The 64,322-nt window shown below is 42.5% G+C and overlaps 1 non-coding gene across 1 annotated transcript; it reads right to left on the reverse strand.

The window, feature by feature from the left end:
- Nucleotides 1–21,517: 21,517 nt before the first annotated feature.
- Nucleotides 21,518–21,624, reverse strand: LOC116506870. The gene has a single exon (XR_004255084.1). It is a non-coding gene; the product is annotated as a U6 spliceosomal RNA (small nuclear RNA).
- Nucleotides 21,625–64,322: the final 42,698 nt, after the last annotated feature.

Here is a 64,322-nt window from a genome sequence, read left to right on the forward strand (position 1 = left end):
AGCACCTTGAAGCGAGTCCAGAGACCAATAGGTAGCCTGTGCAGCTCGCGGAGGATAGGTGTAACGTGGGTGTACGTGGGTGCACCCACGATCGCTCACGTGGCTGCATTCTGGACTAATTGAAGTCTTCGGACACTCTTCAAGGGCAGCCCCATGTAGAGCACATTACAGTAATCCAGTCTTGAGGTCACGAGGGCATGAATGACTATCTGAAGGGCCTCCCGATCCAGGTAGGGTCACAATTGGTGCACCAGGAGAACCTGGGCAAAGATCCCCCTGGTCACAGATGACAAATGGTCTAAAGTCATGGACTAAATGGACTAAATAGACTAAAGCCAGCTGCGGATCCAGGAGGACTCCAAAATTGCAAACCCTTTCTGAGGGGCGTATAATTTCACCCCCCAGCCTGAGAGATGGAGTACTTGGCCAATCTTTGGGAGGGAACATCAATAGCCACTCGATCTTGTCGGGATTGAGTGCAAACTTGTTCATACCCATCCAGACCCTGACAGCCTCCAGGCACTGGCACATTACTTCTACCACTTCATTGAGTTGGCATGGGGCAGACAGATACAACTGTGTATCATCCGCATACTGATGGTATTAATGTATTCTTATTCTTGTTTCAAATTATTCTTTCTCTAAACCAATTGATTATAAAATTTCTTCTTTTTTCCATGCCTCATTAACATGTATATAAATTTATATTCAGGTTCTATGATGACCAACAGTAAAGTAGGGATATATGGATCCATCTAAATCTCTTCTGTGCCAATATGTGTTTTAACATTTTATACCATTCCATCATATATAATTTGCTTAATTACATATTTGATATTTATCTTGTATACAACTTTTTCTAATTAATGATTTGCATACATTACATTTTTTAAATATAATTTCCCCTTTTCATGTAACTTTTTAAACCCTTTCTAACTTATCCATTGGATTGCAGGACTTTTTCTACGAGCAAAATACCAGTGGATTGTAGGACAGTGGTGGTGAATCATACCATTTCTGTTTAAAGAAACCCAATTAAATATTTAAAACACATAATTTGTTAAATACTGTGTATCTTTCTAGCCTTAAGGTATGTACTGACACAATTGCACAGGATGTATTCCCTTCCCTACTTCCTCTTCTCTTGAGACCAAATCAAAGAAATATATTCAAAGAAGAAACATATACTAAATTTAGTCTGAAAAAAAATCTGACTCTGGTGATTCAAATGTATATTTATGAACATTTTCACAGTCTAGTTCTGTGAAACCTGGCCCAATTATTGAGGAAAAAAAGGGGGTTTGACCTCTCAGGGCAAAATAACAGCTGCTGATATGCAATTTATATTAATATACAATTTTGAATTTAACATCACTAACACCATATATTCACCTTGATCTGAACCCCATTTTCTACTTCTACTTTCATATTGTTATATAGTCTAATGGTTCACAATGGAAGAGGACTTCTCCAACTTTGAAAAATGAGGTCATTTATACTTTACTAGTTATTTAATGACATCATTTAATGGCATCATTGAGAAGCTCTCATTGGTACAGAATAGTAATAGCACTGTATTTCAACAAGCAACTTTGCAAACTATTTTGTGTGAGGTCTCGCTTGATCATGGAACTTTGGTTTTGATATGTCTTCCCCCAGGGGTGATACTTACCTTCCCTACTGGTTCACAAATGTGACCGTGTGCATGCGCTCAGCCTTCTGCACATGCACTTTTGGCTAAAAAGGCCCATAAAGCCAGGACAAGTGGACAGGGCCACCCACAATTTCCACTACTGGTTTGGGTCAGCCGGTCAGAACAAGTAGGATACCACCTCTGGTCCTTCCAAGGAAGAAATGTAGCCTATGTCACTGCCTCTTTATTCAGTCTAAGGGTTACTTATAACCACGTAAGATTTGGGTGTTACACTCAGACTCAGACAATTTTTAAGACATGATAATGCAATAAAAGGGGAGACTCATTAAGGAAGTGAGAAGCAATCATAGTAATGGCATTTAATTAATTTACATTAAAGAAGTGTAATTTAATTTTCCCTCCTTGGGCCTATTCACCTTTACCCATGGCAATCTAACAAGGCCAAGGGTAGTCCTCAGCCTGAAAAGGATTGTATGCTTTTAATTAAACATGAATTACAGGGAAAAATCTTTTCAAAGAACCAGCATTGTTAACCAGCATTGTTAAACTTTGTATTTTCATTTTCATTCCCTTCACTATTTTCAACTATGACTTTAGTTATGATCTGGCTTTTTAGTTTTAACTTTAGTTTTTATTTGTATTTTCACTTAGCAAGGAATCTTGGAAATATAATAACTGTTATGACCCAGGTGGTCAAGGCAAGACAGGCCTCTAGATAGTCCTGTATGGTTCTCACAAAGTGTTCAACAAACGGCACTGTAATCATAGTCTTAAGCAGACAATACATCTTGAACAAGTTGTGTCAAATTCCATAGTATAGTTTAATACATCATTATTGTTATCTTCATCCTCATCACCATTACCTCCACAACTTTCAGAAGTTAAAATCACTGATTATCAGGCTGTATCATCACATTACATACGATCTCCTAAACTGCAATAGCATCTCACATATTTTCAGGAATAAATAGTTTGAGCTTTTCAGTACAAAAGAAATTTTGAGCTGTATGTCTTTAAGCAGTAAATATTCATATTTTGAATGTGTTTCAAAGAAGAAGAAGAAATCCTGCAATTGTGGGGAAATTCTGTCCTTAAAGGTTTACACATATTTACACTTCTTTCCCTTAAATAAGTGTTACTTTATGTAGTTTTCCTTTGCTCTCCTTGACTCTACTATATTATGTAATCTCTTATCTCCCAGCCAATATGCTCACCATTCAAATAGTTGGGGCATTTCTGCCAAAGATTCTTCTATTGCAGGATTGTACAATGTTAAAATGTTTAAAAAAATGCCAATGCACAAACTCAAGTACAAGTAAATTATTTTCATATTAGTTAAAACACCTTTAAAAAACGCAAAGTCTGATTAAGACCCCCATTAAAGACACCAATTTTGGTTTAAATGCTTTTTTATCACACCAGTACTAACTGACCACCAAACTATAGAAGAATGGAATAAATTGTTGGAGCTGAAACTTCGTGCTCCCCACCACCTTATAAGCCAATCCCTTGGACCCATCCAACTCACTTGTGACCAATCCCTCCCATGTGCCCGCCTTCCCTCCCATTGTGCCCGCCTTCCCTCCCATTGTGCCCGCCTTCCCTCCCGTGCCCATCTCCTCTCCCATTGTGCCCATCTCCTGCATCCTGGAAATGCGGATGAAAAGCAGATCGAAATCAAGGGAAATTCAGACAGATAAATAACATGATCTGACTTTAATCATTTGAAGGTCTCTAGGCTATAGGATGCAGGAGATCGGCTTTTCATCCCACTTTCTTCCTGTAAGGTTACATTTTGCAAATAAAAAAAAAAACATCCCCCTCTGGAGTTTCTCTTCAATATTCCTCTGATATTTCAGAATTAAAGCCACACGGAGCAAGAAATGGAAAATTCTGCCCTATTTCAGTTACATTGAATTCCTATCCTAGCTGAAATAATTGTTCCTGGAACTGAGTACACCTGCTAGGCAGCTTGTCAAAGCAAAGTGTGACAGTGAGGTGAAGGAAAAACACCTGACCACAAGAATTAAAGGCAACAAAGGCTTAACAAATATATAAAGCAATTTGTTTTAGCTGTAGAAAAGTGCTTTTTGCCTGAATGCCCCCCCCCTTCTGATCTCTTGTTGGCAGAGTTATCAAGAACTCAGAATTGAAGTCTTGACTATTTCTTGGGTTTTCATTACCATTCGGCACCATTAGATTTTTCGGGCTGGTTGAATAGAAAGAAAATGTTGCCGTTAAAGGTTCACTTGCACACCTCAAAAGTAAGCCAATGAGGAGAAAAAACAAAATGCTGTCAGGAGAGATTTTTCAAGTTCACCCTTTGCTTAACCAGGAGGTATTATTGTAATTAAAAACAATGCAAAAAAAGCCCATATTAATCACTGTCTGTAATCCTTTGGGGACCAAAAATAAATACCGAAATAAATACCGAAATAATATTTGCAAAGGTTTCTACATTCAGTTATCGGACACCCACAGGCTACTGAACAAGTGATTTCTTTTCAGGTCAAAAAGGAACAATAAAATAAACAATACATCACACATTGTGCTGACTCAAAATCTCTGGTATATGCAAGTCCCACATGCAACTTTCATGCTGTTTTAACGAGTCAACAGATTCAAAAAGTTACCCCCTTAACACCAGAGGACAGATTTCAAACGATGTGGAAGTATAAGTTTTTATGGTGTTGGGGGGGGGGGTATTTTTAAAAGTTTTGTTTGGTGATTCAGGTAAATTCTCACTCCTAGGGCTTTATTTGCTCTCTAAGAGCTTTGAGCAAACCTTAGCCTGCAACTCTTTGTTGATTTGGAATAGAATTTCTTCATGTTTGGTGGTTATCTGACATTCAGCAAGGAATGAGTTCTGTTCATATGGGTGGAAGACAGTGGTGGGTTCTGGATCCTGTTCCAATTGGTATGTTGGAATGGGCCTGGTGGCATCCACATGGACAAACGCAGTGCATGCGCACATGCATGCAGCACACATATGCGTCTTAGTACCTCCACAAGCCTTTGCGATGCTCCAGCTGCTCAGCGGAGCATCACGCAGGCACTGTATGTGCCACGCGCGTAAGTGCTGGAGACTTAAAAGACTGGTAAGGAATGCAGGCGGGTGGGCCCTCCAGAGCACCATACCAGGTGCTCCAGGCAGGCTCCGCTATGCCTGTACTACGGCATGCCGCCTGCAACCTACCACTAGTGGAAGATTTTTGTACAAAAATAAACAGGTAAGCTTTCATTTCACTACACCCTGTCTATTAAAGAGGTGTGAAAGTAGATGGTGGAAAGAAGGCTGGGCATCAAGATTGAACCGCTTTGCTTCTTTCAACTCTATTGCTATTCATCTTGCAAATAAACTGGGGGAGGGGGAAGGAAGGGTAGAATGGAATGCTGAGAAGCTGTGCCCAGATCATGACAGCCTGGAAACCATCAAGGTCACCACTGCATAATTGGACAATGTGATCACCCAGGGGTGGAGAAAAAAGGGAAGCTATTGTTTAATTATGCAAGCATTTGCACAGGAAAATCAGAGCTGGTTTTGTTCCTTCAAAATCAAAATCCAGTAAAGTTTTACTTTTGGAAATTCAAAACTCCCGAGTGTTTTTCCTTGTTTTGAGTTCACCAGTTGGACAATTGTCACTGAGATTATCAGATGCTGAAGCAGTTTAAAGAAAGTGCAGGTTAGACCTTGATTTATGACACTAATGGGCAGTCTCCATTACAGTCATAAGTCATGATGCTCATGAAATGAGTCATCACATGACTGACCTGCTTTTATGAATGTGTTTTGCAGGGGTCATTAAGTGAACCCATTGTTTCTGTTTTGCAGAAAGCTGAAAGTAAGTGCTGATTTTCAATACGAAACTCTAGAAATTACAGTCATGTAACCATAGGATTGTAATTGCAGGCCAGTTGCCAAGTCCCCAAAACGTGATCACATGACTGTAGATAGGCAGTCATCAGAATTTCAGAACTGAGTTGTAAGTACATTTTGGGAGGAGATCGATCAAAACTTCAGTTCTGAACAAGTTTCTTGTTCAGTGAAATGTTTTCAAAGAAAGAAAAAAACCCAAGAAAGTCCAGTTGCCTTTTAGGAAAAACACCTTCGGAGTTTAAAAAATATTCTAAAAAAATTATCACTTTTCTTTCTTTTTTTAAAGAAGGAGTCTAGTATCCAATTTCCTCTAGCTCTGACGACTGATGGTCTGTACTAAGTTATTACATACCCTAGCAATTCTAATGTGTCTGTGGTAGAAACACATGACTTGATCAATTCCATTTGTAATTACATTTGGGAAAAGGGATTATAGAGACAAATGCACTCTGCTGTTTTGTTCCCAAGGGTATAACGTGAAATTAATCACTAAACCAATCTTCCCTATGGTACTATAGATCACGTTAATCCTTTCCTAAGTCTAGTGTGCTTCATCCCTAATACCAGGGTCTTTAGGAAAACAGAAGAAAAGCTTTACATTCATAAACCGATTTCCTTAAAAGTGGGTACTTAATTAGATCTAGTACCTACTACATTTGCAATAAGTTCCAGGAATTCAGGATGTGTAATAAGAGCCTGGAAGATGATGATCATTCATTGGTTTAAAATGCATTTCTTTCCCGCTAGTGTTGACTGACAACTTCCCCTCCTCCTGAAAAGAAGTGATAGACTGCAAGCTGGGCTCTTATGAGCTCTCACCAGTATTCTTAATGTCCCTAGGCTTTGACCAAGCAAAGCAAGTAGTAATCAATAGAATAAAGGACATGGAATTCCAAGAACTAAATGGGTTGCCTCTCCACAGTACGGACAGATTCAAACAGGGTGTGTGAGAATTGGCAAGATATCTAAATGATTTGATCTTCCCAAAACAAAGAATACCTTTCTTTAGAGCCAGATTTAACATTCTCCCCTCAGCACTCCTCCAGGAAAGATATAAGAGAACATCAATAGCAGAACAGGTATGTACTGTACGGTAAAGGAGAAGTTGGAGATATCTCACATGTTTTTAATGTACTGTGAGTTATAGGTCAGTATATATTCTCCCCTTATTAGAGCGATTGCCAGGGAAGGCAGACAACTTTTATGTAGGCTTTCTCTCCAGGACTCAAACCCAGCTACCACGGGTGCAATGGCAAAACTCTGTGTTGATAAAATGTCCACAAGAAAAAAAATGGTTACAGAATTATAGCTGTCAACTTGTGCCATGTTTTGGGAGATACCTCTAACAGTTTTTGGAAAATTATATTTACTCACGTACTTATCAGCTCTCCACTCACATAAACTAGGGATTGACCCTAGTCTTATTCCAGTGGATTACCATTATGGAATCATCTTAGATTCTTATTAAATTTGGGTTATTCTGATTTGGATTAAATATATATTATGAGCCTGTCCTGCATTTCCTGTGCATTTAAAGAATGATAAAATTTTGGCATTTTAGCAGTGAGGAATTTCTTTATGGTCTACCCTTTATACATGTGGAAGATCAGGCACTTATTATTTCACATCTTTTATTTTGAATTGGGGGTCTCCTGGAGTGTCAGGTCTTCAAGGATCTTATTGGGGATTAAACAGGTTTATACATTCTGAAATTCCCCAGACAAAACCACAATTAATAGCCAATCAATACAAATCCTTAAATAACATTTGAGACCAATAGGGTACTGAATAGTCAAATCATAAGTTATTGGCAGTTTATGCAGAATTGAGCACAAAGCCTGATTGAAGCTAAAGATAAATGACAATCAAATAAGCGGTTAATGCATTTTGAGAATTTCACATTTAGTTCAAAATAAAAAGGGAAGGATTTCAGAGAGTAATATAGTCAGTTCAATGAGAGAAAGATGAAGGAGAAGGTCAGAGTATCACAGGGGAAATGAGGAAAGGAAAAAAAAAAACAGGATGGGAACAATAGACAGCCAAAACAACAAAGAAAGCCAGAATTTTCAGACTTCCTACCATAGCAAAGAGGGTTAAAATTTTATAAAGTATACAACAGCACATGCATGTTAAAAAGTTGTACTTTCTGTGAATTAAAGACAGGGAAAAAGAAAGGGACAAGGAAAAACTGGATCCAATCTGGGCCAGTCTCTGGGACCATAGGTTTTGTCTTCCAAGCTTTTGGACTTGTGCTGGAGCCCATCTTCAGGAACTTCTGTCTAGTACTTTCAGAATGTTAAAGAGAGAAAATACTTTCTCTGTTTCAGCAAATTCTTCTGGATTTCAAAGTTTAATCTTAGATGTGTTCTTCAACACTTGTATGGAAATATAAAGCTAGAGATGGTTTTCTGAAGCCACAGCTCTCTAGAACTGGTGCTATTTTTAAGAGTAAGTCCTAGTGGTGGGATTGAACATTATTAGCAACTGGTTCTCTGCGGATAGTAAGCAGGCAAGCAAGCAAGCGTAGCAGAGGCTGACAATTACGTTATGCAAATGTCCTTTTGCTACAGCTATCATTGTTTAGACCCATCAATTAGTAATGCAAGCAGGGGGGGAAAGGAAGGGAACATTTGTTCAGTCTTTGGAAAGGACATATTTGTGTCCTTTTAAAATATTTTTTTATTTTTAATTGTTAGGATAATTGATATATACAGGCAGAAATTTTATTTCAGTCATTGACCAAAAAGGGCATTGGTATTACCTGATACGCATTTTCTAATAGGGTGGAGATAGCATCCATGCATGGGTTGACATTGTCTGCCTTCTGATTGGACTGAGTCTGTTTAAAGATAGTTAAGACACTCCCCTTGTTGCTAGCCTTACCCAGCTTTTTGGCGAAGAAAAACTTAAACAGACTCAATGTGTCATCGAACAAAGTTTAGTAAACAATAACTCCTCAGGCAAGAAATGAACAATAGTATTTACAACAATTCAGTGAACACAGAATCCTGCGTGCAATCAATCAATCAGTCAGAGTAGGAAGGGATGGATGCTATCTTCATCCTATTAGAAGAGGCATATCAGGTAAGTACCAACACCCTTTCTCCATACAGCTGGAGATAGCATTCATTCATGGGACATACCCTATGGGAGGTAAATAGACCGATCTGGAACAGGTGGTGTAGAATGAACAGCTTGTAAGACCCTGTGGCCAAATGCTGCCTCTGCAGATGCAAATTTATCTATCTTAATAGTTGGTAATGAACGGAGAAGGTGAAGCCCAGGTAGCCCCCTAGCAGATATCATCGAGCAAAGCCTGGGTAGCCCAGGCTGCCGTAGTAGCCGAACTACTTGTAGAGTGCGCCGTTATGCCTCTAGGCACAGGCTCGTGTTGTGAATTATATGTCCTGGCTATGCAACTGCAGATACACCTGCCAATGGTCGAGGCAGACACCTTCTTACCACAGTAGGGTGATGGGATAAAAGTTGTGTCCCCCCAAAAAAGTCAGAATTGTGGCCAGAACGGCTACCTGCCACCTCAGTGTATTGGGTGATAGCCATTTTTCCAGCCCATCCTGGAGAAAGTCCAAAACCTAGGGTACAGAAGCAGTTGGAGGATGAGTGGCTTTGGTGTCACACCATTTGCAGAAAATATGCCATGTAGCATCATATATGCGGACCGTGGAAAGCCTCTTGGAGGCCTGGATCGTGCCTATGATATTGGAAGAAAAATTGTCCTCCATCAGAGAGTCCCATTCAAGCACCAGACGGTCAGTGGGAGCCACTGAGGGCCCAGATGCTCCAGCGACCCCTGCCTGAGGGCATCCTCGGTCTGAGGGATCCTCCAGGGTCTGACCATCAACAAGGTCTGTAGGTTGGCGAACCACGGCCGTTGTGGCCAATGAGGGGCCACCAGGATCACCTGTGCTTTTTCAGTGATCACCTTGCACAACACTCGAGGAATCAGGGTCAGTGGGAGAAACGCATAAAGAAGCCCAGGGGGTCATTGACTCTGGAGAGCATCTGCCCCCTGCATCTGAAACCTCACGTAAAAGCAGGGGAGCTGCATGTTGTCTGGGGTGGCGATCAGGTTCACAACTGGCGAGCTGAAGCGAGCCAAGATCTGTTGGAATAGATGAGGGTGGAGCATCATTCCGCATTGTCCACCTTGGTCCGGCTGAGCCAGTCAGGCCAAACATTCACCACCCCTGAGATATGTTTTGCTGTCAATGAAGCCAAGCGCCTCTTTGCCCAGAGGCCCAGTTTCCTGGCTTCCTTCATGAGAGTCTTGGACTTTATGCCACCTTGATGGTTTACGTGGGCTTTGGCAGCCACATTGTCCATCAAGACTAACACATGTTGGGCAGCTATGGTGCCGAGAAACCTCTGGAGGGCCAGGTGGATGGCTCTGAGTTCCAACCAGTTGTGAGTCCTGTCCACAGCAAAAGTGAACAATGCAAATCTATCCCCTAACAACAAGAATGATTAGCAACTATTTGTGGGTGAAGGTTATATATAATGTAGTAAAATGTTGCTACTTTTAAAGAAATGCATTTATTTTGATTTAAAAGTTTTCACAGTACTCTAGAAGTTTAAATAAAACAAGACTAATCAACTGGTAGCAAACGTCCTGTAAAACTAGCAATACAGAAGAACATGAGCTGGTAACGGGTGGGTTGCTGCTGGTGTTACTGCCGGTTTGAAACCTGCACACAATGTGCGCGCGCCAGACGCACAGTGAGCACATTTGCTATTCAATATAAATTGTTCAGTGTGCATGTGCAGAACAATTTACAGTGAATTGAGCACACTAAAATTCAAAATGGTGGCGGCCAAGCAATAGCGAGGGAACTGGTTCAGGGGCATGGCAGGCCTGGGTTCCTGCCGGTTCTGTAACCCAGGCCAGAATTCCACTACCGGTTTGGCTGGATCAGGCCGAACCAGCAGCAATCCACCTCTGACTGGTAACTATTGCAGGGGCATTATTGGGTTTCATGTAGGGTTTTCCTACATTTTCCTTCCAGGAAAACTGTGGGGAGAGTATTAAATTGAGCTAAAATAAGGTTTTCCTTGGGACACGGTGGCTCAGTGGCTAAGAAGCTGAGCTTATCAATCAGAAAGGTCAGCAGTTTGGTGGTTCGAATCCCTAGCGCCGCGTAATGGAGTGGGCTCTTGTTACTTGTCCCAGCTTCTGCCAACCTAGCAGTTCGAAAGCATGTAAAAATGCTAGTAGAAAAATAGGAACCACCTTTGATGGGAAGGTAACAGTGTTACATGTACCTTTGGCATTCAGTCATGCTGGCCACATGACCATGGAGATGTCTTTGGACAGCGCTGGCTCTCTGGCTTTGAAATGGAAATGAGCACCGCTCCCTAGATTTAGGAACAACTAGCACATATGTGCGAGGGGAACCTTTACCTTTAAGTTTATCCTAGGTTTGTGAATTTATATATGGTATAAATACGAGATTGATTTAGGCACTAAAATTTGGTTTATTTGCAATTATGAGAGAAATCAGCAATTTCTGGTTGACCTATATCTATGATCCTTTGTCTTAGTATTGATTTAGCTTGATCTGACTCTAAGGTTAAGGTGGCATCACTGGAGAAACCATAGAGACTCAGTTTCTTTGGGGTCACTATTTCCCAGGAAGTATAGTTATCTGGCAGTATTAGACAGGGTCACTCCACTAGGGTTGTGGTATAGTTCTAACCAGTAGATAAATATATTTATCCAAACATTAAATTCAAATTTGCTATTTCCTGCTTCCAGTCAAAGTAATGCATCTAGAAATAATTGTTGTGCATGAGGGAATATGAAAGGAACTATTGAGTCACCATCCCTGTCTTTAACCTTTTTTTGCCTTTAGCCAACTAGATTTGGCAGGCTTTCATGCCAAAATCTTCCTAACACTTTCAATTATCATTTTGAGTGTAGAAGATATTGTTCCTCACAATCAGATTTTTTGAAGTCTACAAAGCTTCAGCTTTGGAATCTTAAGCATGATGTCTGGAAGGTAATGACTAAAAATCACCTAAATCTAGCAAAAAGGCTATCTTTAAATATGTCAACAGCAGAGTAAGACAATTGGGGTGGGATGGGGAGAGTGAACTTGTTGCTTATTCCAAATGAAACATTCTTAACAGAGGAGGAAGAGAAAGCAAAGAAATTCAGTTCCTATTTTCCCACTGTAGTGAGTCCAAGGAAGTCGTGATTTGAATAAAATGAAATATTGAAGGAATTGCATCTGCAACTGGATCGGTTAATCTCACTCAGAGACCTCAATCAGGTAGGAGACCTGTTATCAGTAGATCCCACAGCAAACTACTTTTAGTCAGTCATTTTCAACATTTTTATGATTGACTGGGATAATCTCTGGTTCCTTGTTTCTGTTTGACTTGACATGTATAGGAGAGAAGTCATACTCTGGAACTCTTCCATTAATCAGGGTCATCTTGTTAGACCCAGGAGTTAGGTCTTGTCCGCAATAATAACCATTCTGTGGCATAGCAACACTAAATATTAGATGCATTTTTCAAATCCATATAGCCTAACAGTGTTGTCCTTTCTCAAGACTTTGAAGCCCTGGCTATTTTCCTAGGCATTTGGACTAGGATGTTAGGTAAACTCTGCTGCCAGTATTTATTTTTGTTGTTTTAACCTTAGATGTCACAGACTATAGTCACTACTAGGTGGCTCAGTGGCTAAGACACTGAGCTTGTCAATCAGAAAAGTCGGCAGTTCAGCAATTCGAATCCCTAGTACAGGTCTCCTATGTGAGCAGGGGGTTGGACTAGATGACCTCCAAGTCTCTTCCATCTTTGTTACAGTTTACTATATGTTATGATTATTTTAATCCTTGCATACTGCCTAGAATCATCATTGTGAGATGGGTATATGAATTATTTAAATAAAGAGTTGTTTATCAGATTTGCAGATGACATGAAATTGGGAGATTGGGACAAAATGCAAAATTACATAATGGGACCGCAATCTAATCTGAAAGATGAGATTGAGAGGAACAAAGGAACAAAATGTCCTTCCCCAGTAAGAAATGGCTGGCTCAGGAATTCTGGGAGATGAAGTCCATCGGTAGGTTAAGGGGCCATAGTTACCCTGGTCTAGAAGGATATTAACAGCTTGGAACAGGTCCAGATGAGGGAAGCAAAGATAATACAGGAACTTGATGACATACTCTGCAGGACAGACTGAAGGAATATGAGATATTCAGTTAGGAGATAAAAAGGGAGGCATGATACGAGTATTCAGGCACATAAAAGAGGGCCATAAGTGTTTTCCATTGCCACTGAAACTACAAATCACATATGATTGATACAAAATTAAATATGGGGGGACCTTATTGATCATAAAATCAAATTCCTATAGAAATTAGAGGTTCCCTCTTGATGATTTAACTGGTCTTCCTGCCTACTGCAAATAATTGGACTATATGATTCTTGTGGTTACTTGCCTATCAAAAAGAACTTGATTTCTAATCAGGTCCAGGCCTGTTGAGAAAGTGGAATTTCAGGCTACAGTAGACTAGGAATTTTTAAAAAAGAAAGAAAAGAAAGAAAAGAAACTTTTCCTGAATGGTGACAGTAGCAATAGCAATAGCAATAGCAGTAGACTTATATACCGCTTCATAGGCCTTTCAGGCCTCTCTAAGCGGTTTACAGAGAGTCAGCATATTGCCCCCAACAATCTGGGTCCTCATTTTACCCACCTCGGAAGGATGGAAGGCTGAGTCAACCCTGAGCCGGTGAGATTTGAACCGCTGAACTGCTGATCTAGCAGTAGCCTGCAGTGCTGCATTTAACCACTGCGCCACCTTGGCTCTTATATATATATATTTAGAAGCACAAATATCTGCTGAAATCTCTGTAGCAATTGCACATTTTTGCTTTTACTTTTGAGGTGAAAAGGCTCTGTAACACCCTTCAAGTGACAAAACCCACCCTCAAGGATGTTGCTATACAGCAGGGGTGTTAAACAGAACTTTATTCAGTTCTGTTGTAACAGTCATTAAACGGTTGGTTGTAAGTTGCGGATTACATGTACCATTAGCTAGCCTCACAGCATGCTTCTGGGTGCCTTGTTCAGATGTCAAGGTTTGCAAGGTGCTTAGATATGGCCCACGATTCTCTGCCAGCAAAACAAGAGCTCAGAAGGACTGCTTGTGGCCCCCTGAGCTCCATTTTTGCTGGTAGAGGTCTGCAGGAGGCTGTCATGGCTGAAAATAGGGTGTGGTGCGGGGGGAGGCTGTGCAGGGCCCCCTGAGTTCCATTTTTGCTGGCACAGGGCTCTCAAAACAAACTAAAAACAAAATAAAAGGAGAAAGAAAGATGGAAAAAAAGAGCAAGGAAGGAAAAATAAGGAAAGAGGGAAAGGAAAGGAGGAAGGAAAAAAGGAAGGAAGGAAGATTATAATGAGAGTGGGGGAGTGTCTTAGGGAAGTCCTGCCTTAGCACTTGGCCACCTCAGGTGCCCCTGACATAAGTCCCATGTTACGTCCACCATGCCCATGCCCACCTCCTGACCACATCCACCCCAGCCGTCCAAGGCCAAACCCAACCCTGATGCAGCCATCAATGAAAATGAGTTTGACATCCCTGCTATACATGTAGTCCTTATGATCACAACTGTGCCCAAAATTTCCTTTGCTAATCAAGACAGTTGTTAAGTGAGTTTTGCCCCAATTTATGACTTCGTTGTTTTTAAGTGAATCACTGCAGTTATGACAGTAACAAGGTTGTTAAATGAATTAAAAACCTTGTTACTTAAGTAAGCTTCTCCATTGACTTGGCAGAAGGTAATCACATGACCATGGGAAATGGCAACCGTCATAAATACATGCTAGTAGCCCAATGTCTGGATTTTGATCACATGACTGTGGAGATACTGCAACATACTGCAAAACAGACGTAAGTCACTTTCTTCAGTTCTGTTGTAACTTTGAACAGTCATTAAATGAATGGTTGTAAGTTAAGGATTACATGTACCATTAGCTAGCCTCACAGTAAGCTTCTGGGTCCCTTGTTCAGATGTCAAGCTCTCATTCTTTCCTTTAGCAGCTAAAGAATTTTGAGCCATATGGAGGCTGGGGTGGGTGGAACACAAATCAGATTAATTCCTGCTGCCGCTAATAATAGTGGTTGATGCTCTTTGATTAGATATTTCATTCTTCTCACCTGGGATGAAAATAATACATTCATAATTTTTGTGCTGGACTTGCAGGGTTAAATCACTACTCTGCAGGCAAGGACCATAATTTTCATCCATGGGAGGTGGATTATCGCTGTTGGATTTTTATACTGACAGTAAACCTGTAAATGAAGAACTGAGCTTGTTCGGTATTATTGCTAAGAGGTTGAATCAGTTTTGAGGCAGGTAGTGTATATATTTTGAGGCAGGTAGTGTATGGCTGGTTTGTTTTGCATATTGATGCCAACAGGAAGGGAATTTTTTTTAAAGAAACCAATTGTTATAGAAATGGCTAGTAGATATTATTGTGTAAAAATAAAAGGTTGAGGCCGTAGTGCTGTTATCTTCTATTGTGCTAAAGAGAGTCAGAAGCCAACACCTGTTCTGTTCTTTTTCCCCTTTAACCCCACAATTTTCCCTTTTTCCTCCCTTAGTGTCCCATTATTTTCATGCTCTTTGTGTTTTATAGCCTGATAAACTAATGCAATTTTGAAACAAAAAAATTCAATCACATATAGTAAACATAAAAACTAGTAGCACAGCGTATAATAAAATGTAAAAAAATGACTAAATTGCCTCTACACTTGCTCCTACACTTATTCATGTCACATCTTCAGCTATAATACTATTGTTGGTATCCAATGAGAAAAAAATTGTTTGCAACTTACACTGCAAAATTGGAATCTAATATAAAAATACTTCATAACACTAGGAGTTCACTAAAATCTACACTGTGCGTATGTACCTTAAAGCAAAGGAATTTCAAGCACATTTTGCAAATGTTGGTGTTTGTGTGTGTGTTGTGATTCCAAAATATCTTGTAAAGCTGATCCCTGGCATTGTTGGAATTCATTGTTGCAATGTATTTTTATGCAACAACTACCCTAGTATTTAACCAGCAGATGGCAATGTTAACAAGTTTGGATCTATGGTATATGCCTGTGATGGTGAACCTATGGCACGTGTGCCAGAGGTGGCATGCAGAGCCCTTTCTGTGGGCATGCGCACTGTTGCCAGCTGTTCTTCTGGTTTTTGGTATGCGCATGTGTTCTATTTTTGTTTCTATGTTCTGGATTTTCTGTTCATTGATTGCTAAGGCATTCTGTATCCTTTCAATATTTTCTTAATTGAAAATTTTTGAAATTTTTTTTTTATAAATGTTTACCTCCCTCCCACTACCCTTCCCCCCCAACCTCCCCCCCCACTACCCTTCCCCCCCAACCTCCCCCAACCTCTCCCACCCCCCGACTTCCCAGAACCAGTGCAGGGTAAAAATCTTTAACAAAGATATTCTAAAATAAACTTAGTTTATTTAAGAATAGTTTATTTAAGTTAGTATCATCTTTCATTTGAGCTTTAACTCCTCTTTGCTAGGCTAATTCTAAACAAATTATATCATTCCTTGTTTCTTCAGTCATAAACTATCTGGAATTTCTTAGTCCCATATTTATTTTGAGTATAGTCAATCCATCTTCTCCACTCCAGTTTATATCTCTCATTTGAGTGATCCTTGAGATATGCTGATATTTTAGCCATCTCTGCTAAGTTTGTTACTTTTAATGTCTATTCTTGAATAGTAGGCAGATCTTCCTTCTTCCAGTATTGCGCCACCAACAGTCTTGCTGCAGTTATTAAATGCAAAATTAAATTAGTCTCTATAAATGTACAATCAGTAATTATACCTAACAAGAATAACTGAGGGGTAAACTTTATCCTTTTTTAAAGAACATTTTGCATAATCCACCATATTTTCATCCAAAATGCTTTTACCTTTTTACAAGTCCAACATATATGATAGTATGTAGCATCGAGAAAATCACATCTCCAGCATTTAGGTTGTAAATTCGGATACATAGAAGCCAATTTTTTAGGATCTAAATGCCATCTATAAAACATCTTATAAAAGTTTTCTCTCAAGTTTTGGGCTTGTGTAAATTTTACATTTCTTACCCAAATCTTTTCCCATGTATCCAACATTATTGGTTCTTCAAAATTTTGTGCCCACTTTATCATACAGTCTTTAACTAATTCTGTTTCCGAATCCATTTCTATTAATGCATTAGTCTCTTTATATGCATTGGACTTTGATTCCTAATTTGTTTTAGTAAATTATCCTCATTTTGCGTAAAACCAATTTTTTGATCTTTTTTCCATCTGGCCTCTAACTGCCCGTACTGAAACCATGTTTGAATAATCTTTTCCTCTTTTAGTACATTCAAAGGTTTTAATCAACCGTTGACTTACCTGAATGGTCTTTCTATGTGTGCTGCGAGGGGAATCCAACCATGGGTTAACTTTGTCCATTAGCCTAGAGACTGAGTTATGTAAATTGGTGACCACGCCTCCTCTGACTGGATGGGTCAGTTTTGTACGAAGTCAGCCGTTCAATGATGTATAACAAGAACAAGAACAATAACAATGATGGCCGTAGCCCAAACAGTATACAAACATGTCATAAACCAAGGTTACAAACCAGGTAAGTCAGTCATAGTCAAGTCACAAGTCAATGAATAGTCAGTCAATGTAAAAGTCACGACAACCCTGGCCAGCCGAAGCTGCGGGCGGGTTTGGATTCCCCTCTCAGCACACATAGAAGGACCGTTCAGGTAAGTCAACGGTCGTTCTCCTGTGTGCTGCTTGGGGAATCCAAGCATGGGACATGCCAAAGCAATTAAAGTCCAGGGTGGGAGCTAGGTTGGCCAGGGTCCCCCGCGGGAGGGAGCACCTGTTGCAGCACACGCCGCCCAAAGAAAGCCTCAGCCGAGGCATACACGTCAACCTCGTAATGTCTGATGAACGGAGATGGCAAAGACCAGGTAGCTGCTCTACAGATTTCTTCCACTGAAGCTTGCGTGGCCCAGGCCGCCGTGGTGGCCGCACTCCTGGTAGAATGAAGGGTGATGCACCTGGGTACCTGTTGAGATTGTGAGTCATAGGCGAGAGCGATGCACGCCTTTAACCATCGACCTATCGTATGGGAAGAGACCTTCTGCCCCATGGATGATGGTTGAAAGGACACAAAGAGCGCTTCCGACCGCCGGAAAGATGCTGTGCGTTTCACGTAACGATGAAGAACCCTACGCATATCCAGGTGATGCCACTGGCGTTCCTGTGGATGAGAAGGGTTGGGACAAAAATCCGGAAGGACGAGTTCCTGAGCCCTATGGAACAGCGTGTTGACTTTTGTCAAAAAGGCCGGGTCCAAACAAAGAACGACTCTGTTGGGATGGAATATACAGAGGTCTGCCCGAACCGACAGTGCCTCCAATTCGGAAACTCGTCTGGCTGATGTAATAGCCACTAAGAACATGGTCTTAAGAGTCAGTAGTCGAAGACTGATGGAAGAGATAGGTTCAAATGGAGAGCCCATAAGCACCCTTAGTACTAATGACAAATCCCATGTAGGGTTGCGGTGCATGGTTGGAGGCTGGATGTTGGCTGCCCCCTTCAGGAAAGCCTTGACTTGCGAATGCTGAGACAAGGAGCATCCCTGACCTCCCCCAATCACCATGGCAAGGGCCGTGACCTGCCTGTGAAGCGTATTGGGTGCCAAACCTTTGTTAAGTCCAGATTGCAGAAAGTCCAATACTCGGGGCACCGAATCTTGGAGAGGATCTGCCCCAGTTCGACGGCACCACCTGCAGAAGGCCTGCCAGGTAGCTTCATAAATTTGAGTGTTGGAGGGGCAACGGGCCGCTTGAATTGTGTCAATGACCTTGCTGGAATAATGAAGGTCAGTCAGGATAGTCCGCTCACGTGCCACACAGCTAATTGTAGCAACTGGGGGTTGGGATGTACGAGGGCCCCCTGGTTGAGCCGGATCTGATTGTCCGGAATCCTCCATGGATGCGAGATCGACAGGTGCACCAGGTCGGCATACCAGGTTCGCCGGGACCACATCGGAGCCACCAAGAGGACCTCCGCTCGTTCCGACAGAATCTTCTGGATGACCGCCGGAATCACTGGCAGAGGCAGGAAGGCGTAGAGAAGGCCCGCCGGCCACAGGCTGCGCAAGGCATCCACTCCCTCCGCCCCGGGAGTCATGTACCTGGAGTAGAACCAGGGCAGTTGCGCATTGTGGGGTTGCACGAACAAATTCACTGCTGGATGGCCGAACCAGCGGGAGAGCTGCTGGAACAGGTCGGAGTGGAGCTGCCACTCCACATGATCCACTGTGGCTCTGCTCAACCAGTCCACCTGGACGTTGGAGTCGCCCGAAATGTGTTCTGCCCGAAGGGACAACAGCTTAGATTCCGACCAGCGATGTAATTTCTCCGCCTCCATCATGAGGGCCTTAGAATGCATGCCCCCCTAGCGGTTGACATGTGCCTTGGAGGCCACATTGTCGGTCAGGATCAGAACGTGTTTCATTTTCATTTTCATTTCATTTTCATTTCATTTATTTGACATTTATAGGCCGCCCTTTTCCCTGAGGGGACTCAGGGCGGCTTACAATTTGTAGGAAGGGAGTGCAAGACAAAACACAAAAAGAAAATGTGGAATATAATAAAATAAAACAATAAAACACAACATTCATTCAGCATTCGGGTGGGGCGAGATTAGGGTCTTATCCCCAGGCCTGACGGGATAGCCAGATCTTGAGGGCTGTGTGGAAGGTCTGGACGGTGGTGAGGGTACGAATCTCCACGGGGAGATCATTCCAAAGCGTCGGAGCTGCTACTGAGAAGGCTCTCCTCCGCGTAGTCGCCAGTCGGCACTGACTGGCGGATGGAATTCGGAGGAGGCCTAATCTGTGCGATCTGATGGGACGAAGGGAGGTAATCGGCAGAAGGCGGTCTCTCAAATAGTCAGATCCACTACCATGGAGGGCTTTATGAAGCGCACCCGGAGATCAACAGGTAGCCAGCACAGCTCACGGAGGATCGGTGTTATGTGGGCGAACCGAGGTGTGCCCACGATCACTCGCGCGGCCGCATTCTGGACTAGCTGAAGTCTCCGGGTGCTCTTCAAGGGCAGCCCCATGTAGAGCACATTGCAGTATTCCAGCCTAGAGATCACAAGGGCTCGAGTGACTGTTGTGAGGGCCTCCCGATTCAGGTAGGGCCACAACTGGTGTACCAGGCGAACCTGGGCAAATGCCCCCCTGGTCACAGCTGACAAATGATGGTCAAAAGTCAGCTGTGGGTCCAGGAGGACTCCCAAGTTGTGGACCCTATCTGAGGGGTGTAAATTTTGACCCCCCAGCCTGAGTGATGGAACGCTGGCCAAATTTGTGAGTCACAATGTCCTGGAATTCTCGCAGGGCCAGATGGATGGCCCGCAACTCTAGCCAATTGATGCTGTTGGACAGCTCCCGGTCCGACAACCGACCCTGCGCCACCCGATCCAGGGCATGGCCGCCCCATCCGAATAGGCTGGCATCCGTCGTAACCTGGATGTGGTCTGGCTCCTTGAACGGGCATCCCTTGAGGATCTTGGAAGATGTCCACCATTGAAGTGATCTGAGAGGCTTGGGCGGAAGGCGGCCCTTGAGTTGTGAATGACTGGTGTGGGACCTCTGATAGGGAAGCAGGAACCATTGGAGTGGTTGTGCGTGAAACACAATGGAACAATGTCGATGCAGGAAATCATCTTCCCCAACAGTTGAGAGAGTAGAGCCAGGGGCACAAGTCGCAAGGCTGAAACCTGAGCTGCCAGCCGTTGGATGCTCTGTCGTCTCTCCAGGGAGAGGAAGACTTCACAGGTAGTGGAATTGATGACAGTCCCTAAGTGAAGCAGCGATGTAGTTGGCTGCAGATGACTCTTGGGAAGATTCAGCATGAACCCGTGCCTCCGCAGGGAGTCCATTGTTACTTGAAGATCCCAGAGAGCCTGTTCCTGGGACAGTGACAAGACCAAGATGTCGTCTAAATAACAATTTACTCTCACCGGAACTGAGCGAAGCGAGGCCGCCACCACCGCAAGGAGCTTGGTAAAGGTGCAGGGGGCCGATGAAAGGCCGAAAGACAAGGACCGGTATTGAAAGTGACGGCCCGCAAACTGGAAGCGTAGAAAGCATCGATGTGCCGGGTGGATGGGCACATGGAGATACGCCTCCTTGATGTCGACTGATGTCATCATGTCACCTTGGCGGATGGATGCTAGAATGCTTTTTAAAGACTGCATTTTGAACCTCTGATACTTGATGACAATTGAGTCTTTTGAAATCTAGAATGGCCCGCCATCCTCCTCAGTTTTTGGGCACCAAGAACAAAATGGAGTAAAACCCCTGACCTTCCTGCCCTTTGGGAACCTGCTCTATGGCATTGATGGAGATGAGATAATGTATTTTGGCATCCATGAGGCACCGCTTTACTGAGCACCTGGGCACGGGGCACCTGATAAACCATCTTGGGGGAATGGAGAGAAATTCCAGGGTGAGACCCAGCCTCACCACCTGAAGGGCCCAGGCGTCGGACGTGGTCTCCGCCCACTGATGAGCAAAGGCCAGAAGATGGCCTCCCACTGGTTGCCCCCTTTGGGAGTCATTGGTATCTAAAAATATAAACGCTGCAGGGATTTGATTATTCTTCCCCAAGTATTCCAGTATATTAACAATTTGTCTTACATTACTTCTCATTTGTCTCCCTTGTATAAAAACGGTTTGATCATTATGAATCAATTGCTGAACAACCAACATTAACCTATTTGCTAGTATTTTAGTGAAAATTTTATAATCTATGTTAAGTAAGGATATAGGTCTGTAGTTTTTTGGTTGACTAAGGTCTTGATCTTCTTAAGGTATCAGGGATATGAAGGCTGTCCTCCAAGATGGGGGTAACAAAAATATGGAACGCTTCACAAATTTGTGTGTCATCCTTGCACAGGGGCTATGCTAATCTTCTCTATATCATTCCAATTTTAGTATATGTGCTGCCGAAGCGAGCACTGTATCCTTTCAATTTTGTCATCCACATTTTTGATATTTCGTTTCAATTCTCCCATTTCGTTTTTTATTTCTTCATGATTCCTCCTTGTCTCTTCATGATTTGTAGCCATTACTTCTTGGCTTTTCATCAATGTCTCTGGGATCTTACTGGCCACTGGGAGGTATGTGGCAGTAGGCGGTCTCGAAGGTACTCTGGCCCTAAGTCATGTAGGGCTCTTCTTTGGGTTGTCAATAGTAAGAGATGTCTTGATTTCAACTAGTTTCTCTCTCTGCTCCTTCTTATGTGGTCACCATCGCTCCGATCCTAACCAAATGACAGGATACATCCTTGTCCATTTAGTGGGTTTCTCCTACCTGCTGGGGGATTTGCCTTATCACCCCAGGGTCTTCAGTGTTTTCCCTTTAATCTGCTGGTCCCTTTGCATCGGCACAGCCCGGCATAAGCCCAATGGCTCCCTACGGCAGTGGAGCTGAGATCGTCATTGTCAGCGCAGCATTGTCGTTGTCAGCGCAGGAGTCACCGAGGGCAGCAACACCGTCTGAGAGCCACCTGAAAGCAGCGTCCTTTCAGGTAGTTGCGTCTCTGGATCCTCTAGATGTTGGCCTCATGCAGGAACCCCTTTTCCGCAATTTCCAAGGCTTTAGTTCCATAAAGCTTTGTTGGTTTGTCTTTCACAAGCCTGAGCGACGAAGCTTAGGCAGCCATTTTCCTTCCTTGCACATGTGTATGATACTGAACCAGATTACTCAATAAATGCCACTTTGATGGAGCACACCGAAAAGGCTGGCAGGAAACGACGTCCGTCCAGACTTCAACGATTGCAGAACTACATCTCAGCATGCGGTCACCATTGCTCCAGTCCTAACCAAATGGCAGGATAAATCCTTGTCCGTTTAGTGGGTTTCTCCTACCAGCTGGGGGATTTGCCATATCACTCCAGCATCAATTGCATACTCCTCATTGTTAGTGCCGGCCCCGTTGTTCCTGCCATCGTTCCACCTTTCTCCAGCCCCCATGTGCTCTCCATTGATCTTTGATTTGAGGATATCTAAACTGTGGCCAATTCCTTCAAGTTATTGAGGCTGTCAATTCCAACTCAGCGTCTATGCTCCCACTTCTTTTCGGCAAAAATCTGAACTGCAAAAACAGTCTCCTTCCCAGAGCCTCCTTCTTTCCAACTCACCCTCTCTGCCAATTTTGCGTTGTCCTCCGCTTTATTTATTTATTTATTTATTTATTTGTTAGTGCTGGTCCCGTTGTTCCTGCCATCGTTCCACCTTTCTCCAGCCCCCATGCACTCTCAATTGATCTTTGATTTGAGGAGGGGGTTGTTGCTGAAATCATATTGGGTGTAGTTTTTTTCACTAACTTTACTGAAGCTGCCATTTTTATCCTTGCCCACAATTGCATATAAATTCTACTTTACTTCTACTTTATCAGCAATATCAATGGTATCAATAATTATATATCTCAATATTTAACAATAATTAACCTTCCTTAATATCACGTTTCAATATCTAAACTGCGGCCAATTCCTTCAAGTTATTGAGGCTGTCAATTCCAACTCAGCGTCTATGCTCCCACTTCTTTTCGGCAAAAATCTGAACTGCAAAAAAAATCCCCTTCCCAGAGCCTCTTTCTTTCCAGCTCACCCTCTCTGCCAATTTTGCGTTGTCCTCCTCTTTATTTATTTATTTATTTATTTATTTATTTATTATTTTTATTTATAAAATGTATATGCCGCCCAATCCCGAAGGACTCCAGGCGGCTTACAAAAAAGGGAGAAAAAAAGACATTAACGAAGACATAACAAAAGAACACGGTTTAAAATAGCAACATGTCATACATTCCTTCTAATCGGGGCTCGACCTCAACAGTGAGGTCAACAGCCCCAGGCCTGCCGGAACAGACAAGTTTTTACAGCTTTCCTGAAGGCCATCAGAGTGGGTATGGTCCGGATCTCTGGGGGTAGCTGATTCCAAAGAGTCAGAGCAGCCACAGAGAAGGCTCACCTCTGGGGGCCTGCCAGCTGACACGTCTGGCTGACGGCATCTGAAGGAGGCCCAATCTGTGGGATCTTACTGGCCGCTGGGAGGTATATGGCAGTAGGCAGTCTCGAAGGTTCTCTGGCCCTAAGTCATGTAGGGCTCTTCTTTGGGTTGTCAATAGTAACAGATGTCTTGATTTCAACTGGTTTCTCTCTCTGCTCCTTCCTATGCGATCGCCATAGGTTTGTCTCTCTGCTCCTTCGACGGCCTATAAAGAAAATATATACAAAATGTTCTACTGCTGGCATCTTCCTCCGACAAGACTGGCAAAAATCTCCCCAAAAGTATCGGCCAAATGTTGGAAATGTAAAACAACGCTGGGCACGTACTACCACATGTGGTGGACGTGTCCGGCTGCCAAAACGTATTGGAAGCAAATACTAAGATGGCTGAACGGAATCTTGTCAATGAAATTATGTCTTAACCCGGAAACCTTCCTATTAGGGATAACAGATCAAAAAATATGTAAAATTAATCAATACCTTCTCGTCCATATTTTGACAGCGGCAAGGATTGCTTACGCACAGTGCTGGAAGAGTGAAAATGCCCCCACCAGCACTATGGTGATGAATAAAATCTTAGAATTAGCAGAAATGAACAAATTGACGATGCGGATTAACGATAAAGAAGATACAGACTTTTATAAAGTCTGGGAGAAATTGTACAAATGGCTTGATAAGACAGTGAACACTTAGACATAAAAGGAGATAGCTGACTAACTTAACACGATTCAAGCAACAATCCTAACAAATAACATACAAAAACTGAGAGATAAGTGAGAGGAGAAAAGTATTAGAGGTGAGGGTTCACCGTTGACCAACTCTGCTAGACCAGGACGTCGGGAAAACTTGAAAAGCTGATAGGTAATCCGTTACAACTACCTGCATGGAATTAGCAACCAAGTTTTACTCTAGGTAAGGCGAGGTGAGCAATGGGAGATGAAAATAATTCTTCATCTTGCATCTTGTAAAGCTTGCCTTTTTTAAATAAGGAAAGGAAAGAGAACCGGGTCATCCTCAGTAGAGGAAAATATGTAAATGCAACAAAGGTTAGATTGGAGGGAGGGAGGGGTAGTAGGAAAGACAGGATGGAGAGGAGAAAGGAGAGGAACAGGAAAAAGGGAAAGGCAGAAGAAGGGGGGGGAAGGTTAAAAAGAAGGAAGAGAAAGGAGAGAAGGGAAGGGAGAGGTGGAAAGAAGGAAGGAGAGAAGAAAGAGAAGAAAGTGGGATAGGAAGGAGGAAGGGAAGAAGGTAGGGAAGCAAGGAGGGAAAGAGGGAGGGAAGGAAGGAGAGAAGGAGAGTAGATAGGAAGGAGGGAAGGAGGGAAGAAAGGAGGGAACTTAAGAGAAGAGAAAGGAAGGAGGGTAGGAGGAAAGGAGGGAGGGAAGATATGAGAGAAGGAGGGGGGAAGAAGAGAGGAAAGGGAAGGGGAAGGAAAGGAGGAAAGGAAAAGAAAGAAGGGAAGGAAGGAGGGAAGGAGAGAAGGAGGGAGGGAAGGAAGGGGAGTGGGAAAGAAGAAACAAGGGAAGGAAAGAGGGAGGGAGGGAAGAAGATACCTAACCTTTGATGTCTATAATGATTTTGATATTATGGGAATGTCTTGAAACACAGTCAATTGTAAAGCAAAACAGTGGATGTTGTATTGTCTTTTACCAGTTATTGGTTGTTGTATTTTTCTTTTACTAATAAAAATACTTAAATAAAAAAATAATAATAAAAAAATAATATCACATTTCAATATCAAAACTGTGGCCAATTCCTTCAAGTTATTGAGGCTGTCAATTCCAACTCAGCGTCTATGCTCTTCTTTGGGTTGTCAATAGTAACAGATGCTTTGATTTCGACTGGTTTGTCTCTCTGCTCCTTCCTTTTTTTTTTTTTTGCTTTACATTTGACTACGTTTTGAGACATTTCCATAATAACAAAATCGTTATAGACATCAAAAGTTAGGCATCTTCTTCCCTCCCTCCCTCTTTTCTTCCCTCGTTTCTTCTCTGCCACTCCCCTTCCTTCCCTTCCTCCTTCTCTCCTTCCCTCCCTCCTTCCTTCCCTCCTTCCCTCCCTCCTTCCTTCCCTCCTTCCCTCCCTCCTTCCTTCCCTCCTTTCTTTTCTCCTTTTCTCCTTCCCTTCCCCCTCCCTTTCCTCTCTCCTTCCCCCCTTCTTTCTCTCATACATTCCCTCCTTCCTTCCCTCCTTCCTTTCTTTCTTTTCTCTTAGATTCCCTCCTTTCTTCCCTCCTTCCTTCCTTCCTTTCTTCTCTCCTTCTCTCCTTCCTTCCCTCCCTCCCTCCTTCCCTCCTTGCTTCCCTCCCTGCTTCCCTCCCTCCTTCCTACCCCGCTTTCTTCTCTTTCTTCTCTCCTTCCTTCTTTCCACCTCTCCTTTCCCTTCTCTCCTTACTCTTCCTCCCCTTTAACCTTCCCCCCTTCTTCCGATTCCTCCCCTCTTTCCTACTCTTACATTCCCTCCCATTCTTCCCCTGCCTTTCCCTTTCTCCTATTCCTCTCCTTTCTCCTCTCCTTCCTGTCTTTCCTTCTACCCCTCCCTCCATCCACTCTAACCGTTGTTGCATTTGCATATTCTCCTCTACTGGGGACGACCTGGTTCTCTTTTTCTTTCCTTGTTTAAAAAAGGCAAGATTTACAAAATGCGAGATGAAAAGATATTTTCATCTCCCATTGCTCATCTCGCCTTACCTAGAATGAAACTAGGTTGCTAATTCCATGCAGGTAGGATTACCTATCAGCTTTTCAAGTTTTTCCAAAGTTGTGGTCTAGCGGAGTTGCTCAACGGTGAATTCTCACCTTTAATACATTTCTACTCTCATTTGTCCCTCAGTTTTTGTATAATGTATGTTTGAGTTGTTGCTTAAATCGTATTAAGTTAGTCAGCTATCTCCTTTTATATCTAAATCTTCACTGTCTCATCCAGCCATTTGTACAATTTCTCCCAGACTTTATAAAAGTCTGTATCTTCTTTATCGTTAATCCGCATCGTCAATTTGTTCATTTCTGCTAATTCTAAGATTTTATTCATCACCATAGTGCTAGTGGGGGCATTTTCACTTTTCCAGCACTGTGCGTAAACGATCCTTGCCGCCGTCAAAATATGGACGAGAAGGTATTGATTGGGTTTACATATTTTTTGATCTGTTATCCCTAGTAGAAAGATTTCCGGCTTAAGACATAATTTCATTGACAAGATTTCATTCAGCCATCTTAGCGTTTGCTTCCAATACGCTTTGGCAACCGGACACATCCACCACATGTGGTAGTACGTGCCCAGCATTGTTTTACATTTCCAGCATTTGGCCGATATTTTTGAGGAAATTTTTGCCAGTCTTGTCGGAGAGAGATGCCAGCGGTAGAACATTTTGTATATATTTTCTTTATAGGCCGTCGATTTTGTCAATTTCAGGTTCCACTCCCAAACCCTTTCCCAGTCATCTAGGTCTATTGTGTGGCCGATATTTTGGGCCCAGGTTACCATGACTTCTTTTACTCTTTCTGCTTCCATTTTTCGAGTCAGCAGGCAGTTGTATATTTTCGAGATTAATTTCTCGTCTAGACCTGTTAAGATTTTATCCAGTTCCTGGTCCTTGTTCTGAAACCCAAATTGTGCTAAGTCTGATTTGTATTTATTTTGAATTTGAAGATATGGCCACCAATCAATGTTTATTCCCATTTCAGCCAAATTTTCCCTGGAGTTTAGTTTATTTTGATCATCTAGCAGCTGTTGGTAAATAACAATTTTATCAAAATTTATCAAATTTGGGTATATCAAGGCTTCCGTCGGGGATATCCATTTGGGTAGTTGGATGTAAAATTTCCTTCTGATTTCCAGCCAATCCTTAATTAATACCCCTCTTAAATGATGTCTTCTAAAATAATTGTGGACTTTATTTCCCTCACACCATAAGTAATTGTGCCATCCGCATTGCAAGTCGTGGCCCTCTATCGTTAAGATTCTTTTGTTGACTAACATTACCCACTCTTTTATCCACGTTGTTGTTGCTGCTTGATGATATGCTTTCCGGTAGGCCCATTCTGCCTTGCGCTCTTTTATCCTGAAGATGCTTATATTTTATTCTAGGCTTTTTGCCATTCCACACGAAATTTCGTACCATTTTGTCCAAATCATTATAGAATTTTTCTCCTAGTTTGACCGGTGCTGTTTGAAATAAGTAGAGGATTTTGGGCAAGATATTCATCTTAATTGCTGCGACTCTTCCCATCAATGATATTTGTAGTTTCGACCAATTTTTAAAATCTTTTTGGATGTTTCGTAGTAGTTTATCATAGTTATCTTCTTTTATAGAAGAGCATTTCGCAGACAGCCAAATCCCTAAGTATTTAATCTTTTTAGTTACCTTTAGTTCCATTGCTTTCTCTAGTTCTTCAATCTGTTTTTTGGGAAAGTTCTTTATAATCATTTTTGTTTTTTCCTTATTTATTTTTAATCCGGCCACACACCCAAAATCCTCAATGTCCTTCATCAGTTTCGGTCCTGAAATTAGAGGGTCTTCCACAATAAAGACCATGTCGTCCGCAAAGGCCTGTGTTTTATATTGTTCTTTTTTTATAGTCAAACCCCTAATTTCCTGGTTTAATCTTACCTGATTTAGGAGAACCTCTAGCGACATAATAAATAGTAATGGGGAGAGTGGACACCCTTGTCTAACACCTTTTCTGATTCGTACCCTCTCTGTTAGTTCTCCGTTAATTATAATGTTTGCTGATTGCTCTGAGTATATAGATTCTATAATCTTAATAAATTTGTTGCCGAATTTCATCATTTTTAGTTGTGTGATTAAAAAGTTCCAATCTAAGTTATCAAAAGCTTTCTGCGCGTCGACAAAAATTAATGCTAGTTGTTTCTCGGATCTTGTTTCGTAGAATTCCAAAGTGTTGATTATTGTTCTTGTATTGTTCCGAATGTGTCTTTTTGGGAGAAAGCCATTTTGATCTGGATGGATACTTTGATTTAATATTATTTTTAATCTTTCCGCCAATATTGATATAAAGATTTTGTAATCTGCGTTTAACAGAGATATAGGTCTATAATTTTGAACTTTACTACTATCCGCCTCTTCCTTTGGTATTAAGGTAATGTAGGCTTCCCCCCATGATTTTGGGACCTTACCATTTTGTAGTGCCTCATTGAATAATTCTAATAATTTGTCTTCTACGGTATTTTGAAGTTTTTTGTATATTTCCGATGGAAGTTTGTAGTTTAGTTTGTAGTTTATTGAACACTTATAGGCCGCCCTTTTCCCTGAGGGGACTCAGGGCGGCTTACAATAATGAGGGAAGGGAGTGCAAGACAAGACATAAAAGAAAACGTGAGTAAAAAAAATAATTAACCATAAAAGTACAACATTCACTCAGCATTCGGGCGGGGAGAGAGTAAAGTCCTATCCCCAGGCCTGACGGGATAGCCAGATCTTGAGGGCCATGCGGAAGGCCTGGACGGTGGTGAGGGTACGGATCTCCACGGGGAGATTGTTCCATAGCGTCGGAGCTGCAACTGAGAAGGCTCTCCTCCACGTAGTCGCCAGTCGGCACTGACTGGTGGATGGAATTCGGAGGAGGCCTACCCTGTGCGATCTGATGGGACGCAGGGAGGTAATTGGCAGAAGGCGGTCTCTCAAATAGCCAGATCCACTACCATGGAGCGCTTTATAGATGGTAAGTAGGACCTTGAAGTGCACCCGACGATCAACAGGTAGCCAGCGCAGCTCACGGAAGATCGGTGTTATGTGGGCGAACCGCGGTGCGCCCACGATCACTCGCGCGGCCGCATTCTGGACTAGCTGAAGTCGCCGGATGCTCTTCAAGGGCAGCCCCATGTAGAGCACATTGCAGTATTCCAGCCTAGAGATCACAAGGGCTCGAGTGACTGTTGTGAGGGCCTCCTGGTTCAGGTAGGGCCGCAACTGGTGCACCAGGCGAACCTGGGCAAATGCCCCCCTGGTCACAGCTGACAAATGATGGTCGAAACTCAGCTGTGGGTCCAGGAGGACTCCCAAGTTGCGGACCCTGTCTGAGGGGTATAAATTTTGCCCCCCCAGCCTGATTGATGGAACATTAGCCAAATTGTTGGGAGGAAAACACAACAGCCACTCGGTCTTTTCCGGGTTGAGTACCAGTTTGTTAGCTCTCATCCAGTCTTTAACAGCCTCGAGGCCCCGGTTCATCACGTCCACCGCTTCATTGAGTTGGCACGGGGCGGACAGATACAACTGTGTATCGTCCGCGTATTGATGGTATTTAATCCCGTGCCTCCGAATGATCTCGCCCAGCAGTTTCATGTATATGTTGAATAGCAGGGGGGATAAGACCGAGCCCTGTGGCACCCCATAAGTTAGGGGCCTCGGGGATGATCTCTCCCCCCCCACCAACACCGACTGCGACCTGTCCGAGAGGTAGGAGGAGAACCACTGCAGAACAGTGCCGCCCACCCCACCTCCCGCAGTCGTCGCAGAAGGATACCATGGTCGATGGTATCGAAAGCCGCTAAGAGATCAAGGAGAACCAGGATGGACGCATGGCCTCCATCTCTGGCTCTCCAGAGATCATCGGTCAATGCGACCAAAGCGGTTTCTGTGCTGTAACCGGGCCTGAAGCCAGACTGGAAGGGGTCAAGATAGTTAGCTTCCTCCAAGGTACGCTGAAGCTGGAGGGCCACCACCTTCTCAACAACCTTCCCCACAAAGGGGAGGTTGGAGACTGGACGGTAGTTATTAAGAACTGCTGGATCCAAAGATGGTTTCTTCAGGAGGGGCCTTACCACTGCCGCCTTAAGCGCGGTGGGGAAGTGCCCCTCCCGAAGAGAGGCGGTAACAACCACCTGGATCCAGCCTCGTGTCACCTCACTGCTGTTGGCAACCAACCAGGAGGGACACGGGTCCAGTATACAGGTGGAGGCGCTCACAGGTCGCATAGCCTTGTCCACATCCCCGGAGGCAACATTCTGAAACTCAACCCAGAGATGGTCTGCCAAATCATTCCCTTGTGTCTCGGCTGGATCTGCAAGAGTGGAGTCCAGGTCCGATCGAAACCGAGCAACTTTGTCCACCAAGAACTGAACATACTCCTCAGCCTTACCCTGTAGGGGGTTCCCCGTCTCCCTCCTATTTAGGAGGGAGCGGGTTATCCTAAACAGGGCGGCTGGGCGGGACTCGGCGGACGCTACCAAGGGGGCAATGTGTGATCTTTTGGCTGTTAATGCCCGAATGTACTCCTTGGTGCATGCTGTCAACAGTGCTCGGTTCGACTCGGACCTATCGGACCTCCACAGGTGCTCTAGGCATCTCCTCCGGTGCTTTATCTCCTGGAGCTCCTCGGTGAACCAAGGAGGCCTCCGTGAGCCGCTGACCCGGAGGGGCCGTAGTGGCGCAATCCGGTCCAGAGACCCTGATGCTGCCGAGTGCCAGGCCGCAGCAAGAGTCTCCGCTGAACTGTGGGCGAGAGCATCTGGAATAACCCCAAGCTCCGTCTGGAACCTAACAGGGTCCATAAGTTGCCTGGGGCGGAACCACCTTGTCGGTTCCTCCTTCCTACGGTGGGGGTTTGGCCTCCGGAAGTCTAGCCTCAGTAGGTAGTGGTCTGACCACGACAGGGGAATGGTCTCATTTCCCCTCAGACCAAGATCATAACTCCACTGCTCCGAGAGGAATATGAGGTCGAGTGTGTGCCCCGCTGAGTGGGTAGGGCCTCGGATTACCTGGGTCAAGCCCATGGCTGTCATGGAAGCCATGAACTCCTGCGCTCCATCAGAGTGTTCACCGAGCGAAGGCAAATTGAAGTCCCCCAGAACCATTAGCCTAGGGAACTCAATTGCTAGCTCGGCTACTGACTCGAGGAGCGAGGGGAGGGCTGCTGCAACGCAGTTGGGAGGCAGGTACGTTAGCAGCAGGCCCACTTGACCCTTGAGGTCCAACTTCACTAGTAGGGACTCACACCCGGCAAGCTCCGGAGCAGGGATCCTACGAGGTGCTAAAGACTCCCGGACTACAATAGCCACACCGCCACCCCTTCCCTGGCCTCTCGGCTGATGAAGCACCTGAAATCCTTCTGGGCACATCTCTACAAGGGGGACTCCTCCCTCCGTGCCCAGCCATGTCTCAGTAATACATGCCAGGTCTGCCCCCTCGTCTACAATCAAGTCCCGGACGAGGGGAGCCTTATGAACAACAGACCTGGCATTTAGCGACAGCAGCCTGAGACCAGGGTCCTGATTGCTCGCGCCATCTGACCTTGGAGTGGGACTCATAGGGCCAGAAGGAGGGATCTCTGCGATATAGCGAACCCTCCTTCCCCGGTAATGGCCAGCCCTAAAGTCCCCGCCATATCTGCCTCTCCCTGTTATGACCGCAATGCTCCGACTCTCTCCTGTGGGTGTAATTCCCCCAACCACCCCAATGACCCCCGCATGCCCCGCCAGGTCCTCCGAATCAGACATACTCAGACACTCACACAAACAGTCCCCACAATATAGTTAAAAACACAGAAAAAATACAGCAATAATAATACTAAAAGTGGGTCTTTCATACTAACACATTCAATCCCATACACTCAACATACCCGATTAAAATTGCGCAAACACAGAGTTTAAATTATGAGTTCCGGAAGAGCCAACCTCCCTTCCTCCAAGTTCCAGAAAGATCCAAGGCCAAGGTCCAAGGTCCGTATTATGTAGGATGGTTGTAGATGGAGGGGGGGCAAAGCGCAAGCCCCAGATATTAACAAGCACCAGCTTTGCAGTCTCACACCCTCCAAGTCAAGATAAAGCGTAGAGTAATCATCAATAACGGTCCATAGGAGATATAAGGATGATATGCAGGGGGATATCTTATCCTCCCCCTCTCCTAAAGTCCTGGGAGGGCCAAAGTCTAGATGTCTAAAGTCTAAAAATGGCTGGAACCAGTTGAAAGGGGGAAGGGGAGGGTGCCAGCTTGGTGCCCAGTTTTTAAAACGCCAAGTCCCTGTCCCTGAAGCTGCCATCCTCTATCACTCCTTTCCCCAAACCGAATGCACCATAAGTATGTACACCATAAGGTGTCAAATGTTAAAACAGGTGGTCGCTGCTCACATTAGGTGTTCCAGGGCAGCAGTGGTAGCAAGCGGTGGAGAAGGGCGGCTGTTCCAGGCCAATGCCGATGGTCGCAGGCCAGGCAGTGAAAAACTCATGTTGAATGAAAAAACAGGGAAATAGGCAGGCAAGGCTCCGCAGCAGCAGGGGCAGGCAGGGAAAGAAATTGTCCGACACACGGGAGGATAAGAGGAGAGGCTACAACGGCGAGAGAGGTAGGCACCACAGTACAAGATAGGGGAGGGGCGGGCGTTCAGGCGAGCTATGATGGTGGTGGCTAGATCGCCGCTCAATTCGCTCACCCAAGCCACGATAGTTTCCCCTCCTCTTTAGGGCAATGGAAGATGGTAGTAGTAATAAAAGATGGTAACAGCCAATTATAAATCCCCAAGCTCACCGCTCCTTTTTTCTAGGCTGTAGATGAAAATCCAGGGTTCCTCTCCAGGCCCACACTGCTTAAATCTAAAAAGAACAGCGGGGGAGTTCCATTCGTGAGAGCGAAAAGCTCAGGCAGCCATTTTTCATCCAATTCCCGCTGCCGCCGCTCCGCTGCTCTAGGGCGACTTCCAGGACCAGGGCTCGCAGATAAAGTTAGTGGGCTCACCAGGTCGGGCAGACGACAACCGGGGCACCCAGGGGCACCCAGGTATCCAAGATGATAGAAAGACGCCGACCGTCCGTGCGTTGCCGCCGTCGCCATCGCCGCCCTCGCGCAGCTAGATGGTTCAAGCTGCTAGACGCTGTGAAGGCTAAAAACAAGCCTTCGGGAGCGATGTTTTCCAAAATTCCTTCTGGTCCTTCAGTTCTAGAGATCTTAAGCTCACCCAGAGGCTCTTTCCGAAAACTTTGCGGACTGTTTGGAAGGCTTCTCAGTACTTTTTCGCCAGATTACAGAGAGCGAAAAAGTCCGGTCGCCATTCCAAACCCGCACATGCGCATCTGGACCAGGTGTTTTATTGTTTTTTGTTTTTGAATGGCCTTTTTCAGTTCCTCTTGTGTAATTTCCTTATCCAGCATCTCTCTCATCTCCTCCGGCAAGACTGGAAGTTTCTGCTTTATTAGGTAATTTCTGATGTCTTGTTCACTGATTTTGTCCGGTTCGTATAGTTTCTTATAGTAGTTCTGTACAATCTTTTTCTTTTCCCCTATTTCCTGTTTCAAGTTCCCCTCCTCGTCACTCAATTGTTTAATAGTTCTTTTAACCTCATCTTTTCTTATTTTGTGGGCCAGCCATCTCCCAGTCTTATTTGCCTGTTCAAAATAGTTCTGCTTCATTCTCTTAATGTTTTGTGCTACTTCCTCTTGAGAGATCAAATTTATTTGGTGTTTAATTAACTCTCCTTTTTCCCTGTATCTAGTATTGTCTGGGTCTTTCTGAATCAGCAGTTCTGTCTCTCTTAATTCTTTGTTCAATGTATTAAGTTTTCCCCTATACATTTTGTTTCTTCTTGTTATATAGGCTATTGATATTCCCCTCACGACTGCCTTCATCGTATCCCAAACATAACAGATGCTTTGATTTCGACTGGTTTGTCTCTCTGCTCCTTCCTATGCGGTCGCCATAGGTTTGTCTCTCTGCTCCTTCTTATGCGGTCGCCATCGCTCCGGTCCTAACCAAATGGCAGGATAGATCCTTGTCCGTTTAGTGGGTTTCTCCTACCCGCTGGGGGATTTGCCTTATCACCCCAGCATCAATTGCATACTTTGCATTGTTGGTGCTGGTCCCGTTGTTCCTGCCATCGTTCCACCTTTCTCCAGCCCCCATGCACTCTCAAATAGATAGATAGATAGATAGATAGATAGATAGATAGATAGATATTTTATTTGTATGCCGCCCTTTTCCCTGGGGGGACTCAGGGTGGCTCACAGCTCAGGGGGAGGGAGGACAAACCATGTTAAACACATAAAACAATACATTGTTAAAAGTACAACATTCATACAATTCGGGTGGGGTCAATATCTTTAACCCCAGGCCTGTCGGGACAGCCAGGTTTTAAGGGCTGTGCGGAAGGTCTGGACGGTGGTGAGGGTACGAATCTCCACGGGGAGTTCGTTCCATAGGGTCAGAGCAGCCACCGAGAAGGCTCTCCTCCGCGTGGTTGCCAGTCGACATTTACCGGCTGATGGAAGTCGGAGGAGGCCTAATCTATGTGATCTAATTGGTCGAGTGGAGGTAATTGGCAGTAGGCGGTCTCTCAAGTACCCAGATCCAATACCATGCAGGGCTTTGTAGGTGATAAGTAGCACCTTGAAGCGTACCCGGAGATCGACAGGTAGCCAGCACAGCTCGCGGAGGATAGGTGTTGTGTGGGTGAAACGAGGTGCACCCACGATCGCTCGCGCGGCCGCATTCTGGACTAGCTGAAGTCGCCGAATACTCTTCAAGGGCAGCCCCAGGTAGAGCACATTGCAGTACTACAGCCTAGAGGTCACAAGGGCACGAGTGACTGTTGTGAGAGCCTCCCGGTTCAGGTAGAGCCGCAACTGGTGCACCAGGCGAACCGGGGCAAATGCCCCCCTGGTCACAGCTGACAAGTGGTGTTCAAAAGTCAGCTGTGGGTCCAGGAGGACTCCCAAGTTGCGGACCCTGTCTGAGGGGCGTAGTATTTGACCCCCCAGCCTGAGAGATGGATCACTTGCCAAATTAGTGGGAGGGAAGCACAGCAGCCACTCGGTCTTATCTGGATTGAGCACAAGTTTGTTAACCCTCATCCAGTCTTTAACAGCCTCAAGGCCTTGGCTCATCACGTCCACCGCTTCATTGAGTTGGCACGGGGTGGACAGATACAACTGTGTATCGTGCGCATACTGGTGGTTGTGGATCAATTGATCTTTGATTTGAGGAGGGGGTTGTTGCTGAAATCATATTGGGTGTAGTTTTTTTCACTAACTTTACTGAAGTTGCCATTTTTATCCTTGCCCACAATTGCATTTAAATTCTACTTTACTTCTACTTTATCAGCAATATCAATGGTATCAATAATTATAAATCTCAATATTTAACAATAATTAACCTTCCTTAATATCACATTTCAATACCTAAACTGTGGCCAATTCCTTCAAGTTATTGAGGCTGTCAATTCCAACTCAGCGTCTATGCTCTTCTTTGGGTTGTCAATAGTAACAGATGCTTTGATTTCGACTGGTTTGTCTCTCTGCTCCTTCCTATGCGGTCGCCATAGGTTTGTCTCTCTGCTCCTTCTTATGCGGTCGCCATCGCTCCGGTCCTAACCAAATGGCAGGATAGATCCTTGTCCGTTTAATGGGTTTCTCCTACCCGCTGGGGGATTTGCCTTATCACCCCAGCATCAATTGCATACTTTGCATTGTTGGTGCTGGTCCCGTTGTTCCTGCCATCGTTCCACCTTTCTCCAGCCCCCATGCACCCTCAATTGATCTTTGATTTGAGGAGGGGGTTGTTGCTGAAATTATATTGGGTGTAGTTTTTTTCACTAACTTTACTGAAGTTGCCATTTTTATCCTTGCCCACAATTGCATTTAAATTCTACTTTACTTCTACTTTATCAGCAATATCAATGGTATCAATAATTATATATCTCAATATTTAACAATAATTAACCTTCCTTAATATCACGTTTCAATATCTAAACTGTGGCCAATTCCTTCAAGTTATTGAGGCTGTCAATTCCAACTCAGCGTCTATGCTCCCACTTCTTTTCGGCAAAAATCTGAACTGCAAAAAAAAATCCCCTTCCCAGAGCCTCTTTCTTTCCAGCTCACCCTCTCTGCCAATTTTGCATTGTCCTCCTCTTTATTTATTTATTTATTTATTTATTATTTTTATTTATAAAATGTATATGCCGCCCAATCCCGAAGGACTCCAGGCGGCTTACAAAAAAGGGAGAAAAAAAGACATTAACGAAGACATAACAAAAGAACACGGTTTAAAATAGCAACACGTCATACATTCCTTCTAATCGGGGCTCGACCTCAACAGTGAGGTCAACAGCCCCAGGCCTGCCGGAACAGGCAATTTTTTACAGCTTTCCTGAAGGCCATGAGTGTGGGTATGGTCCGGATCTCTGGGGGTAGCTGATTCCAAAGAGTCAGAGCAGCCACAGAGAAGGCTCTCCTCTGGGGGCCTGCCAGCTGACACGTCTGGCTGACGGCATCTGAAGGAGGCCCAATCTGGGGGATCTTACTGGCCGCTGGGAGGTATACGGCAATAGGCGGTCTCGAAGGTACTCTGGCCCTAAGTCATGTAGGGCTCTTCTTTGGGTTGTCAATAGTAACAGATGTCTTGATTTCAACTGGTTTCTCTCTCTGCTCCTTCTTATGCGGTCGCCATCGCACTGGTCCTAACCATATGGCAGGATAGATCCTTGTCCATTTAGTGGGTTTCTCCTACCCGCTTGGGGATTTGCCTTTCACCCCAGCGTCTTCAGAGTTTTCCTCTTAATCTTCTGGTCTGTTCAGGATCCACAGCACTCAGAAATGAACCCTAATGAAGAAGTTATAGTTAGAGGTTAGGAGAGCTCCCGTTCCTCAGCTCCAAGCACGATAACGTCACCATAGGATGCCCTCTAGTTTTTCTTATTGCCTTAGAACTAAAGAATTGAGATGGTCTGCAGTGTAAACTACAGTAAGAGAATTGATAGGAAGTAAGCACCCCATAAAAATAGAGCAGTCAATACAGACAAGGTCCCAGCAATATGAATGGCACCTGGCAGCAGAAACTCAAGCAATAAGTATACAGCTGCAGTACTCCTAGAAATCAGCAGTCATCTGAATGCAGCATCCAGCAGAAAATTGTCCCAGGGTGTCCTGCAGTCCCAGCAACCACACCTACTTTTTGCCCTACGGCTCTTGATACCCATGGAAATACTCATAGGTCTTTTTGGCCTTGTTGGGTAGTCATATGGCCTGGAAAACACCTCCTTGGGCAATGCTAATTTTGCCCACTAACTTATTTGGCCCCTCAAAACTTCCTCAAAAGCAGACAAGACCACAGCTTGAATGTTGCGCTGTGCCTGAACCTGGAACAATAAACTTATCAATGAATGAGAAATCTGGGTTTCTCAGAAGCGAGTCTCAGAAATCTATTGCTGTGATACTCTGTGGCCAAACTGGGAAACTATTTATTTATGAAATTTATTTGCCGCCCATCTTGGCACAAGACATCTCTGGGCAGCTTACCACATTACAAGCAGTGAAACTATAACATTAAGAATACAAAATTATAATTAAAAGAATACAAAATTATAAATAAAGATAGGACAGAAGGGGGTAAGATGGGGTGGTTGGATCTACTGCCATCAACTACTTCTAGTGTGATTCTCTCCCCCTCTCCCACTGGAAGCCCAGGCCAGTTGGCAGAGCCAATTACTTCAGGCTCTTGAGGAAGGTCAGGAGGATAGGAGCCAATCTCACTTCAGGCAGCAATATGTTCCACAATGTCAGGGCCACAGCAGAGAAGGTTCTTCTCTTGCACCCTGCAGCTGGAATTCTTTGACTGACAGAATATCTCTGAGCTGTGGTGGCACAGTGGTTAGAGTGCAGTACTGCAGGCTACTTCTGCTGACTGCTGTCTGACTTCACTTTGGCAGCTTGATTCTCACCAGGCTCAAGGTTGACTCAGCTTTCCATCCTTCTGAGGTGGGTAAAATGAGGACCCAGAATGTTGGGGCAATATGCTGATTCTGTAAACCACCTAGAGAGGGCTGTACAGCACTGTGAAGTGGTATATAAGTCTAAGTGCTATTGCTTTTGCTACATCCAAGATACAAAGGATCTTAGAGCTACTCATGGCCTGGGATCAGCCTGGATAAAGTTCTCCTAACCAGGCACCAGCTGCTAGGGTGGAGAGCTTGAGAGGGGTCTTCCAAGGTATGGTATTGACCGAGAGTCATATGGACACCCATAAAAAATAATTCTAAATGATTTTGTTAGAAGAATGATTTGGGGTTCCAACTTGAGCTGGGGTTGCACATGAACAAATCAAAATGAAATCTGCTGTAAGGAAAGGGTATTTATTTATTCCCAAAAGCAAAGAAGTTTGCTCTTGGGGTTAGGCTACAGAGAAAATGGGGTACAGAGAGTTTGTTTTATAGGAGGACTGGTCCTTGGTACGAGCTTGGGGAGAACAGCACTATGTATATGTGCTGGTTCTAATGTGTACCTCTGTCAAGAGATCAATCTTAGTTGTTCTTCCTGGTGTCTGTCGGCTTACTGTTATGTATCTGGGTGTCTAGGCATTCTATTTGTGGGTTTGGGAAAGTGTGACTGAACAGGTTCTTTGTCTGCTTAATTGCTCTTGCCAAGTACTTGGTTTGGCTATTGCCAATTGTTAGCTTAGCAGAAGTGCAAGCTAGCAATATATTGTTACAATGTATTTCCCATAGTTTCCAGTCTCAGTGGATCATGGATTTGTGTTAATGGTTAAGGGACAGCTGAGACAGTGAGAGAAATAAAAGTTAATTTGGAATAAAGAGTCTCCTATGATTATTATGGATTATTAAAATAAAATTCTTTCCAGAGTCAAAAGTATGGAATTCACTGTGAGCTGTGTAGTAGAAAGCAAACAAGTTAACTCAAGTTGAGCATAACAAATACATACTTCTAAATGACCTCAAAGTCCTTCAGAGAATTGACTTTGGAGGTGGCATGCCTGCTGAGTTTATGAAGGATCAAATACCATGATGATCACACCAGTGCAATTCAGTCTGTATTCATGTTTCTCAATTTCTCTCTAGATACCGACAAATATAAACACTTCATTTGCACTACCGTCAGTTAACTACTAGGACCTTTATAAGTACCAATTATCGGCATCTTCATTGTTTCCAAGAAACATCATTGAATACTGAATTGGAAAGCATCACATGCAATGTCAAACTGACATCAGATACCTGCCCATCTGGCAGGAAAAATGTTGGTCTTGTGTTCCTCCTTTTTAGAGAGGAAATTAATTGTTAGTTTTATTATGAAAATGCCTTAGATACAGGTTTGAATCTAAATTTATTCCTTTTCAGCTCAGATCTATGTTGTTATTTCTTCCTCTTTCAGAAGGATGAATATAATTATACTGCTACTAAGAGAGACCTCTTGGTTTAGATATTATTTCCACTCAGCAATTTGACATTGTCCCAATATATAAAAACAAAGTTCTAAAACGTTAAATAATTAAATAACCAATTTCATTGTATTTAAATACAATAACAATAAAGATTATACTTAAGTTGGCATTGCATGTATGTAACTATTTACTCATTCACCAGGTTTATTGCTATATACAGTAGGTATTCTACATATATACTCTCATCTACACACAAAAATGAATTTTATTATAAAACGTTGCAAGTTACAATTATTTTTCCCCAGCAGTGTTTGGATTTATATCAGGAAATATCTGGGCTAAGATGACTAATTTCTCTGTTATGCATTTTGCATCTTTAATGGAATGATGTTCAGCAATAATAAGTCAACATTTTGCCAAACTTACAGCTTCTCTCAATTAAAGAGATGAACAAGCACAAAAAATTCAATACTACAATGATAGCCCATAGACATATACGATTGATTATTATTTCATTTTATTAGACGTTTCGGACATGTTTCCAGGTTTGTCCATCTTAGACAAATACAGAGAATTAATAACTGGCTAAAAGTAGACTCAATTATTGATGGCTTTTACATCAAAGGGCTTTTACGTATATTGGAATCACTCTGTGCCACTGGAAAAGTCTTTATAAGGTGTTTCGAGGTGGCAGGTAACTTTATATATCAGTGGTTATACTGTAAGCTTTTTCTTGTGGATTATGCCATGCCACGCCACCCCTATCTGCAATACACTGCAATATTTTGAAAGCCTATTTTTCTGCTAGATAACTTATTTATTTATCAAATTTAGAAACCACCCATCTCCCTCACCAAGGGACTCTGGGCAGTATAACAAGCACAGGTCGTCCTCAACTTATGACCACAATTGAGCCTGAAACTTCTGTTGTTAAGTGAGATGTTTATTAAGTGACTTTTGCCCCATTTTACGACTTTTCTTGCCACAGTTTTTAAGTGAATCACTACAGTTAATAAGTTAGTAACCTGGTTGTTAAGTGAATCTGGCTTCCCCATTGACTTGGCTTGTCAGAAGGTTGCAAAAGGGGATCGCATGACCTTGGGTTTACAGCGACTGTCACAAGTGTGAACCAGTTGCCAAGCATTTGAATTTTGATCATATAATCATGGGGCTGCTACAAAGGTGGGAAGTGTGAAAAGTGGTCATAAGTCACTTTTTTCAGTGTGATTATAAATGAACTGTTGTAAGTCAAGAACCTATAAAATGTTAAAACTTAAAAATTGTTTATAAAGTGTAAATAAGAGGCAAGGATAGTTGGCATTCACCATTAAAAGTTAATTAAAAAGTGTAAGGAAAGAGCTTTTGAGGGACTAACTAGCCCCATAACTGTGTGTCCCAAAGCAAGACATCAGAGCCAGTTCTTTAGGGATTTTTGTAAGGCCAGGAGAATGCAGGCCCATCTTGTTCTGACCCAGGCTTCCTTGAAAAACAAGAAGCAGAGTCTTGGTTCCAGCAAAACCCCTTTTTTTTACACAACTGTGAATTCCTTTCATTCACGGTCCGCAAGGCTTAGCAAACAGTCTTTCAGAGGAATTTTTATCAACACGAACCTTATCTCATTTGGAGAGCTGCCAAATAACTAGTTTCCAAATGCAGGGCAAGGCAAAACTTGGCACAGAGTCTCTTATAGTCTCAAACAGAACTTTCCACTCTTGAACCAACCGAATGAACAAATTGTTTCCTGTAAAAGCCCACTTCCCTTTCGCTCTTTTGTTTCCTATGGGAGGGGCCAATCACCTTCAAGATGTGGCTTTACTCCTAAGTCGACCCTGCTTTCTTATTTGTTCACACTGGGGACAGGCTCCAGCTGTTCCTCTGCCTCACTGCTGTCTAGCTCCCTCTCTGCCTCCAGTGCAAAGCCCTCATCTGAGCTTTCCTCAGTGCCCAGGACTGGGCCATGTTTTTCCCTAACCTCCTCATTATCCAACTCTGCTGCCAGCTTTGCTGGCTGCTGGTGGGCCACAACAATCTTCTCCTCTGGGGGTGAGGGGAGAAGGTTTAAAGAGCGAAGGCAACAGCCCAATTGGAATTCTTTAATTGACAGGCTCTGCAACATGATTTGTGTGATGCTGCAAGAGTGAGAGAACCCAAGAATGGATTTGATTGACAACTGAACTTGAGCAGCTTACATTATGCATTTGTTATCTAATTTAATGCAATTTATTTATTAAATTTTTACACCACCCATCTCCTTTATAAGGTAACTCTGGGAAGCTTACAAGTGATAAAACAAGTACAAGTGATTAAAACTGTAACACATTCAAACCACACAGATTAAAATATTATTAAAAACTGTATCAGAACTGAAACTAACAGATGGGTTGGATGAGGATGAGACCTTATCCGACCCATCTCTTAGCTTATCCTATCAGCCACCTTCAGTGGTGGGTGCCCCCTCGGGGCTCCAGGCCAACTGGCAAAGCCAGGTTTTGATATCCTTCCAAAAGGCTAAAAGGAAAGGGGAAAATCTCATCTACAGTGGAAGAATATTCCACAGGATGGGGCCACAGGAGAAAAGGATCTTCTCCTTGACCCCACCTGCTTCAATTCTTTAGCAGATGGGATCCGAGGCAGGCTTCTTCTGCTGGGATAAGTGGAGCTGGCTTACATTTATTTCCCTTGTTCTCCACAAACTTATTAGTTATAGAATCACAAATCCTTATCTATTTTTGTATTTTAGATTCTGCAGGTAGTACCTATCTCAGATTCCTTCACTTGATCTCTGGATCTGCACCATGCCCTTGGGCTCCCAAACTGATTTCCTCTGCTCACAAATTTCAAAATTTTTATATTGTGCTTTGAGCTATTTGAGACTTATGGGTTTAGAGGTGGCCCTGCAGCAATTCCTGTACTCCCTCATTATTCAGATGGCTGAAAATATATGAACTTTTGACCAGTTCTATGATATTTGTGTTCAGGACAAACACAGACCATTGTAAGTTTCGGGAATATTGAGGGGGATGGGAAAATTAGACCATGTACAATTGCCCTTACTAATATAGAACTATTTCTATATAACACAAAGCCTTTGCAGAACAAAATGAATTAAGACTTGGTAGTTTCTTATTTAAAATTATGATTGCTCAAAAAGCTATGGATCATAAACAAACTTAAAATTGAAATTAAGCAGGCTTTCAGGGAATCTTATAATTTTAGGGTTGAAAGAGATCTTGGTATTCTAATCCTAAAGCAGGAATCTTCATTTCATCCCATCCAATTGGTTGTTAAATTTTTGTTTGAAAACCTCAAGTGGCCATGATTCCAAGAGGAAAGCTCTTTCACTGTTTTAATAGATCCCACACCAAACAATTATTTCTTGTTTCCAGTTTGGATATGATTCTTATAAAATGTTTGCCCATTGGTTCTTATCTTATCCTCAGCCACTATGAAAAATAATCCCATGCTTTCTTCCTGGTGAGCAAATGTAATCTGGGGCTAACTCAGATAACTTTCCAGTATGCTAATTTCCAAAACAATTAGATTATAATCACAGAGAGGACAAGACTGAATAAGAAAAATCATATCGTAATGCTGAATAGTCAGTTTCATTTGTTTATTGGACTTATTTACTTCATTTAAGGAAATTTCTTTACCTATTCTTTTTCTTAGATTTTCAGTAAGACAAATAATGCAACAGATGCCTGTGTGAAATTGAAGAAATTATCATTGGGAGAACTTAAGTCATTTCTATTTTGTTTAATTGTTTTATGGTGGTTACAACAATAATTCTTATTTTTATTACATGCACTCATCTGTCCCATTTTAAAAAAGTAGAAAGGATAAAGAATCATATAAAGTAACCTTCTGCAAGATTACAGGCTCAGTCTTTCATCTACAAATGACTTACTTTCAAAGTAGAATCTTTTCTTCCCTATATTTTGAGACTTTCATCAGAACTTCTTGAGTTTATGAATCACAAAAATTGTGTGTTTGTGCATTGAAACTTTTAATTAAAGGCTTAAATACTAATGTGAATACATCTGAGGATTGCACAAAGTCTGCATACGGCTTCTAAAAGCTAGCTCACAAACCTAAGAGATTTTCACATCTACTGGACCACTCCAACTAGGTTAACTAAAATAATGACATCTTCATTTGAGACACGGTTAAGACACGGTTGGGATCTAATAGCCATATGCATTTTTTTCATACAAGGAGTGGATATTTTAGGGGTTCTCCCATGAAAAGCTACTGGGCAGTTGCTGCAATGGGAATGAAATTCTCTCTCCCTCTCCCTTCCCCCTCTCTCTCCCTTCTCTCTCATTTCTCTATCTATCTTTGGATAGACAGGATTTCAATCAAATATATTTTTTTTACTACCGGTTCTGTGGATGTGGCTCGGTAGGTGTGGCATGGCTTGGTCCACATGGCAGGGGAAGGATACTGCAAAATCCCCATTTCCTCCCAATCAGCCGGGACTCAGAAAGCACAGAATAGATGGGGGCAGGGACAATCAGAGGTGGTATTTACCTGTTCTCCAAAATTTCCACTACTGGTTCTTCAGAACTGGTGAGAACCTGCTGAATACCATATCTCCATATGGCAGAAGCACTCTGGGTTCCAGCATTGAAGGCATACCTGGTCTACATCTACAGAACCTTCACATACAAAAATGCTGATATTTCCCAAGGTTTCCCATACAAACTTCAGGCTGGAGCAGCAAAACATGCAAGACTAGATAATAGTTAGTTTCAGATGCTATTTATATATATGTTTATGGAACAGTGCCTGAACCCTGAAAATCTTGCTGACCACTAATGTAAGACATCATAGTGGAGGATAAAATCTGATTCAGGAGAAAGATCTATTTTTGCAATAAGAATGTGAGTGGCAAAAGTCACAGTTGTGTCACCCTGATCCTTCATGCCTGACACTGTTCCAGTTCAGAAGATTTATTGCTCAAGCATATACACAAGAAGCTAACATACAATATGAAATTGGTGCCAGATAAGGATCAATAGAATTTAAAAGAGATTGGATTTACACCATTTATGGAAATGTAACAGCTCTAGGCTAATGAGTCACTTAATTCATCCCCCTAGGTCTGCCTTCTCCTATATTGTGAGCTTCCATGGTAGATGTGCTTTGAAGTCTCCAACATCTTAATCAATACACCACCCTTGTCCCCCCCCCCCCACATAATCAAATACAATTTGCAAATGATATACATTATTTTCCAAACTCCATTTTCAAGTTGCTTTCTGAATATATTAGATATGGCATGATGGACTATGATTTTTGGCTTTCTACATAACACAGTGTATTGTAACTTAGGTTTTTTCTTTGATGTGCATAGGAGGATTCTAACACACAAACCTCTAAGAGGTGCCATTGATTTATTTGGAATGGCAGCTGTTTTAGCTCTCTGTTGCATTGACCAGTTTCCATTTGCTGTTCAAGGCTTTTATATGCCAAATGCAGATACATAAATCTATGTTCTCCAAACTACTTAATAGATATTCCTAGAAAAACAACAAGCAGGATGAAATGAATAATTTATGTGGCGTACAAAGAAAACATAGCCCCAATATGGATTTTTGTTAAAAACAAAAACAGGAAAAAGAGTTGAATTGAAGCAGTTTATAATTCTCTTGCATTAGTAACTCTCAAACTGGGACACAGAATGGAAATTTCTTAAGCACACACAATGATTGACAGACTCCATGGCTGCACAGCTCTTTTAAACATCCTATTTTGTTGCATTTTAGAGGATAAAGCAACAATCAAACCAGAAACATCCTGTAATGAAAAATGGTTCATAACCTCCAAAAAGTGCAAGTTATTTATTTTAATCTGGATAATATGAAAGATTTCATCCAGAGAACTTGGTGAGTTAAAAATCACTGAATTTCTCGGATCCCATCATCTAGTCCAGTGATCCTCAACCTTTGCAGCTTGGTGGCCTGGCTGAGGGGGGGGACTCCAGGACTGGCCCATGTTCCTCCCCAACCTCCTCACTCTCTGAGTCTACCATCAGCTTTGCTGGCAACTGGGGGGGGGGGCACAACACAACCAATAGAGCTCTTATTCCCCCTTTCTTTTAAGAAAAGATAAGGTGGTAATGCTAAAACAAGCCGCCATCAGATGGCATCTACCCCCAAAAAAACCCTTCCTGAGGACAATAGCAGTTATCAGAAGTTCTAGCTGCTGTTTCTGTTGCTGCCACAGGAACTCTTAAAGAACTATTTTCCTATTCTTTATTGCCTTCATCGTGGCACGACAAAACCGCAAAGCCCTTATCCGCGGAGACCTAAGCGCGTCGCTAAAGCCGCGCCGTCATCGCCGCGCGTCATCACCGCCATGACAACAGCGCAGCAACAGAAGGGCGCTTTAAAATGGCGCCGTGGCAGAAAGCCGATTTCAATTAAGGTAAGGGTTAGGATTAGGTTTAGGGGTTTGTTTTAGGGTTTGTTTTAGGGTTAGGTTTAGGGTTAGGTTTAGGGTTAGGGTTAGGTTTAGGGTTAGGGTTAGGGTTAGGTTTAGGGTACTGAGTGCTTGGGAATGCACGGATTTGCCCTCCGCGATTATGTCATCGCGGTAGGGTCGCGTTTTTCCTTAGCGCTTCAAATGGCGCGAATTAGTCTTTGCGCTTATGTCTCCGCGGATAAGGGCTTCGCGGATTTGTGGTGGAACCGCCTTCATCCCCCCCTCCACTCTCATATATTAGTCACTATGATATTGGTTTTATATTTTGAGGTATTCCCTAACTATTCTGGATGAATCTTGACTGGTCATTCTGGAAGGAACCATGCCTTTAATTCAGGGTGGTCTGGGCAAATTAGATGATTGTAAAGAACAGCTTCTCCTCCTAATTCACTTTATAGGCCTTTACGTGTAGATTAATATTTCTCAACCTCAGCAACTTTTAAGAGATATGGACGTCAACTTGTAGATTTCTTCAGTCTCTTAAAGTTGCAATAGAGACTGGGAACACAGGGTGGCTTTTCTGACTGGTATAAGTGAGTCAGATGGTAGCTTCTGGGCAGTGAGTTTTTGGAATGTAGCCTGAGATGGTGCCAGCTGTTCTTTACTCATGCATCTGCCTACAATGTTGCTTCCAGCCAGATTTTCTATGTATTGGGAGGAATTGAGTACATTCCTGACTTGTGTGACCTGGCAGGGCAAACAAAACTATCATTTGGCCCGACGTGCATGACTGAATTCTATTTAATCATGAATTCTACTTGGCATAAATAATTTCACCACTGTCATTTTCTAGAGTGGTCCAAGTTTTGGCTAGTTCTCAAAGGTATCCTCAATAAGATGTCCTAAAACAGCCAGACATACAACAAACACATGATGGGTTGGAAACATCAAGGCTTGCAATCAAGGAGTTTTGTTATACGTGCCTTTCATTTGTTTTCAAATCAGATAGGAAAAACCTTGAGCTGATACTGACACAGCTGTGCTTTGTTTTAGCTTTATAGGATTGTAAAAGCATCTCCATCAATTAAAAAAAAAGATATTACCCATAATGGGATGTAGTTGTTACTAGATTTTTCAGAAGTAGTTTGCAGTTGCCATCTGCCTTGGGCTGAGGGAGAATGACTGGCCCAAGGTCACACAGCTGTCTTTGGGTCTAGGGGGGGACTAGAACTCAGTCTTCTAGTTCTATAGCCGGGTGCCTTAGCCACTTTAATAAACCTGCTCTCTAGAATAATATTATAATCTACATTATATATTTAAAAAGTGTTTTTCAACGTGAGTATATATTCAGGACTCTAGTTCCCTATTTTATGGGTTTGATGCAAAAAATACTGATGAAAATCTGCAATGTTCCTATCAAACTTGGAATACCTTCCTTTAAAAAAAAAAAACAATTTCTGTACAAAATAAGACATCACTTTAGACCAAATTGTATTAAATTAGGCATGTTTACAGTAAGGTCTACTGTTACATAATCTTCTGCCTTTAGCAAATATATCGATTCCATCTGTGCTTTCAAGTGCTTCTTGCCAAACTCTGAAATCCTCTGAAAATGTATAAAAAGACATTTCAGTGTATGCATAAATAATGAATTACTTCAAACTTGTAACATTTTCCAATGCAATTATTGTCACAATGCTAATTTAGAGGATCATAAACCAAACTGTTTCAGAATATTTAAGAGTCAGCGGCTAACAAGATTTTGGGTGGGTGTGTGCAACACTTTTCCCACATCAAATCTACACATCTCACAATTCTTCTTTCGTGGATTAGTAAGAATTAAAACTGTTTAAAACAATAAAGTAATGACCTTTTGGTCTACAAAAATAAAAACACTCCTGGGCAAAGCTGCTTGAGGCTGAAACATTAGTTCAGGTTGTGGGCAGGAACAAAATATAAATGCAATACAGGTGTTGTACTCAGAATGTTTCTTTTTATAACTACATTCTTTGTCTAAATAGTATTGGTGTGGGACGTGTTATTGATTTCTTGATTCATTCAGGCAGAAAAAGTATGGTTTCCCTCGCCCTGCTTTTAGCCCTTTCATGGGAGAGACAAAATACTCTTTCCTTCTTTTTGGAGGATTCTCTATAACTTTTAGCATATAATGGCATGACAATCAAACACTGATATGTCACAAAGGTATTCTAAAAGTAAAATGTTCAATAGAAGCCGATACTAAAATAAATTAATTTGTGCTACATCAGTGAACACAAATGTAACGTGCAGCTTTACCCAAGAGTATAAAAATGCTTATCAGGGTCGATCTCTTCAGCTTAGCTATTTCTGTTCTACTTAGGGCATAATTTGACCAGAGGTGATGGGAAATACATATAATAGTAGTAATTAGTCTAAGAACTCTGATAAGGTTAGATATAATTGCCAACAATTTAACCGCTAATAATTTCTGTTCAGTTTCAGGCAGACCCATTCAAGTGATGAAAAGAACTAAATGTACTTTTTATGGCATTTGCAAATACATTGGGCAAATATACAATATAAGGCCAGAGAGAGCAAGTTGCAACCATTGATAGAATTCAGCATATTCTGTATATCACCCATTCTGAAAGAATCTTGAGTTGCTTTCCAGGTTTTCCCCATTCCCTTATCTTTCTGATTATATCTTGTCAAGACATGACTGACAAGTAAGCCTTTTGCAACCTAAAACTTTTCCAGAAAGACACTACTGCTTTTCTTGTGGTCCCCATTGTAATATTTATAGCCCCAAAGTGAAAGTATGTCAGGGCAAAAGTAAAAGGCAAGCTTTTTTTTTCTATTTTGCTTTTCTCTTTAATGGGTTATCCCCAAAAAGCTCTCTGTAGCTACAGTCACACTGTCTGACTCATACTATCCTGTTCTTGTCATTTTATAATATCCACCAATTATCTACTTTCTTTAATAATAGTCAATATTCTCATATTCTGGTTTATGTGTCTAGATAGTTTTGTTATTTTTAAAGGCATGTTCATCAAAGAAATATTTTTCTGTTTTGTGGAATCACTGTTCCCTTTATCCATTTAAAACTTTCTTGAATCTCAATCTTGTTAAACTTTCTGCTTTTAAGTCAAATATCCTTTAAGCAGATGTGAGTTCCTACTGGTTAGGACCAGTTTGGCCGAGTAGGTAGACTCGGCCTGCCATGCCCTGAACTGGTTCTATCAGCAGCAGGGCCACCTTGATTTTTGGTTCTGCGCATATGTAGAACAATCTTCATTGCAAAAAATTATTTTTCTCTTTTTCTAATATTGTGCACATGTGCAGACCTTTTTAGGTGCAAATGCGTACACACGTGGAGTGTGCGTTTGGCATGTGCACGAGCGAAGTGATATTTTGTGTGCCAAACCGGCAGTAATGCCGACAGCAACCCCACCCCTGCCTTTAAGACAGTGTCCCCCCCTCTTTTTAACTCCAAAAAGAAGGCAACTCCCTGATTGATTCTGCATAAAGGCTGTACAGAAGCTTTGAGCATGATAGCAATCTCTTGGCTGCAAGCCACTCTACCCACAATTAACTTCAAGGAACTCAGTTCCTATCCAGACATAGTAACTGAAACAATAACAATAGCTACTCAATTTATATCCATAGTGACTATGCAGAACACAAGTGAGTGATTTCTTAATCTCTCCTTTCCAGAGATAATTTTATTGAATTTGTCAGTTGACCACTCATATTCATAATGGTGCTTTTTAAAGATTGGGTGAAAGGAACACAGGAACCATGGATCATGAGAGTAATGATGTTTATTAGTACCAGATGACAAGATGACAAGCGATTCAGAAATCCGTTACAACTGTCCGGTATTTATACCCTCAGGTCACCAACTGTCATTAGAACCTCCAATCACAGGCTGTGCTTCGCCCGACCAATTAGAACGCAGCACAGGCTGTTGCTGGGCTATAACACTCCTTCCCCCCAGTTATTTACATACGTGTCAATTAGCGTGTTATTTGTTTGCATTTTTGTGTTCTTGTGTTCATGTTTAACATTTACAATTTATTTGCATTTTTGTGTTCTTGTGTTTATGTTCAACACCTACAAATTTGTGTTCTCTCCTTCCCCCCAGTTAACCAGACACTCCATCCTCATATTCCTATTTGCATATACACCATTTACATATACACATTTGCATTCCCCCCCATGCTCCTGAATTTGACAGCGGCCAGCAGCGGCAGGGAGGCAGTATAACTTGTAAGTTTGTGTATGCAGAGGCTTTGTGGATTGGCTTTACTTGATCGGCATGCAGGCAGGGTTCCCTGTTGCTGGAAGGATTTAGCTGACAGGATTTCTGCTGACTTTTGCTGCAGAGAATGGTAGGCTTCTGAAATGGCTGTGGAGGCTTCTGTCAAAGGCAGCAGGCAGGCTTTTGAGTGGCCAGAGTTACTCCTTGGGAGGCAGGCAGCTTTGTAATGCAAATGGCCTTGGAAGGCTGGCAGCTGTGGAAAACCCAGGTGGAGCAGTGGTTGGCTCTGGAGGAAGAAAGACTGCAGCGTCTATGTCTATGGCTTCTCGGGAGGCAGTAGAGCAGGCTGGAAAGCTGTATGCTAGAATCAGAGGCTTCTTAGGCAACAGTAACCGTTTATTGCAACACGAACGTTTGCAACAGTAGCTAACAGTAGACCGGATAGACTCTAGAGTTGTGTCTGGTAGATCTTCGTGGCAGAGAGGCAGGCAGACAGGCAGCTTCAGCTATGGTTGAGCCAACACGATTCGTAGCTCGTCCCTGAGCAGAGGCAGCGGCTCCAGCCAAGGTTAAGCGTAGGTTGCCCGTCCCTGTGACTGAAGGAGTCCGTGCCTGTGGATCTACTCAGGTTGGCTTGATCGGAGGCGAAACCTGAGGCAGCGGCAACTGCTGCTGCAGCTCTGACAGGTCTTCAAAGAATTTTCTGTTCGCGTTTGCTTGGTTGCGTTGCGACTGGCTTATTGCTTAGTTTAGTCTTATTCCAGGCTCTGCGGAATCGCAATCCCATCCTCGTCGCCAGTTTTAAAGATTGGGGTGAAAGGAACGCAGGAGCCATGGATCATGAGAGTAATGATGTTTATTAGTACCAGATGACAAGATGACAAGCGATTCAGAAATCCGTTACAACTTTCCGGTATTTATACCCTCAGGTCACCAACTGTCATTAGAACCTCCAATCACAGGCTGTGCTTCGCCCGACCAATTAGAACGCAGCACAGGCTGTTGCTGGGCTATAACAGTGCTGTCCACATTTACAGAGACATGTATCCTGCCATAGCTCCTCATCCAGACACTAATGTTGTCTAGTAATTCTTTTACTTTTTGTATATAGTGATCATAATCATGGTTTGGCCTTTGTCTGCTGGTTGAATGATGTTAAAGTTGTTCCTTAATGGAAGTATGCCCACAAGCAATTTTTTTCCCATTTGTGTGGTTTCTGAAGTGTTTGATGCCTATTATGTGGTACCAATAAAAAAGAATATTTATAGCTTAAGGTTGAAATGAGGATTCCTTGGTGCTCTCTGAGCTTCATTATTTACTTGCAGATGTTTCATTACCCACATGAGGTGACTCTTAAGAATAACAGTTGGAAGGGACTTTGGAAGTCTTTTAGTCCAACCTCCAGCTTAGGAAGGAAACCCTATAACATTTCAGACAAATGGTTATCCAATCTCTTGTTAAAAACTTCCAGTGTTGGAGCATTCACAACTTCTGGAGGCAAATTATTCAATGAAAGTCTGTAGAGTTTCTCAGTGATCCAGGTCATGGCTGTCCCAAAGGTGCATTTTCAGGAGGCAACTGGACTTTCTTGGGGTTTTTTTTTTGAAGACATTTCACTTTTCATCCAAGGAGCTTCTTCAGTTTCCCACAGGTTAGTGGGGAATGGAAGGATTTAGATTCCTGGCAGACAGCTGGTCATTTGCATTCTTTTAGAGAGTCTTTGAAGCACTTGGATGTTTATCTGTCCTCAGGGTCACCTGAGCAGTGTTCCTGGTTCCAGTAATCTACAAAAGTCCAGTTGCCACCTGAAAAAACACCTGTGGGATAAGTTATTCCACTGATTAATTGTTCTATCAGGAAATTTCTGCTCTAGTTCTAGGTTGCTTCTCTCCTTGATTAGTTTTCATCCATTGCTTCTTGTCCTGCCCTCAGGAGCTTGATTCCCTCTTCTTTGTGGCAGCCCCTGAGATATTGGAACATTGCTATCATGTCACCCCTAGTCCTTCTTTTCATTAAACTAGACATATTCCAATTCCAGCAACTGTTATTTATATGTTTTAGCCTCCAGTCCCTTCTCTGGGCTTTTTCTAGAGACTCAACATCATTTTTATATCATGGCGACCAAAACTATTCCAAGTGTGGCCTTATCAAGGCATTATAAAGTAGCATTGATGCTTCATGTGATCTTGATTCTATCCCATTTTTTATGCACACTAGAACTGTGTTGGCTTTTTTTGGCAGTTGCAATATACTGCTGGCTCATATTTAAATGATTGTTCACTAGGACTCTCTCACAGCTACTACTATTGAATAGAATTCTTCATTGGCCAAGTGTGATTGGACACACAAGGAATTTGTCTTTGGTGCATATTGTACCTTTTCATTTTGTTTTTTTTTCCTCCCTTGCTTAAATGTAGAACCTTACTTTTTTCACCATTGAATTTCATTTTGTTAGATAGTGCTCAATGTTCAAGTCTGTCAAGATCCTTCTGTATCTTAAGCCTGTCTTCTGGAGTGTTGGCTATTCCTGCCAGCTTGGTTCATCTGCAAATTGGATGAGTTCCCCATATATCCCTTTGTCCAAATCATTAATGTAGATTTTGAAGAGTACTGGGTCTAAAACAGAGCCTTGCAGTATCCCACTGTATACTTCCCTCCATATAGATGCAGTTCCATTGAGTGTGGTTGGTCAGCCGGTTACAAATCCATCTTGTGGTGATGCTTCTAACCCACATTTTTCTAACTTATCAAGTAATAGATGATGGTCTACTTTATCAAATGCCTTACTGAAGTCCAAGTAAATTATATCCACAGTATTCCTCTGGTAACATCACCAGTGTAAGTAAGGAAAAGAGTTTATTCTCACTTTGATTTGATTTTTGATTTTTATTAACATTTGTAGGCCGCCCTTTTCCCTGAGGGGACTCAGGGCGGCTCACATAAAATCAGGGAGGGGAAGTACAAACAATGACATAGACACATATAATAAAAGTAATAAGCAACATACATTCATCATTCGGGAGGGGTAACTATCCTTGTCCCCAGGCCTGACGGGCTAGCCAGTTCTTGAGGGCTGTGCGGAAGGCCAGGACGGTGGTGAGGGTACGAATCTCCACGGGGAGTTCGTTCCAAAGGGTCGGGGCTACTACTGAGAAGGCCCTCCTCCTTGTAGTTGCCAGCCGGCACTGGCTGGCCGATGGAATACGGAGGAGGCCCAATCTGTGTGATCTAATTGGTCGCAGGGAGGTGATTGGCAGGAGGCGGTCTCTCAAGTATCCAGATCCACTACCATGCAGGGCTTTATGAGTGACTAATAGCACCTTGAAGCGCACCCGGAGATCGACAGGTAGCCAGCGCAGCTCGCGGAGGATAGGTGTTATGTGGGTGAACCGCGGTGCACCCACAATCACTCGCGCGGCCGCGTTCTGTACCAGCTGAAGTCGCCGGATGCTCTTCAAGGGCAGCCCCATGTAGAGCACATTGCAGTATTCCAGCCTAGAGGTCACAAGGGCCCGAGTGACTGTTGTGAGTGCCTCCCGATCCAGGTAGGGTCGCAACTGGCGCACCAGGCGAACCTGGGCGAATGCCCCCCTAGTCACAGCCGTCAGGTGGTGGTCAAACGATAGCTGTGGATCCAGGAGGATCCACTTTGTATTCTAGTACCTTGCCCCATCAATTTTGGTGGGAGTAGTCTTGGAAGTTATCTGGTTGGACTGTTTACTGTTAATTTGTTTGGCAGTTCCTTGATTGAGGTATCATTGTTGATTTGATGGTAAACTTGAGGTTAATCTATGTTCATCTAGGTATTAATTGCTGGTGAGGAGACATTTTAGTTTTTTGACTTGTTGATTGTCTCTTTTGTACAGTGTGTAAATATTGTTTATGTCTATGTGTCTATTGATGGCCAGTTTGTAAGAGTGGCAGGTTTCCAGGAATTCTCTAGCATTTTTGGACTTGACTTGGTCTATGATGGTTACAGCTTCCCAGTTGAAACAATGATTAAATCTGTCCCTATGTTGTGAAATCAAAGAGTTTTCATCATGTCTTCTAACTTGCGTTCATGGATGCATTCTGCTAGTCTTTTGTGTCATACATAGTGGCTGTTATCTGTATGTTGTAGATGACGGCTATTTTTTCTCCTGGAGCTGCTGGATCTTTTAATTTACATAGGATATTATGGAGGACTTTAGTTGGCTTGTGTGCTAAACTGATTCCATGTGATTGTAATAGTATATTGGTGGTTTCTAAGATGTTTTTGATGTATGCCAATGTTCTCCATTTTACAGCTTATTTTGGTTGTGCTATATTGGATTGAGTGTTCAGGCACTTTTTGATGAAAATGCGTGGATATCCATTTTGTTGGAAGATGTTGTATATCATCTGTTTTCTTTTTCTGCTGTTCAGAATTGTGCTTGTTGTTGATATTGTAAATCCTAGAATGGGATTGGCATTAAGATGTTGAATCCTTGATCCTTGTAACTAACTGCTTCCCCAAATCTGGACATAGCCATATATAGTGCAGTCAGAATGTATGCACTATATACCCCCTTCACTTTTATCAATTTTGTTATGTTGCAGCCTGATTCTACAATTGTTGAAATTCATTGTTCCTCATTAATCTACACAGTACTCATAATGACAAAGTGAAAACAGAATTTTAGGAATGTCTGTAAATTTATTAAAAAGAAAAAAAAACCCTGAAATATTACATTGGCATAAGTATTCAGACCCTTTGCAACAACACTTGAAATTTAGCTCCAATGATCCCCCATTTCTTCTTGATCATTGCTGACATGTTTCTACACCTTGATTGGAGTTGACCTGTGGTAAATTAAATTGATTGGACATGATTAGAAAGGCACACCCCTCTCTATAGAAGGCCTCACAGCTGACAATGCATACTGTAGCAGAACAAAAGCCTTGAGGTCAAAGGAAATGCCTACAGAGATTATTGCAAGGCACAGATCTGTGGAAGACTACAATAAAATTTCTGCTGCACTGAAAGTTCCTAAGAACACACTGGCCTCCATAATTCTCAAATGGAAGATGTTTGGCACAGTCAGGACTCTTCCAAGAGCTGGTCACCTGGTCAAATCGAGCACTTGGAGGAGAAGGGCCTTAGAAACAGAGGTGACCAAGAACCTGATGGTCACTCTGACTGAGCTGTCCAGAACCATTATTGCAGCCCTTTACCAATCTGGGCTTTATGACAGAGAGGCTAGACAGAAGCCTCTCCTGAGTGCAAAACCCATTGCACAAAAGCCACCTGGAGTTTGTAAAAAAGCACCAGAAGGACTGTGAGGAACAAGATTATCTGGTCTGATGAAACCAAGATTAAACTGTTTGGCCTCAATTCTAATCATTATATCTGGAGGAAGCCAGGCACTGCTCACCACCTGCCCAATATCATCCCAACAATGAAGCTGTGAAGGTGTTTTTCAGCAGAGGGATTGGGAGACTGGCCGGGGTTGAGGGAAAACTGAATGGAGCAAAGTAAAGTACTCAATGAAAGCCTGTTCCACAGTGCTCAGGACCTCAGACTGGGCTGAAGGATCACTTTCCAACATGACAATGATCCTAAGCACACAACTAACACATCACTTGAGTGGCTTAGGGACAACTCTGTGAATGTCCTAGAGTGGTCCAGCTAGAACCCTGACTTCAACTCTATTGAACACCTCTGGAGGGATCTGAAAATGGCTGTTCACCAATGGTCACCATCCAACCTGACTGAGCTTGAGAGGATTTGCAAGGAAGAAGAGGAGAAAAATCCTCCAATCCAAGTGTGCAAAGCTTGTCATGTTATACCCCAAAAGACTCTAGGCTATAATTGCTGCCACAAATGCTTCAACAAAATACTGAGTGAAGGATCTGAATACTTAGGGCAGTGATGCCTAACCTTTTTCTTTTTTATTAAGTAGATTTTTATTGTTTTTTTCCATCTATAATAACTTTCAATTGTCACATTAACATTGCTATATCATCATACACACACACACATACACACACACATCAATCTTATATCACTTCTAAATTTATATACATTCATTTACAGTTCTATACATTTCTCTATTGCTTCTTGGATAAATTAACTTCATTTCTGTTATACAACCATTTATACCTATTATCCCAAATTTCATAGTATTCGGTGTCTTCTTTGTCCTTTAATCTTAATGTTAATTTATCCATTTCTGCACAATCTAGAATTTTCTGAATCACTAATTCATCTCGGGGAATATTATCTGGCTGTAGTGAACAAGTGTATTAATATATATTTAATTTTCTTTCTATTTTTCCCCTGGATTATTCCCAGCAGAAAAAATTCCAGTTTATATGCTATTTGTTCCTCTGTAATTTGTTGTATCCATTTCCAAATTTTAATCAAATACTTTTGGGTTTCCAGGCAGATCCACCACATATGATAGAAAGTCTCTTGCATTTTTTTACACTTCCAACACATAGGATTCATGTTCGGATACATTTTGTTCATTGGTGGTAAATATCAATAATAAAACATTTTATACATATTTTCTTTATATGCTACTGAATTTGTTAATTTGTAATTTATATTCCAAATTCTTTCCCAATCCACTAGATCTATATTATGTTCATTTTTTTTGGCCCATGCTATGATGCAACCCTTAACTACTTCTTCTTCCAGTGTCATTTCTAATAGATATTTGTACATTTTTGTTATAAATTTATCTCCCGGACCTGTTAAAATTTCATCTATCTGTTGTAGTTCCATGTAGATCCCATGTTCTTTTATATCTTTTTTATATCTCGTTTGTAATTGAAGATTCGGCCACTAATCTATATTTATATTTTGCTCCTAGTTCTTGATTTGTTTTCAAATTCCCCTGATCATCTAAAATTTCTCTGTATCTGACCATTTTAGATAGATCTAGTGCATTGGGATGCGTCATGGCTTCCAAAGTGGAAAGCCATCCCGGTATTTACATAGTGTTTTTTCCTAATTTTATTCCAGATCTGTATCAGAGCGTCTTTAATATAGTGTCTATGAAAATATTTCTGTTTCTTTTTAACCTCTTCCCATAGAAAGAAATGCTATCCCATTTGTAGGTCCTCCTAGTGTTAATACTCTTTTTATTTTTTAAATTAATCCAATCCCTAATTCATATTAACGCTGCTGTTTTATAATAAGGCTCCCAGTCAGGGAATCCCATACCACTTCTGCTTCTATTATCCTGTAACGCTATCAATTTTATCCTAGCTTTATTTCCTTCCTTTTTAATATTTTAATATGATCTTGTTCAATTCAGTAAAGAATTTTTTCTCTAATTTTATGGGAATTGTTTGAAATAAGTATAGAAATCTTGGTAATATATTCACACCATATTCCAAGATATTTAACTTTTTTTGCCACTTGCAGTCCTATCACCCTTTCTAATTCTTTTTTTTTTTGTTCTTCCATCAAATTTTTGGTTATCATTTTTATCTTTTCTGTATTGATCTTTAACCCTGCTATATCTCCATATTTTTCTAATTCTTGAATTAAACTACTTCCCATTTCTAGGGAATCTTCTATAATAAATACCAGATCATCTGCAAAAGCTTGAATTTTATACTCCTTTTTTTTAATATTAGCTCCTCTTATCTCCGGATTTCATCTAATTTTTTTAACAGACTTTCTAGCACCAGAATAAAGAGCAGAGGTGATAGTGGACAACCCTGCCTTACTCCTTTTGTTATTTTGAAGGTCTCTATGCTTTCCCCATTTAATAATGTATTTGCTTCTATTAGACTTCCAAATTTCTCCCCTAATTTCATATTCTTAATTTGTTGCATCATGAATTCCCAATTTAAATTATCAAACGCCTTCTCCATATCCAGAAATACAAGTGCCACTTGTTTCTCTGGATGCGCCTTGTAATATTCTAAGATATTTACTAATATTCTGGTATTGTTCCTAATTTGCCTTGTTGGGAGAAATCCATTTTGGTCCAGATATATTATTCATTGATTAATTTTTTCAGTCTCTCCACTATTATTGTTGTGAATATTTTATAGTCGGCATTTAACAATGAGATTGGCCTATAATTTTGAATCTGTTGTTTATCTGCACCTTCTTTAGATATTAACGTGATATGTGCTTCTCTCCATGAATCCGGTATTTTTGCTTTCATCAGTACCTCATTATACATATCCAACTTCAAGGGTTCTATCAGTTAATTCAGTTCATCCAACATCTCATACCATTCTGCTGGGAATCTGTCTGGGCTTGGCATTTTGTTGTTTTTCTGTTTTTTAATTGCCTGCTTCAATTCTTGTCTCGTTATTTCTTTTGATAGCATTTCTTTCATGTCTTCTGTTATTGACAGATTTCCTTCTCCCTTCAAATATTCCCTTATTTTTTTATCTTCTAATTGACCTCCTTTGTACAGATTTTCAAAATATTTGTACACAATCTTTTTCTTCCCTTCCATTGTACATTGTAATTCCCCATTTCTCTCTCTCTTTTCTCAATCAATATGATAACCATCTTCCCGGTTTATTTGCTTGGTGAAAAAAAATTGCTTTATTAATTTTAGGTCTCTTACCATTTCTTCCTGGTGTAAAATATTTAATTTGTGTTTTACTAACATCAAATCCTTTCTAAATTTATCATTCTATGGTTTGTTTTGTAATTCTATTTCTAAATTTTTAATTTCCTCCCCTAATAACTTCTGTTGGTTTGTATGGTTTCTAGCAAGTCTTTCTTTGCCAGGATTCCTGTTTGTGCCCCGTATAGAATTTGCGCAAATGTTTTGGCCTCGAAAAGTTTTAAGGCAGCAGGTACTAACTGCCCTCCACCTGTGTAAAAGAAGCGTTTAATTGCATTTGAGGACCTATTGACTGCTTGCAATGTGTGCATGGAAGGCACACATGTCCCTTGCGAGTGGAAAACCACCCCAAGGTATCTAAACATTCTAACCTGTTCCAAACTATGTCCTTCTATTTTCCAGGAGTATTGGCTAGGTCTTTTAGCAAAAACTAAAATTTTTGATTTATCAAAGTTAAGGACCAGCTTGTTTTGCCTTCAATAGCTAAGTGTTGCCCTAATTGTTCTCTTCAGTCCTACAGGGGTTTGTTAAATAATAGCAGCATTGCGGCATGTAGGAAAATTGGGATTTCATGTTGTGCTAGGTTAGGAGGATGTAGATCAGGGTTCTGTAAGAGATCGATCAGGCGGTTGATATAGAAGTTAAATAGGGAGCGGGACAGGATGCAACCCTACCGTACCCCTTTTTGTACCTTTCTAGGCTGGTTAAAGTCCCTTGAGGATTATACCTCACTTTCAAGGTGGAATTGGTATACAATTTTTGTATGAGGAAGAGGAGGCGTTTATTGATAACAGTGCATTTTAATTTCTCCCCGAGGGTGTTCTTGGATATTGAATCAAAGGTTTGCTTAAAATCAAGGAAGGCCACAAAAAGAGAAGATTTTTTTTTATACGTGTATTTTTGTACTAGATGGTGGAGTACGATTATATGATCCACCGTTGATCTTCCTTCTCTAAAACTGGCTTGTTCATCTTTGATTATCCCTCCTGAAATTAGCCAACCCTGAAGTTTATAGTTTAGGTATTTGGCATACAGTTTACTAATAATGCTCAGAAGACTAATGGGTCTATAATTGCCTGGGTCATTTCTGTTATCCTTTTTATAAATTGGTATGATGATTGCTACTCCCCAATCTCTTGGCTTATAGCCCGTTTTATCTATAAATGTAAACAGAGATGCTAAAAGTGGAGCCCACCAACTGGCATTCTTTTTTATTATTTTTGGCAGGACATTATCAGCACCAGGTGCCTTATTAGCCTTGAGGGCTTTGATCAACCGGGATATCTTTTCTGGTGTAATAGGGCCAGTAAGGAGTTTGGTCCAAACTAATTTGGCTCTCCTTGGTTACATAGTTATGGTCTGTATTTAGCTCCCTAAAATATTCTTCCCAGGCATGAATCGGTAGCTGATCAGCTAGGGGTAGGGGAGGTTTCCCCAATCGTCTGGTCATGTACCAAAAAGGGAATGTATTTTTTGTCCTGACTGATGTAATTAGTCTATGCCAAGACTCCTTCAGAGCCGCACTTTTCTTTTAGAAGGGTCTTATATTGTGCTTTCAACTGCTTTAGGTAGTGAATGTGTTCCTCAAAGGGGGCATTTTTACTTTTCCTGTACTCTGTATTATATATCCTTTTTAGTTGCACGCAATCTTTATCAAACCATTTTTTATTCTTTGAGACCAGCTTTTGGAGTGAGCTAGTGTTCTGTTAGTGAGAACCGATTTCAAATTTGAAATTAAAGTTTCAAACTCCTCTAAGTAAGATAATTCAAACTTATTCCTTAGTAGAGATGTATGTATCTCTATGGTTTCTGGAACTAACATTCATTTAGTAACTTCCTTTGCATTTTTCTCATTCCATTTAATTTTTACATAGCTATTTTGGCTCTCTAACCTGGGTAGGTAGGCTGTGCTTGCCCTTAGAGATTTCTGGTGTAATGTGAGAGTAAGGATTATTGAATCATGATCGCTTTCCAGTCACGAGTCTGCCTCCATCTTCTGTAAGAACTTCAGGAGGTCATATGATATTATCCAGTAATCAACTGTGGATTTTCTTCCTGCTCCCCAATAAGTATATTCTACTGGGTAGTCGCCTCATGTGGACCCATTAATGATACAAAGATCCAAACATACAGTCATCTGTCTTACACACAAATTTGCCAGATTTGCTTTAGGGTCTTTAAATTCTCTGGAATGCAGAGGTTCTCCTGGTACATTCTCATCATAGTGGATCTTAAATTGATTAAATAATGCTTGATCATTTGGTCCCATCCTAGCATTTAATTATTGCTGCTATGGGGTATTTATCTGAGCAGCCAAGAATAAGATCCTCTATGCTGTCCCAAATCTTGTTGATCAAATTATTCTCTCTTCTCCCATCCTTCCCTTTAATTATTGCTGCTATGGGGTATTTATCTGAGCAGCCAAGAATAAGATCCTCTATGCTGTCCCAAATCTTGTTGATCAAATTATTCTTATTAAGGAATGTATGTGTGTATGTGTATGTGTATGTGTATGTGTATATATGCCCAAATATGGGAGGAAGGTCACACTTCCACTCTCTGTCTTCGGCTCGTCACAAGAGACCATCCAGACAGAAACCCAATATTTTTTACTGTTGCCTTTTTTGTTACATTTGTTATATTTATGCTGATAAATAAATAAAGGGAGACTAGTATAGATCTATTTCAAGCTATTTAGCTCTCATCAGCTAGCCATACCCTATGTTGGGAATCGAACCTGTGCTCTATTGCCTCTCAGGCAGATGTGTTAACCATTGAGCTACAAACATATATATATATACATACATACATACATACATACATACATATATATATATATGTTTTCTGAGGTTTTCGCGGGTGTTAGTATGTAGGTCTCTAGTTGTTCGGGTTTTCTCCCGTGTAGAATTGGAGATGTCTTGGCGACGTTTCGACGAAGTCACATTCGTCATCTTCAGGCTGCTGCTGACTACTTCAGGTTTGGTGTTTCCAGGAGTAGTCCTGTCATGGAAGCCATGAACTCCTGCGCTCCATCAGAGTGTTCACCGAGCGAAGGCAAATTGAAGTCCCCCAGAACCATTAGCCTAGGGAACTCAATTGCTAGCCGGGCTACTGACTCGAGGAGCGAGGGGAGGGCTGCTGCAACGCAGTTGGGAGGCAGGTACGTTAGCAGCAGGCCCACTTGACCCTTGAGGTCCAACTTCACTAGTAGGGACTCACACCCGGCAAGCTCCGGAGCAGGGATCCTACGAGGTGCTAAAGACTCCCGGACTACAATAGCCACACCGCCACCCCTTTCCTGGGCTCTCGGCTGATGAAGCACCTGAAATCCGTCTGGGCACATCTCTACGAGGGGGACTCCTCCCTCCGTGCCCAGCCATGTCTCAGTAATACATGCCAGGTCTGCCCCCTCATCTACAATCAAGTCCCAGACGAGGGGAGCCTTATGAACAACAGACCTGGCATTTAGCGACAGCAGCCTGAGACCAGGGTCCTGATTGCTCGCGCCATCTGACCTTGGAGTGGGACTCATAGGGCCGGAAGGAGGGATCTCTGCGATATAGTGAACCCTCCTTCCCCGGTAATGGCCAGCCCTAAAGTCCCCGCCGTATCTGCCTCTCCCTGTTATGACCGCAATGCTCCGACTCTCTCCCGTGGGTGTAATTCCCCCAACCACCCCAATGGCCCCCGCATGCCCCGCCAGGTCCTCCGAATCAGACATACTCAGACACTCACACAAACAGTCCCCACAATATAATTAAAAACACAGAAAAAATACAGCAGTAATAATACTAAAAGTGGGTCTTTCATGCTAACACATTCAATCCCATACACTCAACATACCCGATTAAAAATTGCGCAAACACAGAGTTTAAATTATGAGTTCCGGAAGAGCCAATCTCCCTTCCTCCAAGTTCCAGAGAGATCCAAGGCCAAAGTCCAAGGTCCGTATTATGTGGAATGGTTGTAGATGGAGGGGGGGCAAAGCGCAAGCCCCAGATATTAACAAGCACCAGCTTTGCAGTCTCACACCCTCCAAGTCAAGATAAAGCGTAGAATAATCATCAATAACGGTCCATAGGAGATATAAGGATGATATGTGGGGGGATATCTTATCCTCCCCCTCTCCTAAAGTCCTGGGAGGGCCAAAGTCTAGATGTCTAAAGTCTACAAATGACTGGAACCAGTTGAAAGGGGGAAGGGGAGGGTGCCAGCTTGGTGCCCAGTTTTTAAAACGCCAAGTCCCTGTCCCTGAAACTGCCATCTTCTATCACTCCTTTCCCCAAACCGAATGCACCATAAGTATGTACACCATAAGGTGTCAAATGTTAAAACAGGTGGTCGCTGCTCACATTAGGTGTTCCAGGGCAGCAATGGTAGCAAGTGGTGGAGAAGGGCGGTTGTTCCAGGCCAATGCCGATGGTCGCAGGCCAGGCAGTAAGAAGCTCGTGTTGAATGAAAAAACAGGGAAACCGGCAGGCAAGGCTCCGCAGCAGCAGGGGCAGGCAGGGAAAGAAATTGTCCGACACACGGGAGGATAAGAGGAGAGGCTACAACGGCGAGAGAGGTAGGCCCACAGCACAAGATAGGGGAGGGGCGGGCGTTCAGGCGAGCTATGATGGTGGTGGCTAAATCGCCGCTCAATTCGCTCACCCAAGCCACGATGGAGGGACACAGGGACAACCCAGTCAGCTAGGACGGCTTAGCCAGCCAGGCAAGGCTGGGGACTGGGTGAGGGATGGCAAGAAAGGCCTCAGCCGAGCGCCCTGCAGTCCTGCACTCAAGCCAAGGCCAGGGATTGGCTGCAATGAAGGCCGGAAGGTGCGGATGGGCAGGGCAAGCGGTGACTGGGTGGGCAGGGGGAGCAAGAAGGGGGGCAGGCTAGGGGAGTGACCATTCTGGTACGGAGCCTCCAGAGGCCCTAGTACAGGAACAGATGCAAAATTCTTCAAACCAGTATGTGCATACCATACCATACTTGCTGAAACCCACTTCTGTGTCACACACAGAATTGGCCTTCTCTAAAAGTAAGGGGGAGGTCCCATCTACGTCCTGTGTAGACTCCTGAGGAAATTGTTCAGAGCAAGAGGTTTTAGCACCAGCTAACAGAGCTTGCCATTCCAATACCTCTTCTCTAGGTGTAGGGAATGTTCTTTCTCTCCCTTTCCCAAGTTTGAAAATGAGGAAGATACAACCACCTTGGGAGCTCGCATGTTAACAATTAATGGTGTAACCTTTCCTCACAGAAGACTCTGATGGGAAAGATTTGAAAGGAACCTAATGTACTTTCATCT

Source organism: Thamnophis elegans, chromosome 3 (assembly GCF_009769535.1).
Source record: "Thamnophis elegans isolate rThaEle1 chromosome 3, rThaEle1.pri, whole genome shotgun sequence".
Taxonomy (NCBI): Eukaryota; Metazoa; Chordata; class Lepidosauria; order Squamata; family Colubridae; genus Thamnophis; species Thamnophis elegans.